The sequence below is a fragment of the Athene noctua genome, chromosome 5 (assembly GCF_965140245.1).
Source record: "Athene noctua chromosome 5, bAthNoc1.hap1.1, whole genome shotgun sequence".
Classification (NCBI taxonomy): domain Eukaryota; kingdom Metazoa; phylum Chordata; class Aves; order Strigiformes; family Strigidae; genus Athene; species Athene noctua.
Genome location: NC_134041.1, coordinates 33445929 through 33517766, shown reverse-complemented (window position 1 = coordinate 33517766; position 71838 = coordinate 33445929). Strand labels below are relative to the sequence as shown.

General features: G+C 45.0%; 2 protein-coding genes and 1 pseudogene across 3 annotated transcripts in view; 2 read left to right on the top strand and 1 right to left on the bottom strand.

Annotated features, from left to right (window-relative positions):
- Positions 1-12312: 12312 nt before the first annotated feature.
- On the bottom strand, positions 12313-55908 carry LOC141961067 (ral guanine nucleotide dissociation stimulator-like 1). The gene is made up of 16 exons (XM_074907603.1): positions 55882-55908; positions 54776-54886; positions 47634-47839; positions 41102-41179; positions 38163-38347; positions 35593-35717; positions 34692-34907; positions 30281-30384; positions 29025-29109; positions 26627-26716; positions 24692-24778; positions 23516-23548; positions 21910-22031; positions 20926-21015; positions 20395-20409; positions 12313-12517 (listed from the first exon to the last, which is right to left on the bottom strand). The coding sequence occupies exons 1-16, from the start codon at positions 55906-55908 to the stop codon at positions 12313-12315; spliced, it is 1779 nt and encodes a 592-aa protein (XP_074763704.1).
- Positions 55909-65345: 9437 nt separating this feature from the next.
- Positions 65346-66809, top strand: LOC141961064 (putative C->U-editing enzyme APOBEC-4; annotated as a pseudogene).
- A 1659-nt stretch (positions 66810-68468) lies between these two features.
- Positions 68469-71838, top strand: part of LOC141960854 (actin-related protein 2/3 complex subunit 5) — a 4986-nt gene continuing 1616 nt past the window's right edge. The window contains exons 1-3 of one of the 2 annotated variants that reach the window (XM_074907037.1): positions 68469-68627; positions 69390-69462; positions 71528-71704. In XM_074907037.1, coding sequence (XP_074763138.1) covers positions 68485-68627; positions 69390-69462; positions 71528-71704 — 393 coding nt within the window. In that variant the 5' untranslated portion in view covers positions 68469-68484. Of the gene's footprint in view, positions 68630-69379; positions 69463-71527; positions 71705-71838 lie in introns of both variants that reach the window. The other variant, XM_074907036.1, reaches the window with a different exon arrangement.

The window sequence follows — 71838 nt, the reverse complement described above, 5'->3', positions numbered from 1 at the left end:
CATTCTTGATGTTTGGTTTGCATTCTTTCTTTTATTAACAAAGGTGGAACTATTACTCCTCCATGAAGAGTTATTCACCATCCCGCTAAATTTTTCTTAGCATTCAAAAATTGACCTAATTTTCATCTTCTACTGAATATTTTGGCCTTTCCCTTGGAAGAGTTACTGTTTGGAGGGAATTAATGCCATTTGGAATGCTTGTTCCTTTGTTATTTTTCTTGCTGTTTGGACAGCCAAAATGTTTCCAATAAAATTTTTTTGTATTTTTAATTTGGTGTGATTTACAGTGCATGATTGCTACCTGATTTGGTTTTTGAACTGCTTGCAATAATTGTATAATTTAATTTTGATGCTTAATATTTGATCCCTGAGAGGACAATAATCCCCTTTCTTTCTACAAAGCTCCATGGACATGTACCACCCTAAGAGCATACTTTGAGTCTATCTAATTATTTACTTTCTTCGTTTCACTTAGTTCTAAGGTTCGAATCAAAGTAATGAGTTCTGATTTCTAAGCTGATGTGGTATTCGTCAGTGCCTTTGCTTCTATAACTGTGGTGTCTGTTGTTACCGCGTATCCAACATATCAGACTCCTCCATAAAGCTGCTACCATCTGTATACAATTCCCAGTCTGGTTGCTCCAATGGTGCATCCTTCAAATCTTCTCGACTGGAATAAACATACTCGATAGTAGCCAAGCAGTCCTGCTCCAGTGGCTCTTCTTCCTGTGTGGAACTTAAAAACACTGCAGGATTTACCAGGTTAGTTGTTTTTAGAATCACATCATCTTGTTCAGTCAGTACTACCTGGTACTTCATCATTCAGCTCAGAGATAGCCAATGTCCCCCCTTCTGTTCTAAAACAGTTATCACCATCTGTGGGACATAGACTGTTACTGTGCTTCCCAAAGTTAATTTCCGAGCTTCCTGTATGAGTATCACTGTTGCAGCCACAGCTCGAAGGCACTTTGGCCACCCTTTACTCACTGTGTCCAGCTGTTTAGAGAAGTATCCGACAGGTCGTTTCCAGCTTCCCATCTTCTGAGTCAGGACACCCAGTGCCAGGCGTTGTCTTTCGTGAACAAACATCTGAAAGTCTTTGGTGATGTCCAAAAGTCTTAAGGCAGGTGCAGACATTAAAGTGTTTTAATTCTGTGACAGCCCATTGTTGCTGTGGGCCCCATGTCAAAGGAGAGTTCTTTGGGCCTCATATAGCAGTTTAGCTGTCAGACCATAACTTATGATCCAGAGGCAGCACCACCCTGTCATTCCTAAGAATACTCAGAGTTCATGAATATTTTTCAGCTTACATGGCTTCTCAGTGTTCTGTTCCTAATTGCCGCTGCCCTTTTGAAATCTTAAACTCCAAATGTATCACAGTCTGACATGCTATTTGGGCGCTTTTTTTTTTTTTTTTTTTTTTTTTCCTGGCTACCTTATACCCATTCAGTGCCAGAAATTTAAAAAGATCTATTGTTACCTATATGTAGGTAAATCTTTCTTCTGTAGCAATCAGTGTGTCATCCACATATTGTAAAAGAAAATGTCCAGGTTTTGGTTTGTCCTGTTTCCGTGTTTCAAGCTTCTTTGCCAGCTGATTTCCAAAAATTATCGGGCTATTTTTAAATCCTTGGGGTAGTCTTGTCCATGCCAGCTGCATCTTTCGTCCTGTTTGTGGATTTTTCTATTCAAAGCAAACGATTTTCTGTTTTCCTTCTCCAAGGTATACAAAAAAAAGCATCTTTTAAATCAAGCACTGTAAACCACTGATAAGTCTCCTTTAAAGCTGTTAACAGCGTGTAAGGATTTGCTGCTACAGGATATATACCCTTAACTATTTGATTCACTGCTCTGAAGTCTTGCACTAATTTATATTCACCCAATGGTTTTCTGACTGGTAGAATGAGAGTTTTATATTTAGATTCACACTCCTCCAAGATTTTATACTTCAAAAATTTATCAATCAGTTTCTTTCTTATATCTGGTACCAATTGTCCTATAAAAATCAAAGCCAATTATATCTGAGCTGCCTCAGTTTCTACTTTCAAATCAGTATTTATTTTTCTGGCAGCTTCTTCTAGTCTTTCTAGAAATGCTGAAGGAGATTCATTCTTATCTTGTCCCACCTCATACAATTTAGACCAGTTCAGAAACCTAGGCATGGCATGTTTAACTCCATATAAAATCCATTTCTGATACCAACTCAGTCTTTCTCTGTGTTCTACATTATTTGGATCCTCACTGCAGATCCCCAGATGAAGTATTCTGCTCTAATATTCTACCTGTTGTCCTACTCAATACAGTCACTTCTGCCTGTGCTTTACCAGCCTTCAATACCATCTGTTTTTCTGTATCATCTAACACATTAGCTAAAATCACCTGTAAATCACTCCAATCCAGATTCTGTGTTCTGTTCATATTATCTATTACTCTGCCTGTTTTCTCAGGATCCTCTTTATACACTTCTACTGCCTGCTTCTAAGCCATCAAATCCGTCACTGAAAAAGGCACTTTCACATACGCTGACCCATCATTGCCAACTCTCTGCCGCAGGGAAACTATTGTTTGTACCTGCTGCCGAGTTCTTTCAAGATACAGGGGTATGAATTACAACCTTAGACGACCCTTCATCCACATCTTCTATTCCACTACTTTCAGGTTCCTCTACCTGTTCTCTATATTCTCGCCCCTGATGCCATTCTCTCTGTGGAGGGCATATATCTAATTCCAGCCCTTCATCCTTTTCAGTAGAAACAATTCTTTCCTTCAAACAGTCTTTCCAAGTTCATATGTTGAACAACACTTTTTCACCTTTTTATCATCAGAAATTATAGCCATTACTAAATTATCCTTACTAATCAACTTACATTCTTTCTGCCAATCCTTCCTTTTAAATAAAAAAATAAATCAACAGATGGCACCTCACTCCATTTTCCTTCCCTTCTGCAAAACAGCATTAACTGAAAAATGGTATTATAATTTAATGTCCCATTCATGGGCCTTTTTTTCCTGATCATCCACAGTATACAGAGGCCACCAATGATTACAATATTCAATCATCTGACTCTTTCGCAAATCATCCTGCAAATCTCCCCAATGTGCTAACAAACATCCTAACAGAGAGGTTTTTGGAACTTTGTCATTTGCAGCAAGATTACCCATACTTTTGCTTTTAAACAAATGAGTCAGCTTAGATGCCATGGTTCAGTTATTTTGTTAACACAATATACAATTAATCACTCGCTCAAGTCTATCGCTTCGTCCTTCTCCGGCTGCACCCCTCGTGGGATAACAGAACTGCGGATCCGAACTCCACACTCACTTCATGCTCAATTACACGTCTCACACTTAACAAACACACTCACACCTTTCTACCATTACTACGACAAATAAAGGTATATAACACAATGCAACACAGTTCCTAATTACTACACAAAATTCAATTGACGAAACAACCAATCCCACAATAGAGTACATAAAAACTTCTAACTTTTTCGTTAGAGGCACTACCTTTGAGAACTCTATAGCATATAGGTTCTCTTGTTTCCAAATCCAAATGTCCAACCCTGCAATAGCTTTCGCTTATGTCTTACGGGCAGACGCCTAGGCTTCCAACAAACGAGGATCCTCTAGCCCAACCCTGCGCAGCTTTCGCCGCGTCTGACAGGCAGGCTTATATAGTGGGACTCTAACCCACTTTTCCAAAACGAATGCAAAACCAATACAAAACCAATGCAAATGCAAAACCAATACAAAACCAATGCAAAGGAGAAGTGTCTTACCAAAATCCAGGGGACGTCGCGAAGAGCCTTACGGATCGGGGATCGATGGGTATCCCCGAGTAATCCTCGGTGCCGGCTGGAACCGATCAGGTCCCCGACTCCTCCGGTCTCTCTCAGCGAGGTCCCATCTGGGTCGCCAGAAACTGTCACCGAAATCCGGGATAAAAATAACTTATCAACACCAATTTGATGTAGATAAGCAGACACTTCTTTATTGACGGCCGGACGTGTAGGGGAGTGCTCTCACCAACAACACGTACCAGGCACCAGGGTCATACATCTTATATAGAACTTACTCATACATATTCATTAAGTCTTTATACATAAGCATACAATTTCTAAGAAATCATTAACATATTCTCCTCCCATTTCCGATTCTGCGCAGTAAAGGTTAGAAATGTCCAGAAATGGGTCTGGGGTGTAATGTGAGTAGGTGGCCCATGAGTCGGTGGTCGCGATCTCCCCCTGCCGGAATTACCTTCTGCTTAAGGACACAGTTTTCTTGGCAGGTACCTGCAAGCTGTTACGGTTACTTCCCTCGGTTCTCATTAATCCTGGACCTTGACAACTACTTGCATTCTTCTAGTCCTATACATGTATTATAAATCAGATTACAAATCACCTCATGTTTTGTTACCTAGGTTCTAACCGTTCTTACTAAACAATTATGACCAATCCTTTCGGCCTTGGTACGGGGCTGTACAGGGGATTTTAGAGTAGCAATCGGTTGCTAGATTCAAAATACAAAAAATGTAAAATGATTTTTACTAAAATATCCCTTAATTCTATACTTACATTAAAATTAAACATAATTTAATTTCAGTTGATAATAAAATCAGTAACACAGTGAGATCATTCTTGCCACCCGCGGCAGAGAGAGAAGGAAACGCTCAAGTCAATCAGATAACAGGAGCCACTTTACTGTCGGGGTGGTCCAGGAGTGGGCACACAAGGCATCGAGTGGGTGTTTCATACACCGTGTTACCCTCAAGCTGATGGCATGGTTGAGCGAATTAATGGCTTGATCGAGAGGCCTGCCGGTGTTTCACGACCTACCTGGGATGTAAGGTTCGCATAAGCAGTTTTTATTGTTAATAACTGCCAGGGACATTACGTGAACCCAAGAAGGCGAGCGTTTTGTCCTATGGGATTATCAGGTGACGATGCTCCTATATTTGACAATCATAAGGGCCGGTTCCCCCTGAAAATACATGCAGGCCAGCCTGCGGTGGGGAAGTTGCCCTCTTGTGGCATTGTGCTTGTGACCTTGTTAAAATCTAGGGGGTTTCCATGCCTGGGAGGCCTTAGATAAAGGTGGAAAAACTCACCAAAGCAGTGCCTGATGGATAATCCCTGATTTCCAACTTGATGCCCGGGTTCTGACCCCAGGCCTAGTTCTGTTTCTTTTGTTAAGATCTTGGAGGAACAGATGACTTCGACATCCTGACTGGCAATGGTGACCCATATGGACAACCAAGACTCGGCTGACAAAGTGGTGGTGAATGAATCTTGTGAAATTGGCATCCTTCAGAAGAATGTGATTGAACTTGGTGCTGTTGTGTTAATGTCACTTTAGGTCAACAAATGAAGAAAGTGGCAAGAGACTTGAGGCAGTTGTTGCCATATTAAGCATTAACTGGATCTGTTTGAATCTTCCTCGTTAGAACGGTTAATCAGCTTCCTTCAGTGTTGATTGTAATACATTGTATGGGTGGGGGGTTGTTTTTTTTAAGATTTGAGTGTATAATCATCTAGGGATGACAATCCACAACGAGCATGGAGACTCACCAGGACCGCACTGCCTTTTAACCTTGGAGGCGAGAGGTGACTGCGCCGCCACTTCAAGGAAACCTGCCGAATTATGGCTGCAGTCACGGGGTGGATTGTGGCAGGTGCACCAGCCCAGTGGTGCTTCTTGGCTGCTGAGGGGTTGCTGCTCCTGGCTGCCCTTGTTCTCCGGGCTCCGTGGCAATCGGGGCCTGTGGCCAATGGGAGCCGCTATTGACACAGGTCAGATTCGGCCTGGGTATCGATGGAGTCCCCGGGGGGAGCCATTTGGAGCTCGTCCCCTGGAGCAGCAGCTGCGGCCGAGGACTCTCCCCCTGGGTCGGGATGCTGCCCAAGGAAACTCCTCGAGGGGCCTTGGCTCGGGACGCTGCCCTGAGCAGGTCCTCGAGGTTGAGAGCCCTCACTTGTCAGGTGAGTGATAAAGCGTTTGGGGTTGCCGTTAAACCCTAGGAAGTCATTCTGTGCTCCTCTCACAGACATTCGAACCTGTAATTTATGGAGAGCTAGTTAATTGTGTTAATAATAATTTTTTTATTTTTTAGTGGATTATGTGAGAGCCTTCGTAACAACAACCCAACTGACATACCTATGAAGGTGTAAGTAGAGCCGCCCCGGCCCCTCTAATCTCTGAGGACCGGCTAGAACGCAAGGGGATTTATCTTGTACCAAATTTATTCTCACCCGAAATGCAACACCACTCTTTCTGTGAAAAATTTTTTCCTCCTGTCCACTCTGAACCTCCCCTGTTGCAGTTTAAAGCCATTCCCTCTTGTTCTGTCACGCATCACCCGTGAGAAGAGACCAGCACCAACCTCCCTACAATGTCCTTTCCGGGAGCTGTAGAGAGTGATGAGGTCTCCCCTCAGCCTTCTCCTCCTCAAACTAAACAGCCCCAGCTCCTTCAATCGCTCCTCATAGGATCTGTTCCCCAGGCCCTTCCCCAGCTTCGTTGCCGTCCTCTGCACCCGCTCCAGCCCCTCGAGATCTCTCTCGTATTGACGTGCCCAAAACTGGACACAACACTCCAGGTGTGGCCTCACCAGTGCAGAGGACAGGGGGACTATCACCTCCCTGCTTCTGCTGGTCACACTATTGCTGACACAAGCCAGGATGCCGTTGGCTTTCTTGGCCACCTGGGCACACTGCTGGCTCCTGTTCAGCCGCCTGTCAATGAGAACCCCCAGATCCTTCTCCTCCAGACAGCTCCAGCCACACCTCCCCAAGCCTGTAGCTGTGCAGGGGGTTGTGGTGGCCCGAGTGCAGGACCTGGCACTTGGCCTTGTTGAAGCTCATCTCGTTGACGTTGGCCCACTGATCCAATCTATGCAAGTCTCTCTGCAGTGCCTCCCTATCCTCATGCAGGGTTAGGCTGCTCCTAATGCACACGTGCTCTCCCACCCAGAAAACACCTTCCCCAGGCTGCAGGCGCAGCTTGGCTGCAGCTGGGCTGTCCTTGGTGAGCACAGGGCTGCTGAAGTCTGTTGGAGAACGGCTTGCAGAGGGCAAGGCCACGGGTCTCTGCAGGAGCTGATTGCAGCCATCTGAGGTAAACAAAGGAAAAAACCCAGGGTACAGTTATGCTTACAAAGGACTGTTATGTTAACCAAGAGAGAAACTGAGGTACACAATGGCCTTGAGTGTGATGGGAAAGAGGGCAGGCCAGAAGAAGGAAGATGCCACAAGGGGCTGGGATATGATAATGTAGCCTTTTACATGTCTCCAATAGATTTGTGAGTAGTATGCGTGATTATTGTAGAGTGCTTATGTAAGGTGTGATTTCTTTCAATAAAGTTGAAGCTTGCTCTATCATTCACGTTGAATCGGCTGCTTGCTTCCTCCGCCCGCCGCAAGTGGCGCACCGAACAGGGTTACCCGAACTCTGCTTTTCCACCGAACGGAACCCAGGAAGCGGCGGGACGGATTTCGGAGCAGGAAGGCGATAAAGTCGCTGCCGGCGGCAGTAGATGTGTGCCATCTCCTAAAGCGTCGGGATTTGTAAGTCTGACATTGGAGCAGCTGGTCCAGCTTCAGGAGGTTTTGCAATCCGGGGAGGGCTACCCCGGAATAGGCCGCAATAGGGATTTACCCAGGAAAGGCCAGGCCGCAATAGGGATATTACCCAGGAAAGGCCACAGGAATAAAAGGCTGAATAGGGATTACCCAGGAAAAGCCTTCACTGGTTGTTGGCTACTTGATCGGACTTTAAGGAAGGTCGTCAAGCTGCACCAGGAATTTAAGGAATTTTTGCCCGGGCAGGAACAAGGAACGAGAGGTAGCCCTTAAACTTTTTGCTTTTTAGAAAAGCAGGGAGTAGGTCCGTTAAAAGACTTAGCCGCGCTGATCGGTCTGGGCAAGGCTAAGGGACACTTTAAAGAGCCAAATTTATTGTTTAAAGAAGCAGAATGGCGTGATAATCTTTTAGACCCTGATGCTGTAAATCCTGAAAAAGAATCTGGACTGTCTGGTCTGTGTCCTCCTTTAATTGGGGATGATCCATAGATAAAACTGAGGTGAAAAAAACATAAAAGTGAGGCGAAAAAACTTTGGCGCAAGGGAATACGGACATGGCAAGAAAAATTCTTACTCCTGTAAGCTATGAGCCGAGTCATCAGCCACGTTGGGAAAAACGGCATTTTTCTATTATTAAAGATTTAGAGAAAAGCATTAATAAGAACGGGCTGCAAAATCTCAGACTACGACAGCTGTACTGGAGGCGATGGCTCAGGGATCTCGACTGGCCCCATAAAAACTGGCTAACACTTTTAAGAAAAAACGGCATTCACGCCGGCACAGTACTCTGAAAAATCAAAATCTGAAAAACCGAGCGTGTACATCTCTGTGCTCGGCGTTCGGAGCTGGCGGCGGCGGCCCGGGGCCTCCCCGACCCCCCCGCGGAGCGGCCGCCTGCGGCTGAGCCCGGCACTGCGCGCTCGGCACCCCCCCGCCAAAAGCGGCAGGGTTGTGCAGCACAGGCTTTAGATGTTCTTAATGGAGTCCTCGTATTTGTCATATTTGTCATTTTATGTTGTGAGTGATGAGTGTCAGGAGCTCCTGCGTGCAGTTGTGCGACTGTGTGTGTGTGTGTGTGTGTGTGTGCGCGAGACGCGGCCGCTGCAGCCGCGGAGTTCTGCGGCCAAGGGAGCGGCCGCCGAGGAGCTACAGGGTCCTAGTGCCCGCCCGCTGGGGCATCGGTGCTGCGGTTTGTTTGGGCTCCGTGTTCTCAGTGTTACAGGTAAAATACCTCCTCTAACGGGAGGCAGTAATTCTGTGTTGACTGTTATCTTGAATTTAGGTGCATACTCTGCGGAGAGAGTGCACCTCTGAAAATATTGTTAAAAAGTCATCCGCAACCTTACAGGGGTTGTTTGTTTTACCAGGGGTCGTAGATGCTGATTATGAAGAGAAAAATCAAAATTATGGTCTGTACCCCTATGTTCAGTAACAAAAAAGTAAAAAATTGCTCAGCTTGTTAAAGAAGCTGCAATTACTCGGGATTTGGATCAGCAGGTACCCCTTAAATTTTTTTTGACTAAAACAGTAACACAAGGTTCACTTCTGGTAAAATGTACTCTCGTTAAAGCTGAAAAATCTGTCGAGCTGACAGGCGTTTTAGATACTGGTGCAGATGTTAACCATAATATCTGTGAGCAGATTGGCTGTTAGCTCCGGTAACTCAAATGCTTTTCAGGGTTGGTGGTCATGCTGTAACAATTTAAAGCAAGGATCTCATTCATGTAAGAGGCCCAGAAAATTGGGTAGCAAATATCCATCCATTTATATTGGAAAACCCCTATTGCATTTTGGGGTCATAACTGTATGACTCAACGAGGAACTCAAATTGGATCAAGTTTGTCTTAATCACCACTGTAGCACAACCCACCCTGAAACCCACCCTGACACTAACCTTGTAAACCGAATCACCTGTGTGTATTGTCCTGCAACAACTTAAAACTGTTATTAAGACTTTAAAAGATTTACAGTCACTGTTAGGAACCATAAATTAGATACAGCCGTCGTGGGCCTAACTCATGATGATCTGCATAGCTTATTTGATATTTTGTGAAAAGATCCTTCACTGACATCACCCAAAGTACTTACAGAGAAAGCAAAACAAGATCTTCACCGTATAGCTAACAAGCATCGCAAGTGTACTGCATTCCCCCACAGGACAAACCATCGTAGAAAGAGCACGCCAGATCTTGAAAGTGCTGTTGCAAAAACAAAAGGGGGGAGAGATCTTGGCTCCCGGTCAACCATTTGCTCTGCTGTAAAACGCATGCATTTTTTCCACCAGAATGCCAGAGCAATACAAAACCAGGTTTCTTTATCAAGGCATCAGGCTAAAGACATCACTGCAACTTGCCCTGAATACCAGAAAGACTCCGTCTCTTCAACAGGGAAGTGGTGTTGACTCTTGGGGACTCACCTCCTCAGAATTATAGCAATCTGTTGTCACTCACTTAGGTGCATTTCAGATACTAAAATATGTACAGGTGTCTGTTAATACCTTTCCTGGAGCACTGTTTGCATCCTGTCATACAGTGGGGAGTCAAGCGTCTGACCTGCATTCCCCATTCACCGGCTGGTCAGGCCACTGTGAAGCATACATCTAGCAAGCTAAAGCGTCTATTGCAACAACAATAACAACAAAGGGGCAAGACGCAAGATACCAATCTACACCTCACAAAAGGCTAAATAAGGCATTATATGTCATGAACATTTTAAACATTTCCCCTGTGTTACAGGTGTCACCAATATTGTGTCATTTCTCATCACAGATACCAGATCAACAAGAAGTCCAAAGCAAAGCTCAAGTGTTAACAAAAACCTAGTAAGGGGTAACTGGGAAGGACCATTTTCTTTAATAACCTGGGGAAGAAGTTATGCTTGCGTCTCCACAGGTCTTAGTCTCCAATGGTCACCAGCAAGGTGTGTGCAACCACAGCTGAGGCGTGAGAGGCAGCCAGCACTCGGGATCCAGCTGTGGGTGCTGTGAGTGCCCCTGTGCGGACAGTTTGCGGTCTCTTCGACTGATCGTTCAAGCAGAATGTCTGAGTAATGTTTGCTACTGCAACAGGACAAACTACACTACAGTTGCCAATTCTTTTAAGAGAAAATGCTAACAGTAATTGTAACTCCTTAATGAAATATATAAGCTTACTAGTCGCTTGTGCAAAATGTAGTTTAGAGAAAATGTAGTTATTAATAAGGATAAGATACCGCAAGAATATGTGTATTCCACTTTCTGTGTTTAGTAACATTGAGAATTAAGAGCTCAAGTGTTTAACCTTATTTAGAAACTCCCTTGGTTTTCCCCCTGGAGTACTGGCCAGGCTCCAGGTGGAACCCAACAGGAGGATGAAATCAGATGTTTCCGCTCAAAGAAAGTTGCCAGTTATTTTGGCTTGTTGCTTTGAAGGCTGGACCTGCTTGCAGCGACTTTGGATGCCTCACCTACGGATGGACGCATCACGTAGGGTTTCCAGTTTGTGAGGAAGGGCATTCTAAATTCTCGCTGTATCCAGGGTTCCCTAGCAATTGCGGATCTGAATGTTAGTACTTCTATTAATTAAGTGTGCTATTCCATATTTTCCTCACTGTTTATTTTCTAGTATTTAGTCATATCCCTTGAACATAGGTAATATGGGATGCTTTGTACTTAATAGGGTACCTTTAACAGTTTATTGCGGTGATTAGGAATAGTATTATTGATTGTAGTAATTATTAAAATAGCATATAGTTGTATAATGAGAAATATTAGTAAATTTATGCTTGTGCAGCCTGCACAAAAAGAAAAAGGGGGAATTGTTGGAGAACGGCTTGCAGAGAGCAAGGCCACGGGTCTCTGCAGGAGCTGATTGCAGCCATCTGAGGTAAACAAAGGAAAAAACCCAGGGTACAGTTATGCTTACAAAGGACTGTTACGTTAACCAAGAGAGAAACTGAGGTACACAATGGCCTTGAGTGTGATGGGAAAGAGGGCAGGCCAGAAGAAGGAAGGTGTTGTGACATGCCTGAAGTGCTGCAGGGGGCTGGGATATGATAATGTTTTACATGTCTCCAATAGATTTGTGAGTAGTATGCGTGATTATTGTAGAGTGCTTATATAAGGTGTGATTTCTTTCAATAAAGTTGAAGCTTGCTCTATCATTCACGTTGAATCGGCTGCTTGCTTCCTCCGCCCGCCGCAGAAGTCAAACTCCCTTTAACAGCCGCAGCTGACTGAGAATGATGGACACAACAGCAGGCTGCTAACAGCAGAATAATTCATCAGACCTGAGGTATTGGAGGAGGAAATGTCTAGCTGTTGAGCTTACTCCTCTTCAGCTGATCCCATCTCCCATTTCAGTGGGTTTTGGTTGGGGGGCGCTCACAAATCCTCTTGTCCGTGTCACTGCTAACGTCATGCTGCCACGTGCTCCTCACCCCACTTCCCACAGGTAGAAATGCTGCCCGCTAGCCTGCCCCATCCCTCTCAAAAAGCACAACGAGGGACTGAAAGAAAAATTAACCTCGTGCAATTCCACTAACAGGCACCACAAGAAAATCTGGTTTCAGGGAAGGAGAGCTTCAGTCTGCCTTGTATCTCAGCAACACAGAGGGAACTGTGCAAAAATCCTGACTGGGTTGCTTTCATTTTTACACATTTATATCTAGAGTCTCTCCATTCCTCTAAAAGCAATGCTCTCGACACGACAAGCAGGCTTGGGCCCTGCTGGCAGTGTCGACAGTCTCTCTCAGGCTACTTCTTCTGGCAACAAGGCACAGACTGCACCTTTTTCTGAGACGCATCAGCGGTTCCTACGGGAGCGATGCAGGCGTCTTCAGGCTCAGGGTGATTAAACTCGCATGATGGAACACTGGCCGAGTCTGTGCTGTCACCCGAGCCCCCACTCGGAGCAGATTTGGGTTGCTCTCTGAGGGGTGTGTTATGGGCCAGTGGATCACTGGTTCCTGGGGGGTGAAAGAGGATTGAGCACTGCTTTCCGACTTGTGCCCTTTGCACGAGGCAAGGGAAGTGAATCAGTACATGTACGTGACTTGTACATGAGCAGTACAAATGAATTAATGGCCAAACTCTAGGGCAACCTGTGCAGAAAGACTGACGTTAAATCTTTCTGATAGTCAGTATCAATTCGGAGTTAAACTCTATTAGTGCTGGACCTGTTACGGGCGGCAAAGTAAAAATACCTCCCATGCAGATTCCAGCTGCAACTAAGTTAGTTGCAACAATTAAGAGATTTAGGTGTAGGAGTTGAAAGCCAAGCACCCCAGAAATCCATCTCATTTCTCCCAGACAACCTGTCTTAGTTGAACTGCCAACAGTGGGAGCGGTATCGTTGGTATTGGATACACCAATAAACAAGTATACCTGGAAAGCCAAAGATGCTCATGGAAAGGAGCACAAAATTAATACAAGGTGGATTGCCCCATCTTTCTAATTATAACCCACTCCCGGTTCACAAAACGAACCAAGAAGCTTTTCCTTCCTTTTTCCTGCAGGTCAGCGCTCCTGGAGACAGATGCCCTGAGTCATGAGGAGGGATCCTTATGTAAATCTAAATTTTTGTGCAGTGCCGATGTTCGTTGCCTTACTAACGTTTTTAGGATGCGTTGTCTATCATTGCAAAAATTGCTTTGGGTGACCATTCTCCTCTCCCTTGGTTCCGAGGGAAGGTCCCTTTGCTAATGGGGCCTGCACTTTAAAAGGTCATTACTGGACCCATGAAGGCGAGGTGGAAGTACCAAGGCCTAAACCACGCCTGCACGCTAGGCTGGGGGTGTGGAATTTCATTTTCCTGCTGCGTAGGCAGACAACCCGCGCCCCCCCCGCCCCGGCGAGTCAGAGTGCCATCTTCAGCCACAACAGCCACCGGAATATATACCCTGTTGACACTTAATTGTGTGGCAGGTGCTCTGTTAGCTCTTGCTGTATTTTTCCCGTGTGGTATGTATGTGGTCATCCTGTAAGCGTCCGTGTAAACCGTCTTGCAGTTGTACCTGTTCGTGTGAACAACCACCTTCTCCCCCCAGTTCCCAAAGGCTGGAAGCACATCCCTCGGCCCGGCCCGGGACACATTTTGTTTGAATATGTCTGCTTAAAAACTGTTAATTGATAGTGTTGTTATTACTGTTGCCTTTATCATGTGCTTGGTTAGGACTGTGCTTTATTTGTTATTTGCAGTGTTGTTGGTCGTTTACCTTTCTTTGACTCTGGGATAGAACTCCACCTGCACACACGCTTTGCCACAATAATTCTTAATACCCCCTCGTGTTAGAGGAGGTTATAGAATCAGGATGCAGGAATGGAGCTGCGTACTCGGCCGGGTTCAGAGGGCAGCTTTGCCACTGGTTTGTATGAAGCCCTCCGGCAGGACTGACAGGCTCAGGCACTCCCTGCAGCCCGGGACCTGCACCGCTGCGTGTTTGCGTGGCAGCTCCGTCTGGGTCGCCACGTTCTTTCTGGTGGTGGTTTTGACGCGAGTGGAGGCCATGGTTCAGTCTACTCGGGGAGGACGATAAGATGAAACTGGCTCGGATAAGTTCCAGACCCAGGAGATGGACTGCGCCCTGTCCGCTGGCCCTGCCTGCGCAAACTGAGGCGCCAGGCTCGGGTTGGCGTGCGTGACTGATGCACCGGGATCGCTTTTGCTTTGCCCTGGAGCTCTCAGCAAGCTCGCTGCACTCCTGCAATGTGTGACTGGACTACGTATGGCTCGTGGTGAGCTGCTGCCCCTCCGTGGGTAACGTGGGTGAGAGACTGCTTTACTTGGACAGCCCTTCCAGCCACTGTGCGGAAGAAACACAGAAGCCGTCCTCATAGAAACTTTTAGGAATTCAAAAGAAAATGCACGATTGCAGAGTAAAAAAAGGTATAGGAAGGTTGTAGCTGAAGGGTTACGGCTAAAATATGGCATTTCAAGTTCTCTGGGTGGCAGGGGAGATGGGTTGTGGGAGCTGGAAGAAGTTGAGAACAGTTAAAACAGTAAAAGTGATGAAGTTGGAAAGAGTGACAGTGAGGGAAGTGGTGTGAGGTAGGAAAAAACCCCACAACTGACATGCAGTAATAAAGTCTTAAGAAAACAGATTCACTCCAGGCAAATATTAGTGGAAAAAAAGTTTATATACTTATTGTATAAAGATTACAGGTAAGCAATTAAAAAAATCTTTTTCATATACAACATTTTTGTAATTTTAAAATCAAGAACATTCACCTTTCAGCTTAGTACAGACATACCCCCTCTGAGTGAGCAGTGCTGTGCTTTGCAAATGGTACTGCACAGACATCAGTGCACGCTTACACTGAAACGCAAAGAAAACTGAACTTCTTCTGTGGTAATCTTATCCTAACTCTGGGCAAAGTTTAAGGCTCAGTTACAAACTCGCTTCCTTCACCCTCCTAACAGGGAAACAGTGGGAGTCCTTAAACTATTCAGACTAGGACCTACATGGTGCTACTTGTCAACAGAGGTGATAAAACTTCACACAGAACATAGTAAAGCAAACACTGCGTCATGAGTTTATCGCTAATTGCGCACAGTTTTGAAAATCTCTGCTACAGAACCGGTGGGGAAAAAAAAGACCCAGGCATGTGTATCATTAAGTATTTGAGTTTGTTTTAACTCAGACTAATGTATCTCAAAGACAGCCTATTCAGTAAGAGCTGCTTACAATCCAATGTCTCATTTATGGCTTTTAAAAATAAAACTCCTAACTATCCTTTCAAGGAAGGCTGTATTCTGGTAAGAGACTCAAGAAATATGTTCTTTAAAGTTTCACAGAGAACAGATGATAACATTCCAGCTGAATTCTTTATTGCAGCTGAAAGGATGTACCATTCAGGAAACTCATTTAACAGACATACATCAAGAGCAAGGGAGCTGCCTGTAGATGACCCATAATAATGCTACGAGTGTATCAAAATCTCTGGGTGGTTGGGGTAATGTTTAAGACCCGGTTATCTCCTCTCAATACCCACTTTTAAAATAAAAGGTCATGTAGTTGCCCCTCATGAAGGAAAACGTGAGTTAAAAGTTTTGCTCTTGAAGAGTGATTGCACGTTACAAAGAGGTACATCGGTCCTTCCAGAGTACAGGCAAAAGGCATCGATTTCTGTACAACGGGTTAGCAAAGTGAAAGAAAAAACGCCCTGTAGCGGCATTAAGACCAGACCTAAATCCAGACAAGGAGTGGTTCTTTGCCTTGTTCATGGACAAACCATGACATTCATCCCAAAGCAAGTGCAGTCCATTCTTTCAAAGGTCTTTGGAAAAAAAACCCCAAATAGGTAATTTTCTGGCATGGAACAAGCGCAAAAAGAAGTTTGCCAGCTGTGTGAAAGCAACAGACCCACTTGCAGTTTCTACTGTCTCCAGGGATGAGTGTTTTGGGGATGCACCCGCCCTGCTTTTTCATGAATGTAAATCCCTCCTGAAGGCAGCAACTGCTTGTGGCACTTGGCTCACCCACACCTCCCGCAAACCAGTGTTCCCGTCAGTCAGCTGGAGGCGGCTGGGACCTCCTCCTCGGTTCAGGCAGAACTGCATTGAAACTTTTCTTCTCCCGTTTTATAAAAATAAATTCAGACCTTCTTCTGTGTAATACTGGCACAAAGGAAAATGTTTTCTCGCAAAGAGAGTTGGCTTGTGCGGTGTTCTTAAGACAAACGTTGCAGTCCTGTTTTCCCCTCTAGGTGAGGCTGTCACCTTCCTCGGCTCACGTGCAAAACAACCCCCCCAAAAATTCCAGTCTGTACTGTTGTGGAGAAGTTGTTGGAAGATAACAGTCACATGGTCCTTGATACTGAAATGAACAATTCTCTGCTGTTTGCCTCTGTAGAAAGAACTGCTGTTCAGCATTCCTCTCTGACTTGCCACTGCATAGAGAGCTATTGTTCAGCAAATTCTTTTAACTAGAGATAAGGCGTGACGTTGAAACCTCAAGTAGTAGGTCCACGGCTCACGCCTCTCGCGTGTGCTTCTTACGTTGTACCAATGAAATATGAATAATATCGTGTGGACAGTAGCACAGAACCAATCACAGTTTGTTTGCCTTCGCATAGTCACTCTCTAACAGTATGTAAGATGCTCTGTACTTAATAAAATTGGATCGAGCTTGCAAACCACGTTGGTATTATTCTTGATATCCGGGCTCTATCCATCGGCAGATGGCGCCCGAACAGGGACCTCGTTATTCTTAACACATCGACCGAGACGTGGCGATGAACGGAGAACTTCGGATAGAAACGGCGCAGAGAAACACAGAAGCCGGCACATAGACGCACTTCTGGAGTTAGGAGACGGTTCTGCAGGCTGTCCTCTGCGAAGGTAAGCTGCTATGGCACAAGAAGTGGAAGCAGCGATATGGCTCCTCACAAGTATACTCTCTAAGAGAGGTAGTGATGTGAGCCAGTCCAAGCTAAAAGACTTGGTGCAATGGGCGCAGGAGCCACAGCTTTGCCTCAGCGCCTCTATGTTATTTAATCCCTCTCAATGGAGGGCTGTAGGAGATTTACTGTGGAATTTTACTATAGAGGGTGGAAAAGCAGGAAAAAAAGCAAAGGAACTTGGATCGGTGTGGCGGGAAGTGATTAATGCTTTACAAGAGATGGAAGCTGAGCGGAAGGTGGCCGCTGCAGCAATAGAGGCGGTACAACCAGATAAAGCAGAAGTAAATAAAGCAACCACCCCACGTCGTCCGGTAGCGAAATTTTTTGGTCTCGATGTCACTAAGCTGCCTGTTCGTGGTACGTCGGGTTCCGTCGCTGCATCCGCAGCAGAAGTTGCGGCTCGTGCAGGAGGGGGTGGTACAAGCAGCAAAGTTTCAGTTTCAACTGAGAGTAAAGCGGAAGTGAAAGAGATTGCCCCTCAGATGAGGGAAATTACAAAAGAAGAGGCGGAGCAAAGCGGATCTAGTTGCCGCCCACGATTATATTCGTCCCTTCCAGTTTCACACTCCTCCTCCTCTTCTTGGTCATCATCCAACAACTCTGGCAGTAACACGCCTCCAACAGTTCCTGCTGCAGGCGATTTAGAAAATGACCAACTGTTACATCAACTAATGAAAAAGCTGGAGGAGCTACATCCCTGTATTGACACAAAAAAGGACTCTAAAATCTACCACTTGGTGGCACTCCAACTCAGGCCCTGCACTTCCTTCTGCACCACCACCACCACTGCCACCACCACCAACCACAACAAATACAGCTCCGACTATACAACGACCTCCATCCTATCCAACCTCCGACACTGATCCTGTGCAGCGACGATGGACTGGAGTAGTCCGAGATGCTATTTTAGAAGGAGACTGGCAGACAGTTGGATCTTTAGCCTGCCCCGTGGTCACTGAAGGGGGAGTCGGGAAGTGGGAACCACGTGATTGGAAAATTTTACAGCAAGCAAAACAAACAGTAACCACTTATGGATTAAAATCAGGAGCAGCAAAGAACATTATAAAATATATAATTACAGCGGATTTGATGGTACCTGCTGATTCTCAGAACATTGCTTCACTTTTATTGACTCCTTCTCAACATTTAATTTGGGAAAGAACATGGAATCAACTTGTAATTACTGAACTAAATAAGCATCAACGTGATCAGAACGATCCATTTTATGCTGGGACTGTAGGTATCTGTACTGTATCTGTAGAGTCAGGGCGCATATGCCAGCACGGCCGTACAGGTGACTTTCCCTCCAATTTTTCACCAAATGTCACAACAGCTAGCCCACCGGGTTCTTCTGCAGATACCTGAAGGGAAAAAAAACAGCTCCATTTGCGGCTGTTCGACAAGGACTTACAGAACCATATACAGTGCCTGTATTGATCGACTATCTCAAGCTATGAAAGATCAAGCGGACTTACCTGATGAAATGAAAGACTATGTTTCGGTTGTTAGCTTTTGAAAATGCCAATACCAGAACAAGGACTATACTAGCAGGTTTACTAAATGGAGCTCCTGTTGATGAAATGCTACTACGTGCTTCCAGGGCAGAACAGAATGCCCAAGCAGCTATGATTGCCTCTGCTGTAAAAGGTGTTTTACTAGCAGAAAAAGAAAAACCAGTAGTTGCTGCTGTCACTAAGATAAGTAACAAAATGCCAGAAAAGAAAAAATTCATTCAGAACATGAGACCATGTTATCATTGTGGAGAGAGTGGACACTTTAGGAGGAATTGCCAAAAAATAGAGTGGAAAGGCTAGCCACAGCTTGTTTGAACTTAATAGATCAGCTCCAGCAGCAGGCCTTTGATGTCGAGTTGCCTAAAACAGTCTAGTATAGAAAAGAAAGCATAAAAGCCAGTAAGTGAAAGCAGAACAGAGCTGGCCTGAGCAAGGCGGTCACTTGGCTCAAAGTTCTTATGCACTGTTTCATTGTTTTGCTTTCCTGTCTTGAGTGGCCTGTTGTTTCCATTTCCTCTATGCTGTTCATACGGTTTGTCAAGAGAGTCTGTTACACCCTAACACAATACCTTCTTGACCTGGCATACCCACCAGCTGCAAGGCCAAAAGCTGAGCTAATGCCCAAGTACCACAAACAAGACTCTTCGGTCTGCTGAATTTTCAGCCTCACTTGCTAGGAAATGACAGCTTGTAAACCTGATGTGTTTACAACCCAAGGGATGAGGAGGGGCGAGTTAGAGGCATGGCAGCTGGCTGCACCTTACGCGGTCCTGCACACTGCTGTCACACCCGGGTCCCACTGACACAAGACCTGCTCAGTCGCCATGAGTGCAAGAAAGGTAACACGTGGCCAAACACCAGGCAAAGGTCTGCCAAAGGCCAATTCCTCCCCGCTGCAAATTCTTTCCCTCAGTAAAGGTGCCACGGATACCAGTTTCTCTCTAAGAGTCTGAATGGAGATGTACACAACGAGAAGATCAGGAGAAAGTGTAAATTATAGGCTCTCCCTCTCCAAGACTCATTTCTAAATGCAGGTCAAGTAAATTTAAAGGAGTGTCAAAGGAAACAAACTTGTACAAGACATAAAGTAAAGAAGCCAGGTGAATTAGATGCTCTGTCGGCATGCAGTTAACGATTTAAAACAATTTAAAGAGGTGTCACCCCCTGTTGCCGGGGTGAATTATGCCAGTCTTTTCTACAGTATTAATTTGCAAAATACATTCAGAGTGCAGATGAAACAATTCTTTAGACAAAGGCTGCACAGTGCAAACAAACTCCATGCAGTAAATGACAATACTGCAGCACTGAAACGCCGTCAGAAACAAGAGAATAAAGCCTGTGCTCCGCAGCGACAGTTCTTACGCGCAGCTTAGGCACGTGCCGAGGGAGACACCCATGACAGGCCACCGAGAGCTCAAGCACTGTCATCTTCAAAGCTCACGTTCTCACAGCCAGATGGACTACGCAAAATGGAACTCAGACGGACTAATTGAAACACCTTCCAAACAGCTGCCTGGACTTTTTTTTCTTGCTTATCAGAACTCAAAACTCTAGATTGAAAACATCCATTCATTCTTCTTTCAGACCCTAGCCTGCAGTAGTGCTGATGTGAAGTGAAATGGCTACTGCCTGTTCTGAGGAAACTGGCCACAAGAACCGAGCAGGAAAGGACAGTTAGGAGCTGATAGTGCTCTTAAATTCATCATCTCCCCACCTCATCTTGATCATGCCACTGGTATGCGGGAGTCCTTTCGTATCTCCTCTCGCATCAGGTTCAAATTTCTCACCTTTAAGTTAGTTTTACTTCCGCCCTTGATCTCTGCTTTCATTTCCTGCAGCTTGCCATGAATTCCTGCTAGTCTGTTCTTTCCTGTGTCTGCTTAGCTGCATGCCCCTGTTCTCCACCGCCTCCTGCTTGAACCTTTGCAGTATTAAACTCAATTGAACCATGTCCCCATGATTATTTTCCTTCTCTAACCTGAAGGCAGCTGGGCAGATTGTTTCTATTATCAAATGCCCTTTTGCTAACCTTAATTTTCAAATTAAAATCCTGCAAGGAATTTTTGCAAGTGTGAGCAAATTAGACTAATAATAGGCCAGACTTTATCCTCATCTACTCTGTTTTGCCTCTGCATTCAGGGAAGTCATTACACAATAGATATTGAATTTATAATCCAGCCCTAAAATGATTCCTTTTTCTGACACCTTAGGAAGGCTTTTTTGTCTCTAATCTCTTTCATCATTAATAATCCTCATGACTACTTATAACAACAGCAGCAGCAAGGACAGCTTCAGACAGAAGTCTGCATTTCTAGCTGATGGTGTCTCCTTAATGTACTGCAGTGGTCTGCATCCCCAGCCAGGTTTTTCAGCGGGTAAAACAAGCACTGCTTGTTTGATTTATTCAGGTTCATATTAACACACCAGATACCCTTTGCCCCATCGTACTCACAGGCTCAACCTCTTCACCACGCTTTTCCGAGGTTTCGGCGATGGGGTGCCAGTGTCAGCAGCTGCTTCAATCTCACGTGCAAGGTTGTAACTGCAGAACAGAGGGCACCCGGTTAATTTTGACAGACAAGACGATTAGTTAGGTATCTCAAAGCAGTAATACTCAAGATATTTGAGAAGCCTTCAGTTATTCCCACTTCACCAAAGGTTGCAACCCCACAAAGAGGAACACAGCGCGCTCTACACTTTACCCTGATGAAGGGGATATTTCACTTCTTTACAACAATTTTAAAAATTAGTGCTTTTTTGGATAACAGTCATCATTTTATTTAAAAAAAATAGTCAAGAAAATACTTAACATGTGAATCTTGGATAAGCTGACTTTTTTTCACTATGACTCAGTACAATGCAGTATGTATCTATGCTTACACTCTTAGTGCAGCAGAGTGGTATTCAGATACCTAGTGGAAATATTAGAGTGCAGAAAATAAATTGCCTTGCGTTGGTCTAGCAGCATGTACCGTAGCACAGAACTCAGCAGGGCTGCAAAACCCACCCCAAACACCCGGGAGACGTTTATCTGATGAGCGCTCAGCCAGCTCTGCGTTGCCTTGGCTACCTGCTGCCTGCATCCACCAGCCCAACGCTCAGTGCCTGCATCTCGACCTCCCCTAGGATCGGCCTCTGAGCGTGCCTCTGGGCATACAGACAGCCCAGACACAACAGACTATCAGATTTCAAAGTCAGAAGCCTCATTTCCAATCTCAAAAAAAAAAAAAAAAAAAAATCCAGTCTCCAAAAACCCCTGCTAAATGTTTAACAGGGTTTCTACAGCTGGTTAGCAGAAGACAGAGGTACTTCCACCCTCCTGGAGCAGCAGTACATGTAAGTCCCTGTAAGAGGACAGCTCAAGGCTGACACAACCTCCCTGCAGGGGGGTGTGGGCTAAGAAAAGCCTGCTTCGCCGGCTGGACTGAGAACCTACCTCTCCTCCTCAGTTAAATGCTCCTGTCTGCTCCACCACTGGAGGAATTTTGGGTCTGGTGTCAAGCAGTAGCTGTTACATGCAGACTGCAAGTGCATAATTTCGGCAATTACTTCAAATTCCTAAAAAAAAATAAAGAATCAAATGGGAATTCTAATTAAAAAACAACACAAACCCAAATTCACTCATTCATATACTAAACACAGGCAACAACAGATCCAGGACAAACTTCGTTTGACCTGAAGTTCAGTTTCAGTCGAGTGACTATTTCCAGAACCAGTTTTTCAAACAACGAAGTCTTGTCTTTTTTTTTTCCCCCCAGCATCCAAAATGTTTACTGAATTGTGACATTTTCAGAGAAGCACAAATCAGAAGACAAACACAAGGAATCGCACTTCACCACAGCGCTTTTCCCAAGTACTAACTGAAGTGCAATGCCAGTGCAAACCCACCGAACGGCAGCACTGCTGGTTGTTCCTCTAGGAACGAGGGTAGCAAAGGGTCATAAAGTCTTCAGATTACCCCACCTGCTGACCCCTGCTCGGGCCAGACCAGCTGTGAGAGACAAACCATGCCCTGTGCTTAGGTGGTTCTCAGACAGCAAGCGAGGGTAAATAATTAGGGGTGCCTGCGACGAAAGCAGAGAGTCTGATTGTCCCCGGCTTTTCACGTTGTGCACTCACACTTGCACCAGAGGAACATGAAATGCTACCCGTAACACGTGTGACTAGAACGTGCAGCTCTTCTCTAACTCCACCTGCACACACGCTTTGCCACAATAATTCTTAATACCCCCTCGTGTTAGAGGAGGTTATAGAATCGGGATGCAGGAATGCAGCTGAGTACTCGGCCTGGTTCAGAGGGCGGCTTTGCCACTGGTTTGTATGAAGCTGGACCGATGACCAACCAGAAGCTCCCGTATCCCGTTATTAGTACCCTGAGCCATGCAGCTGTACATGCAAGGCAAGTCCAAGAAGTGGTTTGTAGAGCTGGGAGCAGTTAAGGGGAGGAAATGGCTCCATCACAGCCAACTCCCAAGACTGCTTTCAGACCCCAGAATGGAGATTTGGCATGACTTCATTCAGACAGAACCTTTAACTCCTACATAACATTACTCATCTCTGACCAACGAGGATCAGGCTGAACAGAAAGACTGACAGCTTTTATTTCTCTGTCTCATCTGCAGCCTTTCACCTACAAATAGTTTACCGCAGCAGAAGGAAGATATTTACAAACTGTATCTTCTGGAAAGCAAAGGTCTCATGCCACCAGCTCTGTTTCAACACACAGGTCATACACATCTGTCACATTCCCATGAACACCAAAGGGAGGGAATGGGCATGCCCCGCATGTAATTCCCACGGAAGTAAGTGGCCTGCAGCTCCTCTTCCCCTACTGCACACATCTAAAAAGTAGGTTCTCGTTCTGCAGTTTGTTCACAGTTTGGCAGAAGCTCGCAGCATTTCAGGGGTCTATTCTTTCCTTGTGAACTTGCATTAAAATTCACAGCTGTTGTATATGCCCGAGCAATGACAAACGGCCTCGCCAAGAGAACGCTCTAGAAGAGGGTATCAGTAAACTAAAAATCACAGAACATTCAACTTACCCTTCGTCTCTTCTCAAAATTGATCAGGCCGCCCTGTTGGAAGGAAAGAGCAGGGATCAGAATAGAAGAACACAAGCTTAGTTGAACTTAATCACAAACAGCATGAAGTAGCAAGGCTAATGTAAAGCGCAGACGTGCCCCGAGCAAGGACCTTCTCCAAATACCTGTTTCCAGATCTGGTATAAACCACAGCACTCATACATCTGAGTCTCCAAGGGACAGCTGTCCTCACGGCCTATAGGGCAATCTGCCCCAGAAAAAAAGCCCAATGCAAGAATGCTCATAAAAGCTGTGTTGAGATCCGCTCTGAAGAATGCTAGTGGGATTTTGCACGGCAGAAACAAACTTGGCTCTTGCCTGTGCTGTGACTCTAGCAGTGTTCCCAGGGAGTTTCAGAAACACCAAGTAAACACAAAGCACGGACAGGAGGGAAACTGCCCCAAAGAAAATGGATGTACAGCAACCTTACGCAGGCCTGCTTCTGTGCAGTTCCGCCAAACAAACCACCACTAAAAACCCCAGCAACCACTGCCAGCCCAGGGAGAACTGTATTTGCCCATTCTTATCATAAATACCAACACCAGCACAACAAAGGCTGCAGTGTCTCTACTTATGGTTTCAAACACCTTTGAAAACTGGCCCCATCCTCAGTCTCTGTTAAACAACCAGACCCTCTTGCAGTCCTTTTTCCCTTCCTGTGCTAAATTGGTTCCCCCTGCTTGTTCAGCTAAAGAGAAACGAAAAAAAAACAAGTCTTCAATCACTTTAGGGCCCAGACACACCCGAGTCAATACCAAAGCTCTTCAGTGATCAGTCTGCAGTGCTGAATTTGTGATTGTGTGCATTTTACCAATTATTCACATAAATCTGCATGCCTAAAACGTTGTTTTCAGAAAAATGAAACAGAATAATGGAAAGCCTACTTTCTTCACATTTTCTAACCTAAGAAAACAAGACAAAATACAACGCTAAGCTTGTCCCTTCAGATAACAGCACTCCAATTCACACAAGATTCTTGTTGCTGATAAAACCGCATCTGGCTTCCTTTTTTTTGAAAACAGATTCCTCCATTTTTAAGAGCTGCAGAAGAACCCGGTAGAAGATACAGGAACAGACACGCTCAGTGCTGGGAAGGCAGGGAGGATATTTAGGATTCAAGAAATTGCCTTAATTTACCTCGATATAGTCCTGAAGTGCTGTGTCAAGCATGATGAGATCAGTGAGGAAGGTACCAAGAAAAGGTACCGTGCCTTGCATTACTGCCTGCAAATGATCAGAGCAACGTTGGATTAAATGATTGAGAAACGGTAATAATCAGAATGCTAGAATAGGCCTGTATAGGAGAATGAAATAAAAGCAGTCTGCTTAACCAAACAGTGGTCTTATCTTTTCTTTCATGGCATCCTCCTCAGTATCTAATCTACAATTCAAATCAAACTCGAATGACAGTGGGATGCTCTCACAGATATTGCCAAGTGGTTTTCTATTACCACACTGCCACCACACCCTGGTTTCTAACAGTGGGTCACCAGGAAACCCCGCCTGTGGAAGCAGCATCGAGCAGCAGGGACAGGGTCCCTCGGCTACCTGCTACAAGAGAAGGAGCCGGGGCATGCTCCCGGCTAGCCTGTTGAAGCAGTTTCTCTCTCTGCCTCATTCCAGTGGATTTTTACTTAATGGTGTATGCCACCTGACAGTCCAGTCAAATCAAGTCACAGTTGTCCTCCTCTAAGAAGTGACCATCTTCCTCAGCCATTCCTTTCATTTTGAGAGTAATTATTCACATTTTAAACTTCCTAGGCTGCTAGCAGTTGTAGAATTCAGGCTGCTTCTACACTTGTGAAGGAAACGCTTGTTTCTACCATCCAAAGGATCCATACTTTCTCCAGTCAAACAAATAGACAAAAAAGTCACATTCAGCACTTTTGCCTCCCTATCCCAGATTTCTCTCCGCCTGCCCTTTTAAATCTTTGCCAGCTTTGAGACAAAAGGCATTTTCACCAGCAGACTGGAAACTGGACACGTTTTACAAAGCAATCTCTGTAAAAGTCTGTGCAATTTTCAAGCTGGCATGTCAGAAGCTTCATGAGCTTGCTTCAAAGTAAATGCAATTGCTGCTCTGCCAGAGCTAATTTTCTTTTATCACAAGAATTCCAGTACTTACATTAGGTATCTTACTACATGAAAAAGTTTCCCTGTATTTCTCTCTAAAGGGTAACGAGAGTAGTTAACAGAATTAATTTCTTGTAGGACAGAAACAAGGCAGTTGAAAACGAAGAACACATGTCTGTATTCACCCATCTTTTATTACTCTTCTATGTGACAGATTTAGTAAACTTCTGGAAGACCTGAAACTGAGGCCAAACCCTTGTCTCAGGGTCCACCCCCAACAGCTGGTTGGGATGTGAAGCAAATGCAAGCGGGAGCAGCAAACCTGCCCACCCAGTTATCCCCTTGCAGGGGACAGGGGAAGATTGGTGCCAGGGAACATGACGTGGCCCCCGCGTACAACCACCGAATCCTGAAATCTCGGAGCGTTCCCAGCATCAGATCTCTGAACACACTGGCTATGCTGAAGCTTTGCACATCCGTTTCCTCCGGCCTTTCAGTACACAGGCGGGTGTTACTGGAGTAGGAGGACAGCTGGGCTGCGCTAAAAACCACAGCGGTTACAGCGTGGCAGCTCAGCGTAGGCCATACGGCTTGAGCGGGGTGCAGCACGGATCCCGCTTTGGAACCATCTTTATATACAGATGTATGGGGCGGGGGGAGGGGGGGGATATCATCTATATATATCTGCACTTTATATACACGCACACAGAGTATTACCTGCTTACTGCGACCCACAGCATAAGTGAAATACAGCTTTGCACAGGAACAAACACTCTGACTGCCTATTCAGTCTCAACCTTTCGCTTCCCTCGCTTTGCATCAGCTAATCTATAGCACTGATGTGATTGTTTTTCTTGACAGCGGCACTCTCAAGGTCTTTACCTACTGCACGCTCTCTTTGTTAAATACCTTTCTAGTTTTTGCTTCTTATATCATTCACCACTCAGGGTTAATCACGTTATCAGGTCAAAAAGGGGAGGAAAAGGACCCCAAACGCACCATATCTTTTTGAAGTTGCAGCCGCCTCCGTGTGCTTTCCGCATTTTCTTTCACACTGCTGTCCAGGTTGGCAAATTTGGATGTTCCTTCCTGTGAGTTACAAGAGAATTAAAGGCAATTAACAAAGGATCTAAGCGATAAGCTGGCAACTATGTTTGTGTAAAATAATTGCAAATACATTCAATGGGGCAAGCAAAAATATTTGCTGTATAGGTACATGCACGTGTACATACATGTGCTAATTTTCCGGGACTTGTACACTGACTGGGAATTGTGGACAAAATCCCACAAAATTACTAGAAGGGAGTTTTTCAGCAAAGTGGCTCTACTCTGGTCAAAGCTAAGAGCTGTTGAAAATCTCCTGGGAGTTTAAATCAGAGAAGCTTAGATGCACCTTCAGGTGGCCAGATGCTTCTCTGAACTCTATCCTGACACTCTCGACCTCAGGATTTCTGTTTAATTTCCTAATCAGGACTGCTACAAGTAAACATCTCTATCTTATGTAATGCTTGCTTGTTTTTCTCATGCCGCAACAGAGATGCAGCAACTACCCTCTGTAGCTTATTGACTAATCCAAAACCACGCAGGAAAACAAGGTAATAGGTTTTCATCTCCACAAGTCAAGCTCTCCTGTGAATGGAGGAGCTATTTCACAATAGATCTGTAGCCTTTATTTCCCTGGATCCCTACGGGATGCTGGGAGTTACTGTTACTGTCTCCAGTGGTTGGACAGGTGGGGCACGAATGATTATCAGTCTTTTTAAGAGGCACAAAACAACAGCCTGCACTTGGAAAGATCCTTTCATCACAACGTTTACTTCTCTCAGTCACAGTGAAGGAACAGATCAAACTCAAACTGTATTTCCTTCCTCGGCTGGAAAACAAGAGCAAATGAAAAACGAGTGTTGTCTCAGTGTCTTCAAGATACTGAAAGATAAACTGGAGATCCTCTAACAGCAGCCGGCGGGCAGGCACAGAACCTGAAACTGCAGCTTGCAGCAGAGCCATTGTTTGGGGAGGAGAGAACACAGCGCTCCCTCTCCGTGCCAAACAACCTGTTGTCATGTGCCATTTTGTCTGCTTTACACTTACATTTGTAGGATGGATAGGCAAGGGCAAAGACAGCTTCCCTACAGACACTATTTACAGTGAAAGAAAACAAAGACTTTAGGGATTCAGTGGACATTCATCCTCCAATCGTTACAAAACAGTCCAAAAGGAGGAGTAGGAGAGAGGTTCTAGCTATTCTGTGGAATTTTTCTCCTCTCACTGCTTTCAAAATGTTTTGCAGATCTCCTTACGGCAGCTGGAGAGGGTGATTTGCTAGGAGCCAGAAGGTCTGGGCTCAGATTGAGTTGCTGTTGTGTCTTTTTAGTACTTAGGTTAATAAGCTGTTGTGAATACACATTTTCCCTCTATGCCTATTATTATCTCACCTGCTTTAAAATTTAGCTACAGGTGTTGATAAATGGATGATAAACAAAGGAGATTGACAGGTTTGAATGTGTTCACCCATCACTCCTGAGCAAAACACTGTGTCAAATACCAAGGCAAGGGGGTAAGGTACAAATGCCAGACTGACTGGATAGAACTGCCAAAAAATCAACTGGTCAGGAGGCAGTCTATAGAAACATTTTCATGCAGACAGAAAAAACTGCCACAAACATTCCATAGTTTCTACAGAATATAACCTTTCCCTGCTATTCTTCCTCACCCCTCTCAAGACCCAGAGCTTGTTGGCGTTCGCCCAGGAGAGTGCTCAAGTCAAACTGCTTCAGACAGAGCCTGCTTTGTTGTCCATCTGGCCACACACAGAGCAGGAAGCCTGTTCCTTCGAAATTCCCAGCCCTGTTTTCCAGTTCCAAGAAAGGTATGGGATGGTCAGATAAACATCTTGGTTTAATTCCTCAGCTGAAGCCGAGTGGCATTGTTCCAGTGAAGTCAAGAGCACTACAGCCGTGCAGCCCAGTTGAGAATCTCATTTGGAGCTGCTCTGCACTCACCAGTGCAAACCAGAGCCTTTCCAGGTCTGCTCAGAGGGTGCACCAGCTAGCAGTTCAGACAATCACCCTGCCCAAGAGACGTCGAACTCCAGCAGTGGGGGCTCCAAGGCTCCTGACCTGCTGTCCTGTGAACAAGCCCTCACAGAAACTGTGCTGCTGCACCCTGCTCTGTGTGGGTATCCAAGCTCAGCAGGCTAACAGGAGCGTAGGTGCTTTCAGGAACAACAAAATCACCTCTCATCCCAGCAGAAAAGCACAGGTTTTACAGACCTCTCTTCCCTGAAGCACTGCCTACCGTAGTTCAGGGAGAGACGAGCTTTGACAGCTCCTTAGAAGAAGGGCTAACCTCAGCTTTGATTGAGATCACAAGCCTTGCAACTCAAGCTAATTCTCACCTTCAGCAGCAGCTGCCTGCTTGTCAAATAATTGTCGTGGTCTGAGAAGGTATCAGAGAGCTCTTCGAACATCAGCATCATGTCCCTGTATAGGAAAAGATTAAATCTTTTAGGTTATCAGAAAGCACTCTAATACAGATCAGATTACTGGTTTTTTCCTCATGAATCGTTAACAGTTGGGCATGTAAAAGATACCACCACCAAAACGCATCCAGTGAGATGCTGCACATCAACTAGGAACTTTCCTGGGATCTCCTGGTGCTCCCCGGTAACGCCAGCCTTATTTGACAGCAGCACAAGGAATGCCACAGGTACGCCGATCCTGGGCAGGGCTTTCAGTCACACTGAGGGGTATCAGATTGTTGTAAGGAAGCGGGTAAATGGATACAAAGCAACAGAAAAATAGCTGTGAGAGGTATCCTACGTTTTTGCCCTGTGCCACGCACTCAGGAAAGCCAGAAGCTTGTAACTGTGTGAGCCCCTTTCTATTACCCCACACTATAAACACAAGATGGCAACATCCTGATCAGCAACAGGAACACAGGGCGGCAGAAGGAAAGATCCACCTCTCCTAGTGGAAATGCAGAAGTATGCTGTGTGGCAGAGCAACGTTTCTCTTTGTTTATCAAAGACAAAGGAAAAAAACATAAATCTGTTTGTCACCAACTGAATGAGCAGAACACCATCTTTCCTACACAGCTTTCTGGTGTCTGTCTGGCATGCAGTAAATATGCCAGTTGCACAAAAAGGTATTCCCCTGTAAGAAATACCATCTTCAATACAGGCTTGGATTTTGTAGTTTGGGGATATGTTTTAAGGAAATGTCAGGACCAAGAGAGGATTAGTGAAGGTTTGTGGCAACGTTGACCTCCTCCAACTTCACAGTAGAGGAGACAACTGGCAAGCATCATGGTGGCCTTTTGCTGACCTTCCAAGAACCGTGTGCTTGTGCTGAGTCAGTAGGTAGTCCCATAGTTCTTCAAAATAGGTTGTGGAAGATCCAATACGCTATAAAGGACAGAAGAGACCCAGTACCCCTGAGGGCAGGTGGTCCCGTCAATATGAAAGAAGAGCTCACAGCAGACAGACCCAAAAAAAGGGGTCTGAGCCTCACAGGAATGAGAGTATCTTCTAAGAGGACACTTGTCCATGAAGGAGCAGAATAGGAAGACCGAGAAGAACAAGATGGAAAGAAAGAGCACGGAGCTTTTTGTCTTTGTTTGGGGCTAGCCACAGGGGCAGAGGGGGATGCTTACTTTGAAACACACACCCAGGTCTTCTTCAGCCGATAGATGGAGTTGGATTGCAGTGCTGAAATGATGGCCCTCAAGGAGGAAAAATTCTTCAGGATCCTACATTCCTGTGAAAGGAGTGGTTAGAGATACAGGAGCATGTAATGTCAGCATTACGAATATGTTAGTGCTCTTCTGTTTGACTGGTGTCATGCTCGCTACACATTCTCACTGCTAAGCAGGCAGCTGTACAAATATGGAGCATCAAAAATATCACTCCCCCCCGCCACCCCCCCCAGCCAACAAACACTTTATGGGCTTTGGCATTTATATCTTGTTTTCCTCACTTTCATGTATTTGTGGTGATGTTGCAGTGGTACAGCTTCCAGTTGTCCCAGTAAAAATAAAAGTGGAACTGAGTCCATGAAGCCAGGCTAGAAAGCACAAATATTACACTTCTTAAAAAACTCTTTACAGTTACCAATCCCTTTTACCCTTTAGAGGAAAAAACAGGCTTTGCCTCTTTATATGTGGTATTAAAAATGTAAACCCTCAATCATCTAAGCGTCAATTAAAAATAAAGACATGCAAAGGAATAACCTGTTATTCAAGTACGTGCACACTGTTCAAGAGAAAAAAACTTCCCAGCTTTTCCAGAGTCAGTACCAAATCCTAACAGAGGGACTGGTTCATAGGCATTTCTTACAGTTTCTCTGGGGGAAAAGGTTGGATGGAAAAGGATACTGAAAAACCTAGTTCTCAAAAAGACAGCACAGATTCCTGGTAAAGCAGATGCAAGCAAGGAGGAGAGGGAAAGTCTGGCCTGAGACTCTTCAAGGAACTCCTGTAAATCTGTTGGCGGCTCATGAACTAGAACGCCCGGGCACCACAGACTTAAACTCTTGCAAATACAAGCTCTCACTAACAGGTGTCCGTACATGCAAATTAACAGACAAAACACGTGCCCATTTGACTGTTGCATGTAGATGAGAATATATCCAAATCCAAACTACAATTCCACTTTGCAAATTTTGATGGGACTCATTATTACACTAATAATGCTGAATATGTAAAGGATCCTTACAGTGAAAATAGACATACTTTATTTCCTTTGTAGGACTGAATCAATGTAAAGCAACCTTAACATAAACAAAAGTCAGACCTTGGTATATCAGCAACTCTGTTCACAAGTTGCATTAAAATTGACTGAACAACTAAGGCAAGTACATTTACTCCCTTTTATTTACCTAAAAAAAAAAAAAAAAAAAAAAATCTTTGGGCAACTTAGGAGGCTACATTTAACAAAGTGTGGTTTAAGAAGACTGACTAGGCACACCGCAGCACTTGAAGCAGGTTAGCAGTTAGGCTAGATGAAGACCAAGTTCACAATCACGTGGTAGGACATGCAAGACCTGAAAGCTCTTCTTGCAAACTTTGCAGCCAAAGGAACCACGTAACGGCTCTTCTTCTGAGACCGACACATTTAAGAACAAGACCCTGCTTTCTTTAACTTCAACTTGAAATTCAGACCGGGGAGAACAGGGATTGAGAGGCACAAATTCTCAGCACTGAGATTTCTCAAACACAGGAGTTTGCACTGGAAGATCCAATTTGGAACCATCTTGACTTAACTGCACGTTGCATAATCTAAAGCATATTGTTGCAGGACGAGGTTGCGGGACAAGACACACACCAATATGGTTAACAGTCAAGCTCCAAAGTTTATGAGAAAAACAAGTCCTTATATATTCTTGTACATTCTAAAAATAACGGTAAACCCGTGTGCTGCTCTAGCGCATGCCCATTTCAAAAACTAGTTCCTGTCAGCACTTTCAATAAGGACTACTAACCGCGGGCAGCCGGTAGATAAGTTTCTGCTTTGCTATTTTAAAGGAATCCCTTCTTATCTGTTTCTTCCATAACAAGCACAAATTCTTTTGCTTTTAGCCATCATCAGTCTAGACGCCATTAGTCTTCCAACACAAGTGCATCATTAATTCAGACGTCGTTAATCTCCTAACCCAAATACTGATGATACATCTACATTGTCAGTGACGCAGAAGGTTCACGACCAGGCATACGCACCCACAGCACATTAGGAATTCAATCCTGGATTTGGTGTTCTCAATGATTTAACTGATTGCAGACTAAACTTTAGCAAGCTTTCATTTACATATAGGAAGAATTTTTAAGACTGCTCTGAATAACATTGTTTCATGCTGTGCCCTTCACAGGGGGGAAACCAGAAAGAATACTGTGCAGAAGCAACTTTGAGTTTAAAAGATTAAGCATAACAGGGTAGTAACGATTTCAACGTTCCTTTTCAGTTTTAAAGAAAAAATTGTGTGAGTAAAATTGGCTGCTCCTGCTCAGGAACCCCAGATCTAGGTGGAGCAGAGAGGGCTGGCAGTTCGGAAAAGTATTCGGTTTATCCTGTAAACCAAGAAACTGGATCCAAAAGTCACGAACAAATAACAAACGTGGAACTCCACGCTGCTTAGTTACAGAGTCAGCAGTCTGGGAATAACTGCACTTTAATGAGGGGATTATTTTCTAATTCAGACATCTAACTATTCAAAACATTCATTTGCACGCAAAAAGCAAGCAGCTTTCTTCAGAAGTGGGCAGCTAAGCAGATATGCAACTAGCTGTTCGACATGTGCAATTATTTTGTAGAGCGTGCTCATGCATTTTTCACGTGCTTAGCTAAGACTGGAGCATTGAATTATGTGTATGAACTAAGTACAGGGAGAAGCACTGAATCAACAGAGGTGGAGATCAAAGTTCTCCATCCACAGAACAAGTATGCCGAGAGCGGTCCCTGTCCTGGCTTCCCGGGCCTCCCTGCTCCCTGGGACCAGCAGGAAGCTGCTTCGTACTTGCTCGCCCAGGCTGCAGCCCAGGCTGCCCCACGAAGGCCCCTTCAGCTGGTACCCTCTGCAACTTAAAGATCTGCCCACAGACAATAGGAATCAAACTTCCTAATCCATTCACAGGGGCTACAAAGCAGCCATCAGACGAGAACAATGAGTCAATGGAAGTGCCAAAAGAGGTGAAAGACTTCTTCCCCACACCAGCCTCCTGAACCAGCAGCTGCCAAAGCTCAGGTGCCAGGACTAACAACGCTGCCGCTGGGAGCATACAAGTGCAGGGTCAAGGTTGGAAAGCCTCTGCTTGGCTTGAGCTTTTTATGACTGCTTATTTTGTATAGCTCAGAAAGAATCCACGTGATTCTTAAAACACAAGTCAACGCACATCCATATGAAAGTGCTTTAAATGTTCTCTTCAAGAGAGATCCCGTTTGCTGCCAGCTGCCCAGTGCTCTGAGGGGAGTTAAAAAGCTTACAGTAAAATGTTAAAGATAAGATCTAAGAAATTAGCAAACTGGAGTTATGTAAAGAAGTCATGAAAAACCCTTTCGCACAAAGATTAAGAAACACACAATCTGCTACAAGACAAAGGAATCGAAGCCAAGAGTATAAACGGGTTAGAGAAACGCGTGAGACAATGATAAACCAGAAAGGTAAGATGAGGAGGAGTCTGGTACCATATTGTAACTCTACTTATTTTTTCTGGTCACTGCTTGCACCCCTCACCCCCTCCAAACTCAGCTGGTTTGCATACATGATGGGAACCATGAATAACTCAGTAGGCAAATGACCTTCCAGCCTCAAGGACTTTTCAAAACAAAAGAGTACAAACAATAATTTCATTTTTTCCATGTTGAAGAGGCTACTGCTTCCTAGAAGTGTTAGCTTTCTCTGCACTTACTTCAAACCCTGTATTTGCTTTCCTTTCACATGTACACACACATATGTAAATGTATAAAACACAAACAGTTGTGCTGCCTTCCACCACATCTGATTTCAAGTCCCATGGCGTTCATCGACGCAGGAGAGGGAGCATGATGCTCACTGGCTGAACACGAATGGCCAAAGGCAGGCAAGTGCAAAGCTTATTCTGACTGTGCCTGCTGCTTGCACCACTGCCAGTCCGACTCCTTTCTTGTTAGACTTTCTTCTGCAAACAAGTCTAACCTTTGGATGATATCAACCATCACTTCTCTTCCTTCCCTGATACGAGCAGCATTTAGTTCCAGGGAAGTGAACTGGTTGAATTTATACCCATCTTCCCATAAACGTTGCATCATCAAGTATGTGGCACTCCCCATCTGCAAGACACAGTACCTGCCTCACCCATTAATTAGCACTCCCCAACCAAAGAGACAAGCACCAACCCCACTTCCATGGTGGGGAAGCAACTGAGGAAGGGCAACACTTCATCTACTGTTACAAAGAAAGGCAGTCAAAAATAGAAAGCATTAGAGCTAAGATGGCCTGGGACCAACGCATCCAACACCTTCCTCCCCTTCCAACTCCCCCACTCCAAGGCACCCACACGAGAAACATTAAACAGTCTAGAATAAATGCCTTACATGTGCAATATGAATCCATTTCTCAATGATCTTGGCTCTTTGCTGTGATTTGAGCTCCTTGTCCTTCAGGATAGTGCTGACCACACATTTGGTAACGACATTGAACTGTGAGATGGTAGCCCTGATGGTCAGCGCCAGGTGCTTATATTCTTTCTTATTCCGTCGAGACCAGATGCATCCCAAACAGTGGTAGGGCACAACCTTCTTGAAGAGTTCCTAGAGTGAAGCAGAGGTGTCTACGTCAGCAGGGTTCTCCTAAATCTCTACTATCCACAAGAAGAAATGCATGTTTACATGGATCTAAATCTAATATGGCATTAAAAGGTAAATATTTGTTTTCCGTTAGTTTGAAATACACGCTTTGGCAGTATGTACACTTTATTTTTTTTATACATAAAGTGTATATACTTTAATATATATATCTATTGTATATTTGGCAGAAATAGACACTTTATAGGCTTGATGCCCTAAAAGAACTGACAGCTAAACACTCCTGGGAAAACCAAGGGGAAATTCTTTTATATCATGATATTTTGAAGGAGATTGATACAGACAAATCAAATCAGAGCACTGCATTTAAGAGTACCGATACATCTTTAGTATACGTCATAAAAATGTGCTATTTCTCAGGTGTACAAATACTGAGCTTTGCAGAAAAGGCTACACAGTATACATTCACGCTTATTTTAATTTAAAAAAAAAATAATCTTTGGAATGACTGAAGGAAAAAAAGCCCAATGAATGAAGCCAGTTTGGATAACCAAGCAGAGCTGTGTTCTGTGTCCCAACAACAGACCTTTTCTGGAACACTATACTTACATTGACATATCTTTACAAAAAATTTTTAGAAGCCCCACACTATTTACCCCAGCATTTCAAGTAGTACATATACTCTACATACTGCATCCATGTATGTCAACTGTTCTGCCACAAGGTCTGCCTGGAAAAAAGAGATTTCTTCAGGCCTGCTGATGTCCATTTCCTCTTCATCACGTAGGTTACAGAGGGAAGCAACACGGAACCCATCTGTCCAGGATGGAAAACACGACTTGGTAAATTTATACAGCAAACAGTGAATCAAAGAAGATGTTTGTTTATTTTAAACCACCACTCTATATATTATAGCAGAACACACAAAGGGTCCTGCCTGACCTAATAGCCCCGCTGTGCTGCATATTTTGGTGAGAAAGATGATGACCAGAAAATTAAATTGGCAAAGAAAAGGTGGAAGGAAAAGAGAACTGAGCTGTTCAGGGTCTCTTAGCAGAGAAGTGACTTAACCCATTCACTAAACATTCTTCTGAAAGAAGAATGCCCCAACAAAAATTTCTTATTAACATTGCAGAATTTTGTTAATCTACCTTTTAGTATTAATGCGTCTTATAATCTGAAAAACCAAAAATTAACCAAACTGAAAAGGAACAAGACTGCAGTCATATCCCCAAAATACTGCATTAGGAGTGCTCTTATATCCAGATTTCAGCTCCCATGTGGGGAACTAAAAGGAGAGATCAGATTTCTTGGCACCATTTGTGCTTACATAAACTACATTGAAGAGAGTTTATTCCAGCATCCCTCACCTTCCCTCTCTGGGATTTCTGCCCAGAAAAGGGAGAACAGTGAGCACCTACAGCATTCAGCTGAATGCTGCTTCTAAATCTGCCCTGGGCAGCAATGAAGAGGTGAGAGAGGAGAGTTGTCCTCATCAAGGGACCAGATCCAGTGCAGAAGGGAAAGGATTTCACAGATGTTCCCATGTCACCTTTTGGCTCCCACAGGTTGAGAACAAAGCCACATTAAAACACAAAGAAATATGCCCTTGTTTCCCATGGTAGAGGAGGAAGTCAAACAGAAAATCTCTGAAAAGAAATCCTCTTCCTAATCCCTTTTACTGTAAGGTGACAGTAACTCCATGAGAAGGGAGGGAAAAAAAATGGACTTGTTGAAGACTAACACTGAAAGTGCTGAGTTTACTACTAGTGAGATTTCATTAACAAAAACAACCAGTGCATTTCAGAGTGTGTTGTGCAATACTTCATAACCAGTTAAAGCAGAACAGATATTAAAGCGACAAAAGCAGACTGCGATATTTTATCATTGTTTTTCAAAATACTTCAGTTTTCCTTTCTTTGTTCATTAGCAAAACCTAATCATCAGTGTAAATTGCTACAGTTCTGATGTAACAAATTATTAACTAGAGGCTCTATCCAGACTTCCATCCGCACATTCCAACTGCACAATTTATTGACAGAGCTAAACGCAATAAAGGGAGACCTCTGTTCCAGCATTATTTTTCCGTGACTGTTTTGTAACACTGCGCATAATTAAATGGATTTCTACCAAACTGTTACAAGAGTTACACCTTCTTCTCCCTCTTTTTGGCTGTGTAACTCCTCATTTTCCCTTCCGCCTTGAAATTCAGTGAAAATCCTCATCGCAAAGTTGCAACCCTACTCAAAATCTCCCAGTGCCTTTAAAATCAGGTCCTCGAGTGCAACGCAAGAATTTTCCTTTTCTTTTTTCATGCCTTTTTTTTCTCTTTTCTCCTTCACCTTCATAAATGTGTAACCAGTCTTTTCCCTGCTGTCCAAGAAGCTGGAATTCTCTCGTACTCAAGTATCTCATCATCTTCAAATCGCTGATCCGTTTAGGTCCCCCTCAAAGCCCAGCTGCCCTCTTGACTTCACTGACAGCAACCACGTGCCCCTTTTGAATTTGCAGTCTCTGACTCACCTTGATTTGCATTGCTCAAGCAGCAAGAATTGAGGCCAGAAATGGCTTTTTTCTACGTATCTGATACTGCAGTCTAATCTACCGGCATGGCTGATGGCAGCACTGAACGGAGGTCTGATTACGCAAATCAAACTGTAGGATTAGGACCCAAATTTGTAAATTCATAGCACAATATGAATGCTTTGGGACAATAATTATCAGCAAGCCTTGATGCCAGACCACACATTAAGAGTTCTGAAAGAAATCTCAGAAATAAACAAAGATGGAGCTCTGATAAAGTAAGCGACAAGTCTAAAACTCTTCTAACCCCACAGCTCTGTATTTTTCTTTCTGCTGGTTTGGGCTTTTCTCGGTGCATGTGTGTTGAAATGAAAAAAACAGCTAGAGACCTGCTGTGTGTTTTAATTCCATGACACGGGAAGGGCGCTGACAATTAACGACTTAGTTGCTGCAGTAATCTCAAAGTTTTGGCTAAATATTAGACAAGTGCTGGATTTCCCAATCCCAATCCCCACAATAAACAGGCATAGGCACCTACACTATAGGACTATTTCATCCCGCACAGAGCCTGCAGCCTCACAGAGATTTTTTTTTAAAGAAAGAAACAAGAAAAAAGTCCCTGGTGAGCCTCACAATATAATCAATTAGCCTACGAGTTAGTGAAGTGTACTCCACACAAACCCCTGTGTCACCACACAGTCCGGGAGAACAGGAAGGCAGAAGGGAAAGGTAACTTACCGTCCTTTTCCACTTCTTGGTTCTGGAACTTCTCCAAGAGGTTCTGCGCCCTCCTCTCCAGGTCAGAGCCAGGGATATTCTTCTTCAAGTAATCCAACAGCTTCATCAAACATGGGTAGTCAGGCGGCTCTCTGAAATCCTCAGTACACTGATCAAGCCAGGCTCCTAAGATTGATGCTACTTCACTAAGAGCAAATACACAAGAACACACTGGTTGTAAACAGCATGTATTGATGCAACCGCAGGTATCTGTGTCTAATACAACAATAAAAACACAGGCATTCATACCCCACATGAAGGCAGTATGAAGACTTTTTTGAGCAAAGAATTTAATTTTTATACATGGAATCTTATTAAGATATCACTCAGATTTTGCCAGGGACCTCAGTGAAGTTGCTCCTGATTTGCCCTCCCCCAAGTGGATCTGATTATAGTCCCCAAATGAAAACGAATAAAGAATCAAATCCACTTAAGCTATATTGAGACTCTTCTATTAAATTCAGGACATCAAATATTGATAGAATAGAACAGATTATTTCAGTTGGAAGGGACCTACAACGATCATCTAAGTCCGACTGCCTGACCACTTCAGGGCTGACCAAAAGTTACGGCACGTTGTTAAGGGCATTGTCCAAATGCCTCTCAAACACTGACGGCCTTGGGGCATTGACCACCTCTCTGGGAAGCCTGTTCCAGGGTTTGACCACTCTCTCAGTAAAGAAATGCTTCCTAATGCCCAGCCTGAACCTCCCCTGGCACAGCCCTGAACCATTCCCATGCGTCCTGTCCCTGGATCCCAGGGAGAAGAGCTCAGCACCTCCCTCTCCACGTCCCCTCCTCAGGAAGCTGCAGAGAGCCATGAGGTCGCCCCTCAGCCTCCTTTTCTCCAAACCAGACAAGCCCAAGGTCCTCAGCCGCTCCTCACAGGACATGCCTCCAGCCCTGACACCACCTTGGTTGCCCTCCTCTGGACGCATTCAGGGTAGCAGCTTCCCCCGTGGAAGCGCTAAATCAAACGCTTCCTTTGCTGCCCTTCCTCCCATCAGTTGCTGCTGCCAAGTCTAGGGACCAAGCTGAAGCTGCATTGTCCTCCAACCCATACTACTCACGATCTGCTGTCTTAGGAGAAAGACTGAAGGAAACCTTGGCTTCTGTGAAAAAGCCGTCTAAGCCTGAACCTAACCCCCATGAACATACACAGTGAGATTGCCTCATCTGTGAAGATAACACCCTAACCGTGACATGTGCAGCACAGGCAGTGCCCCGTATCGAGCTTGAAGCGCCAAGACAGCTGAACCCAGAAGACAGACTGGCCTTGCTAATCTCAGGATGAAATGCGTTTAACAAAAAAATGTATCAGCAGAACCTTGAGTTTACCCTTAGCTCAAAGACAGGGAGGGTTTGTCAAATTATACCATGCAAAAAGGTTATGCTCGGTTATGCTGGAAGAGGAACGCTTAAGGAGTTAGAGGAGCACTGGATCTTGTTCAGGAAAGTTATCGCACGCCTTCTTAGACACATGTAGCTAAAAAGACACCAACTGCAGAGAACTGCCCATGGACAAGCCTAACACAGACTGAGAGGGATGAGGGGAAACCAGAGCTGATGCGGTTTCCACCCTGCCTGAAACAGAGGGAAGTGATCTGTTTATCTCCTTTTCCTGGTTTATGTAGGTTTTAACCCACACCCACCTATTGGGACTGGTACATAGATACTCCACAAATGGATGCTTATGGGAAATTCTTTAAATCCTGTCTTTGCAGGGACTTCCCATCATTTCAACTTGATTTTGTAACAAGACGTAAAATTTATGCTATGGTTTTCCAGAGATAACTCACAATGTTGTTGACAAATTTCAACTGAGTGTGAAAAAAACTAAACAAAGTCTGCCAAAATAATCTAATTACTTCAAGTTTTAAGAAAATTCAAGCCTGGATAAAAAAAGTAACTATCAACTTTTCTTTTTTTCTGCTGCATTTTCTGTGAGATCTGTGGTTCGTCACAGCAACGTGCCGGTAGCTCACCATGTCTATATTGGTGCACTACGACCACAGGCCACAGCACATATTACAGGCAGGGAAGACACAGGCAGCATATCAAAAAACGATGTCAAGAGAATTTTGTTCGCGTGAGCTGACAGAGGGATTAGGGAAAAGGACTTTTGTGTGCAGTCACATAACATGACCCACTATCCACAGCCACTGCCTCATAATCACCTACTGTGACAGAGTAGGACATAACGTGAAAGGGAAAAGAGTCCCTTGTTCCAGAGTAAAAGGCAAAAGAAACCTCTAACTTTCCTGAGAAAATGAAGTCCTGAAGATTTCCCCCTTGACAAGGAAGCCATCCCTGTATTTCAAACCTCTTCCAGCCAGTAGTCACATAAATGGTGCTAGGAGGATAAGCAAACCCCTTTTTCACCCCTTTAACTGCACTTCAAGACAGCTTTGCTCTTTTTCTTGCAAATTCGGATGACTTCAGAATTTAAATCTCACTCTAAAAGCAACACTGTAAATCACAGGGGCACCAGTGGCAAAGAAACACGCATACACACGCTGCCTGAAACAACCCCAGCTTCGGTCTGCAGACACTGCTGTTATGCACAATGAAATCAGTCACAAGCCATAACCATTTACCACCAGAGGTAAAGCAGGGGAAACAAACACTCCTCCTTTGTTTAATCAACTAACTCTTGGCCTAGATGTGTTCGTCTCATGTTGAATTCTGAGACAATTTCCCTGACAGAAAGATCTCTGCGTTATAGGGCTGGATATCTTACCAGACCGTTGATATGTGGCCTTTACACAAGCCTCTTGAAGCAAGCCAACAGTGCTCTGAAATTTCAAAGGAAGCAACATCTATGCTGCCCACAGCCTCCCCCAGTACCGAATCCTGACTGGGGCTTCCTGTGCAAAATAACAGTGAAGAAACACACTTACGTCCCCAGGACTGGTTTGGATTCAGAGGAATCCTGGCTTACATCCTCTTCACAGCCTGAGGGCTCTGGGTTTCCGCACCTGAAAAAATGAGACGGGTGTTTAGAGGAACTCCGACTGAATAAAAGCAAAATCCTAAATAGCATAATTCATATACAAGTCTCATCAACAACTAAAAAGCTCAAATACGGAATCTAACATTTGGGCAAAACTAAGGAGCTTGAAGATTATGTCACTTAGGAGGAAAAAAGTCCTCAAGAGACAGACAGTTTCTTCCAACCGAATTTGTTCACTCACAGGAAGCAGCCTGCACACAGGAGGAATCAACCAAAACATTTTCCTTGCTCACAGCTCCAAGACCCTTTCTGCCTGTTGGCACTCCATCCTTTCCCAGAGCAATATTCCAGGGCGCAATGAGGCTGCAACACAACCACTTTCTCCAACGCAGCTTCTCTTTCTCTAGTAGTTGCCATTTCTTCCTACTCCAAGAGTGATTTCCCACAAAGTTTGAGGTGACAAGTGCCCACCCGTGCCAAAACTACTGACACAGTTGTCACGAGTGGGAAGGGCCCACGGCACTCTGAAAATTACCACTGGGAAAGAGGAAACCATGGGCACGACTCCAAAAGTGCAAAGCAAAATCTCTCACCTACACAGGCAGCGCACGTGCCTCGAAGGCAGGATTATGCCCTTCATTTTCAACGGCAGTGCCCCCTGTTTCAGACATACAGCTCCGTAACGGAGTTCATGGCTCCTTACAGCCAGCTTTCATGAGTGAAAGCGGACAATTACGCACAGTCCAGAATAAGGCAAGCTGATTTTACGCATTCTGTGCCCAACTAAGGGTAACAGGCACCTGAAATTAATCTGAACAGTCAGAGGAGAGTAAGTGCATCTTTAAGTGCTTGTGCTACAACATCCTCGTAACATCAGATAGAGAACACGTAGCGGGCTGCCAGTTTGTGTCCAGCAGGTTCATGTCAGAACTCTTAACAAAGTCATCCAAAATGTTTCAAAGGACAAAAGGAAGAGGTGGAAGTATCAGTCTAAGGCTTCACACGCAAGAATCCCAGGTCTGTACAGATAGCGTTTGCAATTCAAAGAAAAATTCCATTCAATTCAACTCACTATTTATTTATTCCAACTTTCTCTGTTAAAAATGTGTCTTTTATAAAAGTCAGTAAAATAAATCATACACAAAATATTACTGGCTAAAAGGGACAATCTATATGCACACAGCTATTGGCTCCTCTGATAAATCTGTGCCTCTTTGGCAATTTACAGGCTTAGGAAGCAAGACACTCTCACGACACACTGTCACTTGGCAAGTCAGCTCCTCTTTAAAGTTACTAGCACCCCCACAAACTTGCTGTCCTTTCGTATTTTATTCTTCAAAGATACGAAGAATTACCCATTCAGAAGAATGAATTCCTCAACAGTTTTACATTCTTGGATACATGCACTGTCGATTTGTATTGCTCCCCGTGCTCTATGTCAGAATTAGTACAGACTGAGAGGTAAAGCTCACAGTAGTAAATCTAACTGTACGGCCTGCTCCCCAGGGTGGCTGCTCTTTCCTCGTCTGACTTCTTACCTGGCTGCAAAGTTACTGCACTTGAGCAACCACAGCTATTATCACAATCACAGCAGGACTGGCACTTAGGCATTTCAACATCGCTATTAATTGAGCCACATAACGTCCCTACAAAGCAAGTAGGATCATACCCCTTTCCTGACACAAAAGAAAAGCACAGATGGCTTATCCGTGCCTTGTTCCTTACCTACCTAAGCCGGAGAGCCAAAATTAAAAGCTAGGAGTTCTTACGCTACTCCTCTGTTCTGATTACTATAGGCCAGAACAACTGATTCTGTACATCACGGAGTCATAAGTGCTGCTGCGGGCACGAGGGGTGGTGACTTACAGGTATTGCTGTCAGGGAAAGCGGGGGAAGATGTTCAGGAAAGAAGAAACCGTCTTCTAGAGAAGCCGATCTCATGAGCTCCACTGCCATCAGAAAAACAGCTGAGATGACCAAGTGACAACAGCCCTGGTTTGCAGCAGGTCCTATCCACTTCACCAAACGCTTAGGGCCGCGCTCTGTAGTGAGCTGTGAGAGCTTAGCCCTCCAATGGCCGTATTTTTCACATCTACAGAAACCTTCCCTGATACCTGTTCCAATAACCCCACTTCACAAAACCCTCGTGCAATAACGGTATCCCACACTCCCACTGATATTCCATGAAGGGCCATGCTCTCAGTAAAAACCTCTGACCACAAGCATCCAGTCAGACACACTGATCTGTCAGCTCAAAGAACATCTGTACTCTGTGCTCCCGACAACCAGGCACTTGGCTTTTAAAGTTCAAATCCTCAAAAAGACAGATATAGTGGCTCAGGTCTATCCTGTTAATAGCTGCAAAATGGACAAGCATACCAGGAGGACCTCTCCTTCCTCAAGTTACGAGATCACGAGAGGAGTTCAAATATGAACACAGATTTCACATGTAGACAATGAGCTCCCACAAGGCTCTCAAACGAGGCTGTGCCACAAGCGCACTCAAGCCCTGGCACGGGACTTGCAGGTCTATTCTGAGATACATAAACACACTGAGTGTTCTCCATCTCATAATCAAGCTCCTTTGGGTCCATGACACGGCAGTTGGGGGACTAATCCCAACCTGATTTACCCTGGTGAAACTATTCTCCTCATCCCCAGTACAAATGCTTCATCTGTTTTGCAGGAAGGGTACTGCTGTAGCTCATATTCTGTGCCTGGACTGACTGGGAAAGGGGAAAGTCAAATGGTTTGCCCAAAGCTGGAAGAGACCCTGGAGCTCATTTTCGATGGCAGTGTGGGAACCTGCTGGCTGCCTACTACTGCCTCTACCCATTACAGAACACTGCCTTCTTGGTGCTTGTGATGAATTTTTAACTACCAGCTGTTCTTTGATGAGTTCTCATGGCAAAACGGGAGGAAAAGACTGACAGCTCTCTGTAACAGCAGCCAGGAAAAAAATCAGAGAATTGAGCTCCCATGTTGAGTCTCATGGGGCAAGAGGAACAGCCCAAATCAGTAGAGCTTCTAGCTTGCTGTCCTTGCTAAGTGCTAAAAAAAAAAAAATAAACTAACAACCGATAACGTGTGTTTCTAACTAAAGCCTCGGAGAGTCCTGTGTCATTTACAGACATTAATTAAGCTCTACATCTCTTCTTGTCAGAGACAGCTACTGAAATGCTCACAGCCAAGGAGCTTTTACCAATTTATCTCTGGTGGTTAAGCAAAACAGTTGCTGCATGAGTGACGGAAGGCAAAGCGACCTCACTGTCCAACCAATCCATTCAGACAACGGAGGACAGGAAGGTGTTCAGTATGTTAACGACACATTTCTGGACTGGGGATGTTTGAACCCTTTTAAGCCAGACTCAAAACCCCCCTAATCCCAACACACAAGCCATCAGAAAAGCATGGAGGTAAGCAGTGGGAAGACCACGCTCGGTATTGTAGAACAGAACTGAATCGACAGTCTGCCTGAATCTCAGGAATTAAAACAGTGCAGCGTATTTCTCAGTCTTGATTGGACTGTGTGACATGTGGACATGACAGAAGAGTTCCACATTTTTCTTCCACCTCAAAACAAAAGGAAGCTAAAGGCTTCTTCTTCAGTTACGCCTTGAGAAGTCAGTGCACTGATAAAAAAAACTAAGGTCTTCTTAACTGGTGGAAGCTGAGACATTCATAGAAAAACAATCCTCAGTAATGCTGACAAGAATAGAGCATCTTCATACTGTAATCAAATATAACGTTGCAGCTACTCTTCACTGCCACAATGCATGCAAACCACAGATCACACCGCTGTCAAAGAACAAATGCTGAAGACCTAAGGCACATTTTACACTCGACGTCTACAGATAAAATCCACGTTCATATGGTGCTAGGAGGATAAGCAAACCCCTTTTTCACCCCTTTAACTGCACTTCAAGACAGCTTTGCTCTTTTTCTTGCAAATTCGGATGACTTCAGAATTTAAATCTCACTCTAAAAGCAACACTGTAAATCACAGGGGCACCAGTGGCAAAGAAACACGCATACACACGCTGCCTGAAACAACCCCAGCTTCGGTCTGCAGACACTGCTGTTATGCACAATGAAATCAGTCACAAGCCATAACCATTTACCACCAGAGGTAAAGCAGGGGAAACAAACACTCCTCCTTTGTTTAATCAACTAACTCTTGGCCTAGATGTGTTCGTCTCATGTTGAATTCTGAGACAATTTCCCTGACAGAAAGATCTCTGCGTTATAGGGCTGGATATCTTACCAGACCGTTGATATGTGGCCTTTACACAAGCCTCTTGAAGCAAGCCAACAGTGCTCTGAAATTTCAAAGGAAGCAACATCTATGCTGCCCACAGCCTCCCCCAGTACCGAATCCTGACTGGGGCTTCCTGTGCAAAATAACAGTGAAGAAACACACTTACGTCCCCAGGACTGGTTTGGATTCAGAGGAATCCTGGCTTACATCCTCTTCACAGCCTGAGGGCTCTGGGTTTTCGCACCTGAAAAAATGAGACGGGTGTTTAGAGGAACTCCGACTGAATAAAAGCAAAATCCTAAATAGCATAATTCATATACAAGTCTCATCAACAACTAAAAAGCTCAAATACGGAATCTAACATTTGGGCAAAACTAAGGAGCTTGAAGATTATGTCACTTAGGAGGAAAAAAGTCCTCAAGAGACAGACAGTTTCTTCCAACCGAATTTGTTCACTTACAGGAAGCAGCCTGCACACAGGAGGAATCAACCAAAACATTTTCCTTGCTCACAGCTCCAAGACCCTTTCTGCCTGTTGGCACTCCATCCTTTCCCAGAGCAATATTCCAGGGCGCAATGAGGCTGCAACACAACCACTTTCTCCAACGCAGCTTCTCTTTCTCTAGTAGTTGCCATTTCTTCCTACTCCAAGAGTGATTTCCCACAAAGTTTTCGAGGTGACAAGTGCCCACTCGTGCCAAAACTACTGACACAGTTGTCACGAGTGGGAAGGGCCCACGGCACTCTGAAAATTACCACTGGGAAAGAGGAAACCATGGGCACGACTCCAAAAGTGCAAAGCAAAATCTCTCACCTACACAGGCAGCGCACGTGCCTCGAAGGCAGGATTATGCCCTTCATTTTCAACGGCAGTGCCCCCTGTTTCAGACATACAGCTCCGTAACGGAGTTCATGGCTCCTTACAGCCAGCTTTCATGACTGAAAGCGGACAATTACGCACAGTCCAGAATAAGGCAAGCTGATTTTACGCATTCTGTGCCCAACTAAGGGTAACAGGCACCTGAAATTAATCTGAACAGTCAGAGGAGAGTAAGTGCATCTTTAAGTGCTTGTGCTACAACATCCTCGTAACATCAGATAGAGAACACGTAGCGGGCTGCCAGTTTGTGTCCAGCAGGTTCATGTCAGAACTCTTAACAAAGTCACCCAAAATGTTTCAAAGGACAAAAGGAAGAGGTGGAAGTATCAGTCTAAGGCTTCACACGCAAGAATCCCAGGTCTGTACAGATAGCATTTGCAATTCAAAGAAAAATTCCATTCAATTCAACTCACTATTTATTTATTCCAACTTTCTCTGTTAAAAATGTGTCTTTTATAAAAGTCAGTAAAATAAATCATACACAAAATATTACTGGCTAAAAGGGACAATCTATATGCACACAGCTATTGGCTCCTCTGATAAATCTGTGCCTCTTTGGCAATTTACAGGCTTAGGAAGCAAGACACTCTCACGACACACTGTCACTTGGCAAGTCAGCTCCTCTTTAAAGTAAATATAATCTACACAAACTTGATTGGGAAAATGCAATAAATATTCTCCTCCCAAAAGAAGATCACCTCCGATCTAATCATGTCCCATTTAGAATTCAGTGTGAGAAAACTAATCTTGTGGGTTCTAAGCATTTGTACAGATACAGCAGATGTGATTTAACAGTCTTACCCTAAGCTATTCTTAGAACATCATCCAGTTCTTCTGCTGTCTGCAAATACTTATGACTGCATGTTCACGTCAAGTACTAGAAGGGGACAGTGAATTCTTTCTTATGTTTGTACAATCCCTGTCTCAAATCAGCAGCCCCCAAACAGGAGAGTGTAGGTCCAAAAATATCAGTATCCAGAAAAACATACTAATCTATTCTAGGTATGACTTTGCAGCCCATGCATTCTTTTTTTTTTTTTGAGGGGTGGGTAGAGGGAAGCTGTACTAATTTTCTTGCGTTGGTCCTAGTTTGGATCCTTAGCAGTCAGACACGGCACACTTTTGCTGCCTGATGACTACGCTTTAATGACAGCTGGGATGTGGGCAGCACGCATTTACACATTTTATCTTTACGCTGAAATTCTGAATTTTGCAGGACTCTTGACATCTGTCCATCGGGTTATTAAGTCCATGTCCTCTAAAAGTAATGGAAGAAATTGCTGAGCACATCCCCCTATCATGTAAATGATGGCTCAGTTCCCATTGTATACTGGCTCTTACCTCTCAAGAATTTCCAGTACTTCCTTAGTAGAAGCAAAGGCACGGTATGTAGACAGAAATATACTGGTGTAGGTGAAATCACTGTCTCCAAAAGCTGTCAGAAGATTCTTCACAAGTCTGTCCAGAGTCCCAGCTTTTATTGTCCGGATTTTGCATGTTTCGTACTGGCTGACAGTACGTTCTGGAGGGAACTCGTCCCCTCCAGCCTACAAAGTTGAAACAAAACAATCACAAAAATCAGACAGAAGCCAGATCCCTGACACAGCTTTCACAATGAAACAAAGATTAAATTCCATCCTCCACATCAATACTCCATCTTTAGTTACTACGTGATTTTGTCACTTTTGGCTAAATGAACACCAAATGCCGTATCAAATAGCAGAGGTTTTCAGTAAGTTTATCTTGAAGATAACTTCTACGCTCCACACAATCTTTTACAGTCCAACTGCTATTAAGTTAGCTTATGATCCCAACATATATTATCATCTAAAAGAAAATCCATCACACCACAAATAATATTATTACTGGGAGGAACAATAGTGGTAACTCAGTGCCCCATTAACTTCTGAATAAACATGAAAACTGACCACAACTTTGGCATCAGCACTTGTGATTCCCTTTCTGAAAATACCAACTTTGGGTTGCCACACAGAACCCAAGGTCATGAACACATCTGGATGTGAAACATTTCATGATACTTTTGCAAGGAGGGTGCCAACATCATCTTGCAAACTTACCATTAGAACATTTCCATTTTCTCTTACAGTTTTCATTTGGCACAAGATTTGTCAACAAATTTAGGGTTTGGTGTTGGGGGGAGGGGCTTAGACAGCATTTGGTTTTCATGCTTACAGACTGGTTTAAGTCTGAAATAACTAGAAACATTCCCTTCAATTCTGCCATTATTTAGAGGATGGTTCAGAAAATTATTTTTGTGACTACTTTAAATACTGATTTGTTAAGTATGTGGGATAAAAACTTTAAAATGAGATTATAAATAAAATACATCAACAAGAGCAATCAAACAGAAGATTTCCCTCTACCTCTTGAGTTGACTGTCTCTGGGAAGGAATGTTCAGATCACTAACCTAAGAAAGGCCGAGCTACAGAGGCAGCATGGGGAGGTGTACAGTTCTCTTTCTGTTGCTGCTGTTTAATGGGGACCAAACTGACTGATGGACTGCATCCTCAGCTTGAGGAAAACATGCTGTGACACACCTGCTCTTTTACCTCAGTCACAGTTACATGACGTGCATAATCACATATCACCAGCACTAATGGAACTCCAGTAACAAAAAAGTAATTTTCCTTGAGAGAAAGAAATGGCTTGAGCCCATTCGAGTGTCCGCAGCCATGAGTGAAATGAAAAATCCTGTCAAAAATCCCCAGACATCACTATGATTTATGTAAATAAACTATTGGAAGATCATCTGAACGAATGAAATACCTTTTTGAAGTAGTTACTTTTATTCACTTCCACTGAGTTTACAAAGTCAAATCCTAGCTAGGATTAATGGCATTATGCAAAGGAGAAATCAAGCCGTCATGAAATATTTCAAGGGGGGGGAGGGAATCTTAAATCTTTTTAGGTTAGATTAGATATATCAGTAGAAGAATGCTACAGGAAACAAACTTGCACTGGACATGAACACACAACACTCTAGTACTTAGTCTTTGCATCATCAACTCTCCTGCAACCTCAGGATAAAAACTAAGGAGTTCAACCATTTTCATCGCAGCATTATTCCGCTGCAGATTTCCTCCTTACATACTCACCCACAGCATGCCTTCAGCTGGGACTGCTGTGATGGTTCTCTTCGGAATCACAGCCTCCCCTCCTAGTAAGAGCTTCTGCTGTATCATGAGATCACGCAGTAACAGCATATCATTAGGTCACATTTCACAGCCTTACAGTAACGGTTTATAATTTAACAGCTCTTCTGAGTTTGGAATATCGAGTCGGTTATTTGTACAGACTGAGAGGCTCCCCTAAGTAACGAGACAATCCACATTCTGAGTTTCTCCATGGTTCCTTGACGTGTCTCAAATTCATCCTGACCAACCACCACCAGGACTGAATATGAAGTTCATGGACAGCTTGACCAGACGTTTTGCTCCAGAAACTGCCTGCTAAGGTATGAGTTAGAAACAACAAGGCTAACAATATTCCAACATTAACACAACACCTTGGGACTAGACTGAGGACATGAAGACAGCATGTTAATGACTTACAGTCACTACCAACTCTGGCTTGGTATATTGACAAAAGCACAAAGAAAAAAGTTAACCTATTCATAAAATAATTAGGAACGGATCACCCATCCACTTCATATTTACATCACGACCTTCCATTGCTTTTGAATTATTTATAATAGACACCCTTTTTTGTTTTAAACAAGACAGAGGTCTTTAATATTAGTCTAAAGCCCTGCTACTCTGGCACGAGGACATCTCATTTCCCAGCTTAACAAGGTCCAACAAATCTTACTGTTACATTAAAATACAACCTCCTGTATTAAAAAACAAAAACAAAACCCCAAAACCAAACAAATAGACCAGACAGGAAAAGAAAAATCAGGAATAACAGCAGTATCCCACAGTGTTCTGGACTTTCTAACAAGAAGTGGGCCCAGGCACAGATTTTTGGCAGAAAAGTGCCTCTGTGTCTGTAGGAAGGCCTGGAAGAGCCAGGATCATCTTGCACCATCAAGACACAAAGACCTGTCAACAGCCTGTAAAGAGTATAGACGCAGTAGGTAAGCAGAGGCCCTAGGAGACTTGCAGCCACATCTCAACTGCAAAATGGCACCATTTCACCTTGAGTTTAAGCCACTGAAAGAACCCATTCCCAGAGGCCCTTTTCTGTCCACCTGCTGCAGCCAAGTGGGCTGGGAAAGTGGTCCAGCCAAAACAGAGCCCTTTATTTCACCTCCTAGGCTCAGGTTTAACCCGCACAAGTTCACCCCACGGCTGCAGAAACACACAGGCTGATGCAAGGAACACAAGCTTGGGTGCAAGCTGTAAGAATTTCTGGAAGCACTGTGGGTTTACATCTGCTCAAACAGACTGGTAACTTGGGCTTGTGTCATGAACCCATTCATACCTTTTATAAACAGACAAGGCAACACACAGTACTACTGCACCAAACCCCACTGTTACCCCAAACGCAACCCCACAGGGAATGAGTGAAATTACACCAGAATAACTTGAAAAACTTTGTTCCGTGGATCTCATGGCTGATATAAAGGTGTATAATTTGTTATACACCTGACTTAAAGGTATATATAGAATTATATATGGCATCACCATTACAGAAACACTCTAAGAATACTGTTTGTTATTGGTGCTATACATCGCCCGCCTCCATTCAAATTTTCCCTAAGCAAAACTTGCTCAGGAGAAAAAAAAACACTACATTTTCTTGCTGACTTTTCATCGTACAATTAAAATAGACTTTTGACAATAACCACTTATACAATGCAACCACTTTCAAACAGGGAAGAACGCCTGCACCACCGTATTTAACTATTAATTTTCTATCCAGCAGATTGTCCAAACCATGATGTACTGATTTACGGCCATATTCTACTCAGCGTGTGTAAAGGCGTCTCATCCACTAATGTGAATGTGTACCAAACAAGGGCTGAATCTGCTCCCAAGTATGATACACGCACAAATTTCTCTGCTAATTGCAACACTGCAACTTCCCCAAGATATCATACTGGGAGAAAGTTAAAAAAAAAAAAAAAAAAAAAACAAACCCCACACCAAAAACCAAAGCAAACCAAAAAAACAACACCAAACCCTGAAAATCTAAACCTGAGTTTGTCAGCAAAACATTAAACTGCTAGAAATCATTTTAAGAGACTTGTAGGGATTGTTCGTGTTTATATTATTTCACATATTAAAGCTGCAGCAGCAGCTCTTCTTCAACAGGTACTTAAAAATATTTTATCATCCCTAATTTTTTTCAGTGATTTCAAGATTCAAGATGGGCAGATTTTCAAACAGTTTAAGCCCACAGCTTTTTTAAATCAGAGCAGTTATCTTCATGAGATCACTGTCTCCTACCCACCTAAATCACACCTTCCCCACGCCAAATACAGGCACCGCTGCTGTTCTCCAGCCATACAACAGCATTTCTGACTTGATCGATGAATTAAAACTTCTTGCTGCTTGACTATCATTTCTTACACCAGTTCCTTGGTAGTTTGGGGATGGACACTACCAGATGCCCAGCATGGGCACATTAAGCTCTTGGAAACAAAGCTTGAAGACATGAAAAAGCCCCACGCGCCATCATTACCATCAACCTCTAGGTTGACCTTTGTCATCCTTATAGAAAACAGGTAAAAATTCATTTGGTTTTTTGGGTTATATATAGATTAATTTTAATTCCTATCTCGTTCTCTCTAGGAAGCAGACTTATTCTTTTGTTGTTCTCATACGGCTGACAAAACGTGATCTGTTTGTGTTCACTTCCTTTGTGAGGCTTGACTTCACCAACTCTTAGTTTAACTCTTAGATACAGCTTTCTCTGCTGACAAGAGCTTTTCTCTATTTCTCAAAGTCTAACTCCTAAAAAAAAAAAATAGCATCTTTCTTAGATCATTATTCATGCGCCCTGGTCTGAAAGGTTTTTTCCCTTATTCAAACTAGAAGTCAAGGTAGTGTTTGCAGTTTGGTCTCTCCAACTTCCAAGCTCATACATTCAACTATCTGAACTTCCTACCTTACTTGACTTCACCAAACACATTCCACAGTTTCCAAGTGTGCCACTGTAAAGCTAAGCATCTCACAGACCTACTCTACTTACCTTTCTACAGAACTTAAGGCAAATCGCACTGACACAGCATCACCTCATACTGGATGAAAGAACTGGCCGGCACTAGTATCTACTGCCTTGGTACAATTCTGGCCAGTTGCTGAGAACATTCCTCTAACCAGGTAGCCTTAAACTACCCCCTCACTTGCCTCTTTGCTATTTACATGGTCAATCATTTTCTTCCTGCCTTACTGTCTTACCCCATTCCTTCTTTTCTCTTTCCACTAACGTAAGGCCCATTCTGCTAGCCCCTAGCTGTGGTTCATCTTCAGTGTATGCATCCACTGGCATACAGCACAAACACAACCACCAGGCCAAGCATCTTCAAGAGAAAGGCCTTTTTTCCATCCCTCCTATCTTCAACTGTGTCTGCTCCACAGTCGAGCAGTTTCAGTATTTCAATTCAATCTCGTTCCACACCTGCAGTCCCAGCTCCTCAAATTCTCCAGCCCTTGTTCCTCCTTGCAAAGGAACCCTTGAACAATTCTCATTTCTATCATTTGACAAATGCAGAAGTTTCTTTCCCGTGGTCATCCTCTAATCCTTTCATTTGTCCAGTGGATCCCATCCACATCATACACATTCTCTTGTCCCATTTGCCCTCCACAGTCCCATCCCTCAGCTAATCAAAATCTCTTTCAGTCTCTCGCCTCTTAAACATTCCCCCCATCTCTCCACTTCCTTCTCTACCTGCTGCTTTTTCCTTTCTCTGTCAACTAACTGTTTACTTTTCAGTTTACTATTTACATAAAACCACTGACTGGAGTTCACCTCTTCCGATGCCATTCATACTCTGTCAGCATACTGCTCCTGGCAACAGAAATTCAGGTGTTTAGCAGCTCGTCTACTTTTACAGCCACTGCTCTACTGTTCTTATCTGCTTCTGGCTAAGCTACGATTCAGCTTGTCCTTGGTTCATTTCATGGGTACCTGGCTGTCAGTTCAAGACCAACAAACACCACAGAACTCTAAATTTTTCACCTGTCTTTTCTGCTTTGCTGTCTTTGCTTCATGGACAATAGCACCATCCGGTTCAACACACAGGTGCCAGCCTCCCTACAGGCTGCCTTTACATCCTCGGGAGTAAGCTGAACCTCATACAACCTTCTCTTTCTAGCCACGTCATTCAAATTCCTTGCTACTCCTCTTAAAACTTTTATTCCAGTTACCAATATGCCTTTTTCTCTAGCCTGATCTATTTACAGGAGCTCGTAAATACTTTCTAATATTTTCTCCTGGGAAAAACAGGAGGCAGAGGCGGGAAATCTGCCACTCGAAGGAAGCAGATTTGAAATTATCTGTTCTGACTGGAACTCTATGTACTTCTTGGAAACATAGGAAGGGGAGCTTCTAAGCACTATCTCTATGCAGGACAGAATTTGCTTATCTTTCTTGACTGTGGATTCAGCACCGCTGCATTGCTGTATGTCATGGAACTTCACAAGAACACGATTTGATATAAATCTCAGGGCAGTTTTAAAAGTCTTTAAAATATCAGTCTGGATACTACATCAAACCAAGTTCTTACATCATTGCCTCTGATCCTGAAGAAAATATAGAAACATAACAAAATAATACAAAAGCTAGAGCCAGCTCCTGAAGATCTGGCTCAAACTGCCACAGCTGCACTGATTCCAATGAAGTGAGGACATTTTCTATCAGCTGGGGACTTGGCCTGACAGAGGTGAAGCACTGGGCAGCATGCCAAATTGAGTGCGTGTGCATTTCAGCTCAATCTACTTACCACTAAAGCCTTCATGCTTTAAAATGTACCTTTGACAAACAGTACAGAGCTGTAATTCCTGCAGACATGCAGACAAGTAATTTCTAACCTAGCTGAGAAAGCACTACAAAAATAAGACCCAAACCTATATTCACTTAACTTCTCAGGAAGTTTCCGCTAACTTCCGACAGATCTTCATTAGTCAAAATACTATGACTACTAATTTGGGAGACCTGAGAAAGGTTCCTAGCAGCAGAAACAAGCCATAGCCCAGTCTGAAACAACTGCTAAATGTTCAGCTTCTCAGGCCATAAGCTAAGATCCTTACTCCTGCACTAAGTATCATCCGACCCCGACCCCTCGCCACAACTGGTCAAAGCTTGTCTGCATGACAAGAAAAGAGTCAACACAAGGAGAGAGTTATTTCAGATGACCCAGGCAGTCAACTTCACTGTTTTGGGTTTTTTCAACAGTGAGAGCAGTCAGTGCTAAAAGTTACTATCATTAACGATTCGTGTGGAATTCAGCTCCCTGGAGCAGGCTCCAAAGCCCATGAGCAGCCTTCCAAAACGCCACCGCGCCAGCTTTACTTACGCCTATCCAGTTTGCTCCTTCCTTGGCAGCGTGCTGAACCTGCACTCGTTTCAGGGTGACATGGAAAATGGCTCCCTCTTCCACCTCTTCACCCACATCCTGAATTGCACTCTGCCAGGGAAAGGAGAAAGGGGGAAAAAAAAAAAACAAAACAAAACAAAAAAAAAAAGAGAGAAAGAAAAAGAACATTTTCACTCCTCTGCTAACCGCACTCTACCCCAGGTGCTGTACTGCTTCACGCAGACCTGAGGGCAGAAGATGGGCTGCACAAAGTAAATACAACAATCAAAGCAATACGGGATACTTTCAGATTGAGGATATATTCTGGAGATATTCTTGGCAAACTGTCCTCTCCTGTGGTATCAAGATACCTTGACTTCCCATTCAACTGTTTTTCCTAGACTAGCACATACTTTAAATAGTTGTATAAAGTCTTTTCTAAGGAAACAGTTTGGGTTTGATTAGCAGTCTTCTCTTCCCTCCCCTCCCCCCCTTTCCAAAGCAAGCAATCTCTTTGGCCTTTCATTTATGGAAGGAATTGCACTTTTTAAAACTGCAGAATTACTTAGGCAGGCAGCCTTTAAATGCTTGTTAGCTTCGAAGTTTAAAATACACCAACCTTTTATTTCTTTTGACAGGACGGATCCAAAGAGCCGGTGGTTTGCTTTTCAAAACCTATTATTCCAAGCTACGAAAAACTTTACGGAGTCGAGGCTTTAAAACTCACAAACACTAGAAAGCGGGTTAAAAAAAATAACAATGATAACAGAAAAAGAAGTAGCGCAACGTCCTCCAAACTCGAAGCGAACAGGTGCTGCAATGACTCCTCGTTTCCCAGCTGATTACCCGGACAAAAGCGCAGGCAGAGCCCCCGCGTCCCCGCTTCTCCCGGGGGTGGGGGACTCCCCCCCTCCGGAGCACCCTCCCGGCCCCAGGCGCGGGCTCACGGTTCCTGGGGAAGGCAGCATCGCTCCGAGCGGCGACGAGCAGGGAGGCGGCAGCGCGCTGCGGCTCCGGCGAGGCTGCGGGGAGCGGCGCGCCCGGGCCACCCCGCCGGCACCGGCACCCCGCGGGCAGGGCAAGGGGGGGACGGGACGCCCGGTTACCCTTTTCGCTTTCCACAGCAATTTCATTCTCGGCGCCTCGACGGGGCACGCCGCCGCCGCCGCTCCGCCCTGTCAGCGGCCGCCGCGGGCCGGGCCGGGCCGAGCCGTGCGGCCCCTCGGCTCCGCGGCGCGGGAGGCGGGAGGGCGGGCGGCCGCGCCAGGCCCCGCCTCGGCCCGGCCCCGGCCCCGCCGAGGGGCTTCCTGTTTACCGCCGGCCGACAAGTTGCGGCGGACTCAGTCGTGCCTGCCCGGCGCCGCGCCGGGAGCGGCCGCGGGGCTGCCGCTCGCCGGGGCTCCGCCGCCCGGAGCGGGGCGTTCACCCGCCCCCAGCTCCCTGGAAGAGGGACGAGGTGCGGCGCGTCCCGCTCGGCTTCCAGCGGGGACGGGGCCGGCGGGCAGCGCCTCCTTCCCGCCGCCGCCCGGGTGCAGCCGCACCGGCAGCGCCCGGTGCCCCCGGGCGGCCGGGGCAGGTGCCCAGCGCGCAGGGCCGGGCCGGGCCGCCTGGGGGGCTCCCTGCCCGCTCCTGACGGGGTTGGAACTGTTCTAGCACTTAGAAAGGCAAACGGACAGAAGGGGGATTGTAGGGCAAGCTCAAGCTGGACAAGCTTACTTCCCCAAGCTTGAAAGGAAGGAAGTCAGAGGCTGTAGGGAACCCCAGCCCTGCTGCGAGCGGCGGTACTCCAGGTTGTCGCGGCCCTGCTCTGCGCTCGCCCACCGGGCAATTCAGGTGGCTCAGACAGGGGCAGAGCAAGGGCCTTCCTCCTCCTCCTCCTCCTGCCCACCCCAGGCAGGCCGTGCCAGGGCAGGCAGCCCCCACCGTGCTGGCTGGGGGGCAGCCGCGGCCCCCCGCGGCTCTCCGCAACCCTGTGGCCGTCGGCAGAAAACCTCCTCCCCCTGCCAGGGAGAAGCGAGAGCGGGGACAGGGGATGTGCAGATGCGCAGCGGCAGGTAAGAAACCCGTGGTAAACAGCGGAGCCACGAGGAGCAAGGAGCGGAGACGTGGGCTCTGCAGGTCGAGATGCGGAGGGGCACGGGGCAGCGCTCCTGGCTTGCGGAGATAAGGGGATGGGAAACTGGAGGCCTGGGGAGAGTATTCCTACCCCTTCGACCTGTGCAGCTGGCCCTGGGAAACAAACCCCGACGCTCTTCACCTGTCTCGCCGCAAGAGAATGGCTCTTCCTAAGCCAAGGAGAAAAGCTTCTCATACTGAGTCTCTGTAATCAGTAGATTATCATCTTTCCCCCTTACCTCTTTACATAGACTAAACCCACAATATCCTTATTTTTTTTCTGTGGGAGCCCCTTGCTCACACACAAGCCCCTCTGAACCATGACCCTCCTCTTACGCAAGCACTAGCTGCAGACATCAGCATGCTAACACAAGGATCTCAAACCACCTTAAAAACACTGACTTAAGTTGCCTATTGAGCTGTCTTTAGTTACCTGGATTTTTGGACTTACAAAGGGAAGCAGAGAGGAGTTGAATGCACCAATTACTGTGCAAGTCAATGAAAGCAAGTAAGACCTGAACCAGAAAGCTCAGATCTCCTGAACCTCAGCACTAACAGCCAGTATATTCACGTATTTACACACAAGTGTTACTGGCAAGTCTCTCAGGAGCAGTGCTGGTTCGGAGAGACTGTTATCACTTGCAGCTGTTAACGTGAGGCAGCACAGGAAAGCAAGGAACATTATTTTAAGCTACGAAACCAAGATTGCATTGTGTTGTCACGGTTGAAGTGATCAGATGATTTGCCAGGCGGAGCATTGAGTTTATTTGTTTAACACCAAAGTGATCCAGAATATGCTGAGGCAGATACAAGCTTCAATAATCTGACCAGAAACCCCCAACCCAATATGTCTGTGTTTCGTAGAAACCTTCAGTATTTACTTGATTGAAATCTTAATCTAGTTATTTTGTTTACTTATCCCTTAAATTAGTTTACATGAGTAAGCTTCTAGAAGCTGTTTCCGTTAACTCGTTTAGCTGCAAGAGGAAAACTGCAAGATGGCCAGGGCAATACACAGTGCAACTTAGTCTGACAAATTAATTTCATCTTTCTTTAGCCCCTACCTAGGATGCTAGTTCAGAAAAGCACGTAAGCAGTAGCTTTACTTCAGCATGAGCCTAAACCATTCACATCAAAGCAACTAAATTCTTAAGATTCTTTGATGAACTGGAGCCTAGACCCTGGAATCAGAATGAGTTGCAGGCTCAAACCTCCCCGGGACTGAGTCTTGTCCCCACAAGAATTCCGTCAGACGTTGCATTGCGTAGAGCCCTGCAGTCACATTTGCAACAGATTTTCAGTGCAAAAGTGTTTATCCGAATCCTCTGCCAATTCTAATATTTGCAGTTTTCTAGTTCCTTGGAAGTCTGGATTCTGTTGCTAACGGTCTCACTTGGGAGAGGGATAGGTGTAGGCTGGGGTGGTTTGCTCATCAAAGCAGCTGCCAGGGGATGGGATAGTGTTTTCCAACATAGTGTGCCTCTTTCTTATGCCGCAGTATTTGCTTGCTTTCCAGCTAACCAAAGAGGTCAATTCAAATATACTCCCTCTTTCAACGGACCTTGTCCATATTTAGATCCTCAGATGTCATAGCTACAACAGTGTTGTTACACGGAATACAAGAAATTTCTCTCAGACTGGTAGAACCTGTCAAAGTGAATGGAACATGCTGTACTGACTACAAATTTAACAGAAGGACCCAACTCCTGTTATTAACTTTTACCAAAACATGCGTGTCTGTGTATGTGTACATAACATGTATGTGTTTATTTGATCTTTGAGAGAGAAAGGATTGGGCTCAGTCTAGGCTCCTAAAAATCTGATTTCTATCCAGATACTGATTATTTCATACTGAAAAGGAGGAAAAGCGTATGTAATGTTTAACTTCCCTTTAGTTGCATTCTAAGACCATTATGTAGTGTTCAACCCCTTATGTAGACCAAGAGACAGGATCAGAATGCACAGGAGAACATGAAGACAAAGCAGGCTCTGATTAGTCTAAAAGATGTTCTGTAAAGATTTCGAGGACTGAGAACAGCATGAAAAAGCATGAGAACAGTCTGCAACTCGGTTTAGTGGAACTTCTGGTTTGCTGGTTTAACAGACTTTAATCACAAACTCGATCTACACCAATGAGCCACACTCGTGGTTAACTTTGTGTTAAATATTTGGTTCTTTCCCAATCATGTTCACATGCGATAGCTACATTCCTGCCATAATCAAGGTCTGTGCCTGCCCTTTCTACTGAATCAGAATTGTTCCTCTAAATACATCTGAGCACGTATTCCCTCCCCCTTGCACCAAGAAGGAAATGCAAATCCACTTGTGAAATGCAACCTTACACTTCTCACAGTGAAATGTTATATAAGAAGATCCTTTGAGGTCTGGAAAGTTCTCAAACGGCAGATCATTGACCACTTAAGCCCAATGAGAACTTGCTGACTGTCCACAGAGAAATAAGTTAGTCACAGAGTGATGATTTTTCCTTGTTTTCAACTGTTGCTACAGCTGGCATGCAGACACTTTCATGAGCAGATAAAGCAAAAGACCTATAAACCAGCTGGAAATAAAGAACAGCTAGTCCTGCTGCCTCTTCTAGGGGCCTAGCGGAAGGAGAAGAGGAAACAGAAGCCAGCGGTACCCAAATAAGGGAAATATTTGGGAGAGCAAAGGAAAAGGACAAAGTAACCAGGCGATGTAAGAATCGTCCCAGACAGCTTCTCTATGAGAGAAGGGCATCGCGCAGCCTAAAAGGAAAGAAGCCAGGTACCAGAGCGCTGCATGCGAATTAGCCTTACTGGGAAGGGCTGCTCAGTGGGAGACAGGAAAGGAAAACACACAACTGCCTCCTTACTTTTTTTCCAAAAAAGGGAGAACGCTCCTTGCATTACAGAAACCATAAGTTAGGCCGTGGTTTCAAGATGTTCCTTTCAATGGCAGTACCAGCTCAAGCAGTTTCCACTGTCTGGTGCTTGATTGTGCCAGGGGCTAGACCTGTTTGCATGTTGGAAATGCTAGACATTTCCTAGTAACCCTGGCTTTGCATTAAGTGTTTTTACAATATTACATAGTTTTCTTTTTTTCTGTTTTGGGGTTTCTGTTTAAGAAGCAGTGGCTACCACCTCGAGGGCACTACCTGTACATGTGCAACTGTTAACTGGAAGAGAGGATTCCACGAGACAGGCTGTCTGTTCATCCTGTAGAAAATAGGAGAATCTATCGTATAGAATAAAGCCTGTCCAAAGAGACGCCCCCTGCAGTGGATGATGCATTAGAAGGGCATGCTTACAAAAGGAAATAAATACTGTTTCTATTCATACTATCTCATTAATTATTATTTGTCTGGTTTCTTTATAACCACATCTAGTTCCCGCTTTCTGTTTATGGCATATGCCCTCAATTTGATAGCTAACAGGTGCTGCAGACTACAGTTCTTGAGATTGAAACTATTAAAAAAATCACGCACAGGTGAGCCACAAAAGCTACAGAATTTAAGCAGACTATAGAAATGCAAACACGTATCGGTTTTATATTGTGATTTACTGGCTGCGGACTCTGGCCTGTAGCTTGGCTGCAGAGAGCTCTTTGCCACAGTTACTGTATGAGAACCACCTGGTAGTACTCCTTTACATTGTGCACGCCTGAGTTCCTGCTTTCCACTCAATTACACAGTTAGTTTGTCAGAGTGCTTTAGACCCGCTTAACATTCAGCGTGCTGCAATCTCGGTAAAGGACTCAAGGTCCTTTACAGCACAAAGCACCTCACAGGCACTTACCTCATGCAGTCTGTTCCATCAGCACAGGGGCAATACGTTTACGTGCTGCGTGCTGATGTGGAGGGTAACAGAGGGGAGGCAGGTCCTCCATGTTCCTCTTTTGGAAATAAATTAACTTGGAGATTTATATTCTTTAGATGAATGAGTGCCCTGTCAGTACATGTCAGCCAGTAAGAAAAATTGTTGGGATCAAAAATTAAATTTGAATTTCAAACCACTAACTAATCAAAGCACAAGCAATGTTACATTATACACGGTATGTCTGATCTTCCACTGTCTGCAACCTTTGCGATCCTTATTCCTGTGCAAAAAAGGAAAAAACGTGTTCCCCGCTCGCTCTGAACAGCGTTGAAAGATGTGACAATGCAGTAGCAGCTCAGTAAAGAACCAGATAACCAAGTTCATCATAACCTGTCTTGGCTGACACTAGAACTAAATAGGTGCCTTTGAGTAACTGGAAGTATTAACCAGCTTCATTGTAAAATGCCAGAGGAAATGCAACAGAGCTCCCATACAAAAAAAAAAAAAAAACAGATTACTGATTCATAAGGCTGCATAATTAGCAATGCTAATTCAAAAAATTATGTACTTAAGGAAGCAGATCCAGCCTTCCCTTGACCTCTCATTTCAGATGTGATTGCAGTTAGATAGGCATGCACTGTTTCACAAACTGTGCAGTCCAAGAGGAGATGGCATGCTTTTGTATAATCTCAGATCTAGGGGGCATATCTCCTTCAGGAACAGCAAGTCCTTGGCCTGCCGTTTGTTAAGACTTCAAAGCAATGCTGCTTGCAAAACCATGGTCACATCACTGGTAAACTGCACCGCCTGCAACGTCATGCGGAGAAACAACAGCGTGTTTTACTCCCTGTCCCCTGAGCCTTTTCACTCAAGAGGAGGGTAAGTAGTGCCAGCGTACCTCAGGGTCTGCTCTTATACCTGCCCCCTACTCAGTCTGCAGAAACCTCTCTTGGTTCTTTGGAAACAACCTGGAGGAGCAGAGACGGCGGGTCCTAGGAACTGGAGTCTCAGTCGCACATATCGCAAAACACCCAGAAACTTTTCTTAGGCCTTAAGCGCTTTACCAGCTCCTCTGTTCTTTTTCCAGCCACACGTGTCCCTGCTGCTTCAAAGCAGTATCTTTCTCTAGTTTCGTGCTCTATAGCTACTCAGGTGTTTGCAGCAAATCCTCTTGGCTGCCCCCTTCACAAGCTTTGAAGGAAGAAACAAAACCCTGAAGTGCATGCTGAGTACGTGGTTTTCTAAGGCTTGTAACTCAGTCAAATCAAAGCCATATTAACAAAGGGAAAGTTGCCTATGCTGTTGAGATCGTTCCGTTTGTAAACAGTGGGACCGTGCTTCTTCACCTTACTGCTGCTTCACAGAGGAATAAGCAAGTGTTCATGTAAAGGAGAAGACAGGGAGATGGAGTTCACCAATTTCTTCCTTTTTCAAAGAAAGGACTGATTTTCCCGCCTGTTACACACACACACACACACACACACACTTCCATTTGGTATCATCACTGTTGTAACCACAGAGTTTTCTGCCACAGCAGAAAATTCCTATGGACATTGTGATATAAATAGGTCATTTTGATTGCATCAGCTGAATTAAGGAAAAAAAACCTTTCCTGATTTGTGAATCAAGTGGCTCTCATATACAAGTGTCACTCAAAAGATTGCCTTCTTTTTTGCACAAACAGATATTGGGTTGATTTAGCACAGTTCTCGTTTTCCCTAATTGCTCTCTCATCTCCATAAACAGGCTGATTGTCCATAAGAAGCTTCTTGCTTCCAATACATTCACAAATTTGTTATTTATGTTATTGGCTAGTTGGTAGTCAATCCTCCCCCTCATTCCCAAATTACTTGCCATAGTTCATGTTCTTTTCTAGCAAGCTTCAGTTTCCAGAACAAGAAGTGTAACTGTTTGATTAGTTGATGAGCTCTCAGAACTTCCCATTTACAAACATAACTTTCTTTTTCCCTTCTGCTCTGTTTCAGTTTGCTTTGGTTACAGGTATGCACATAGGCCTTTTATGGCCCTGTTGCTGTCTGCTTCGACAGTATAAATCTCTGTTGACTATGAGGATTTTCATCTCCTTAATTTTCACTCTAGAGTCTTTTTCATTTTTCCTCTTGAAAAAGAAGTATTTCCTTCCCTAGAAGACTGTATCACTCTGGTATCCTTTAATCCAAGCACTCCCCAGAGGACTCTGGGTTTAATAATTATATTGGAGTGCCTGTTACTTAAGATACTGGGAGTACTTCCCACTCTATCCAGGGCCTTCCCTTCCTCTGAACAGACTTTTGCCAGGCAGCTCTGTATTTGTATCTAACTAGTTCAAAGCCCAAGGACTTTGTCCCTCCCACCCACTGAGTTATAATCAGAGGGCAGGTCGCATTCATTTCATGCATACATAGTTTCCAGAAAGAGTAAATGTAGAGTTTCAGTTTAAATGCTGTTCCTACAACAAATCCTAGTAATCGTGTGTTTTCAATGGCATTATACATGTTAGAGGTCACAACTAACATGTCCAAAAGTAACTCCATGGCTTAGACTTAAAGCATGAGGAAAATCTGCACAAAGTAGTCTTGTGAACTGTGAACCCCAAAACAAAGTGTGGCATTTCCGAACGTTGTGCACAGACTCAACACTCTTAACCTCTAAGAGATGGTTAAAGTAACAGGGATAAATTAATCATAAATCCTTGTATTACTATCATAGTTGATCCTATTTGCTTTTTTATTCTAAATGACCCATATTAAACTTGAAAACTGTGTCCTCCTTTCTTGCAGGACGTATTTCAAAATACTCAGAAATTCCTAGACCCCATTTCAAGAAGCCAGTCATATAAGAGAGCTCTTTTGGATGCTGAAGACTCTTGAACACCAGGGACAGATTTCTCAATCAGATCTAAGACCAATTCTTTCAAGCGTTCAGGTAAGATGGGCACTCGCTGCAGTTCTCTGCTCTCAGATCTCAATGCTGTTAGTCTAAGCCAACAAAGGATTCCCACTAGCGTAACAGAAAACAGAACATAGGCTTCAATTTCAGCTGAGAGTGAAGATATGAGAAAGAGCCTCATTTTCCAGTTGGCTTGGGACCCTAACTTTTCCCCAGTGCTCAAGTAACAACAGTAAGACATAGTTGTCATCTTTTTTCTTCTCTTCATTCAGTTAAAAGGCAAATAGCTGAAGTGAAGCAAGAATTCGGCTTATCTATGGGTTACTTCTTTTGTTTAATGCTACATTCGTTCTATGTGATTTCACCAAATCCTACAAGGATTTTATTGCCCTCTTAGAGCCCTGCTACAGAGCCAAGTAGGCACCATTAAATCAGATGCCTACTCCATAGCTTTCTTTTGAGCTCTGTTTAGATTTGCAGGGAGGAGCAATGAACAGGAGAATTGCAAACAAATATGTAACCATTAACTTTAGAAATATATATATATATATATATATACACTAGTCCCTCTGTAACCATGTAATGAGTTTTCATTATACATACCACTTGAACAATTAAAATTTCAGGGCTTTACTAAGTACCACAGCCTTGAACACAGAAATCTCTAAATTAGAAAGGGTATCTTTCAAGTGCCGCACAATAAAATCCAGGTTTGGGGAGGCTGGGGTTTGGGGGTTTTGAGTTGTTTTTCTGTTTGTTTGTTTTTACACCATCTCTAAAATATCCCATAGTCAGCTATAACTGCCTGTACACCAGTGACTTGCCTCCTGCACACTCTCTGCATCTTCTGCAGGCTGCACCTGTGTCTCAGTTTCGGCAAGGTGTTGCTCAGGTGAGCTTCTATTTCTTCTTCTCCAAAATCTCCGAAACAGGTTCCTGAAGAACAAATGTCATACTTGTTTGGAATCAACAGAAAGGCAGTTTTGAAACGCAGATAGCAATACATTTACTATTAATGTCCATTGTGTTTCTCTCTCTCTTGTGAATCACGACAATTGACTAAAATCCTTCCACAGCTAAGGAAGATGCTCAGGCATGTTGAGTAGATGCAGTGCATCTAACCCATGGCATGGTTACATGCACCCAAGCCCCCTTCCTAGCTCACTTAAATTTCTGCTTTCTCTGACACTAGAGTAAGTACCGCTATCGCAGTGGCCTAAACCAGTAACCTAGACAGCACATCTACTTCTCCCTCTTTACACTGCATACACTTTGAGCTCCACCAAACCATTTGGAAATGTGCACCTCATAGTCCTATGTATTGGTTCTCTGATGACCATTCTTGTAAATAACCCCAAAAGTCACAAGGGCTTTAGAGACTGCTTGGGGTGTCCAGGCTCAAAGCCCACAGTTAAACATCCCCCGGCGTCTCTAAGTATTCCAAAGAACACCATATTCTGGCCTCCTCTTTCGTCTTGTTGACACACAGCCAGCACTCGTCAGTCCGTTTGATCTGAATCACCAGGCAGCTAGTTGGGGAGGCAATAGTAACTTTCTTCTTCATCATAGGATTTTGAAAAGAAAGCTTGCCACATCACTGGAGTGGAAACTCTGGACCAGTCCTAAAAGGCCAGTGAAGGAAATCAGACGAGTATTTACTGAGCTGGAGCTGCTGAGATGGTAATTATACCTTTTGGGTTTTGGTGGTGTTTTCCTGTTTGCTTTGCCAGATTTCATAAGGCTCATCTGCTAATCAATTCCTGAAAATCATGGCTGGTTTTATTATACAGTTTGTCCTGTCTAGGGTAAGGGAGCAGAGCCGGAGAAATATTTTCAACTTACGTTTTTAGCAAAAAAGGCTAGTTTGTGAAAAGGAAAAATGTTCCTAGGCTGCAAGGGCGCTTTGTTCTGTGTGTCACTAAGTTGCTATACGCTGCTACAAGTTTCAGTACGTTTTTGAGGAGACTGTCCCCTACTATTTTTGCGGTTCAAGTGCCAAATAAATCGAAGGGTTGACTTAAGCTAATACTTCCCCTTTTCACTCAGGACTGTCAGCTATGTAGCTCATAAACGGGGAGATTTTTCAACAGAACTTGAATCCAGGAGAGAAAACAATTTTCCAAGAATATCTGACAAACCAGGGGACTGTGGTAAAGCCCTGTTGCTGGCAGAGACAGAACCACACCTGCGCCAAGTGTCCCTACCACATGCGGGCTGGTGAAGAAGCGAGAGTCCCTTACGCAGAATTTGACAGGGTCTTTGGCTTCCCTTACAGATCAACAGCAACTCTCCGAAACAAACACCTCCTCTTCTGTGAACTGAGGAGTTCCTCAGGCAGCGTAGTCCAAAAAGGCCATGCTACAGACTGTACTGAGCGAGGCTACCATCCCGAATCTGTGCTGTTTGGGGTGGGTGGTTATCTGGATGCAGTTACAGATGCCCATGCAAACATCGGATGCATCGTCCTCTATGCAAATTACTCTCCTTGTAACGAGGTTTACCACTGCTGCGTAAGTAAAATCTACACCCTTTTGTGGAAGTATCCAGAAATCACGCTCTGCATCTATTTCTCTCAGTTTTATCTCACCGAGGACGGTTTCCCCACGGCTGCGTGGAACGGCGAAGCTTTGCGGAGCCTCTCCCAGCCTGTGGCCTGGGGTGACTCTGCAGAGACTGCCTGGGGGGGCCTGGTGTTACCTCCTCTGCAATTTTGTGTATGGCATCCCAGGGTCAGCCCTTCATCACTCAACTCCACCATCAAGAACCCTAGCAGATCAACAAAATCTGCATCCAGTTAACAACTTAACAGGAATTACACCCTACTTTAGGAAAGCCTTTCCACAGGCGAGGCAGGGAAACCCTGCTGTGCAGCAGAAATTAAAGGCCTTTTCTTCTCCTAGTCCGGCCTCCCAGCAGCCTTTCCAAGCGATGAAAGGCAGACTGCTACCTCCGATGTCTCACAGCCCCTTGGTGCTTTTCCCAGGCATGTTTCTGCCCTTTTAGAGGGAACATCTATACCCCAGACCTAAAAATATCGTAAGGCATTTAAAAATGCCAAAGGAATAATTCAGTGACACTCATAATCCTGATTTTTTTCCAAGCAGCAGGCACCTACTCTAAAGATGATACTAACTGAACTGCTTTCTGGCTATCAAACTGAGATCACAGATGGAAAAAAGAAAAAAAAAAAATCAATAAAGTCACCTCCTACAAAAGTTAACCCACAGAATAACTGGTGGTCTCGAATAGCTGATTCTGAAGATAGTATACTTTTATTTTATCCCTGTTCCTTTCAAACATAATTCTATCGCACTAAAACCAAAACCTTGGTATCTTCTGATTACCTCCTGGGAGTAATTTGTTTGTTGCCCTTAAGCCAATTGCTACCAGAAACATGTGAACAGTCCACAAGCTACCGCCACAGCCAGACTTGTAGCTTCCCAGCTGAGGCAACTTTGGGGGAACACATGACATATCCTAAATTCCTCCTCTGTCAAGAAGGTGGTTCTGTAGGTAAGGCTGATCTATCGATAAAGTTTTCCCACCGGCTGTTTCCTTAATAGTAGAGGGGTTTATATACACTTATTTATGTGTGTGCATGTACTTTACGCCCCCCCCCCCCCCTTGGGTTCCTCCCTTCCGTTAAGAGGAAGCTCACAAAGCTGTGTCATTTTGTAATTGATAGCAAGTATCTGATAGGATAATAGAGATAACAGATCTACACAGTCCAAGTGTAACTTGAAAAAGAAAAACAAAGTTTCTGTCATTTAGAGCAGTGTTTTCACTGTGTGATTGAGTACATTTGTGATGACACTAAAGGTCTTGAAGAAGGGAGCAGCTGAAGTCAAGATCATGCTGTTGCCTGGGGAAACCGGGGTTCCTTCCTAGGTAACAGCCATTGCCAAACACACACACTGTCTAATTTTGTGAGGCAGTGCTGCTGCTCCTTTTTGACTCTTTTTGTGGCATCTCTTACTTAGTTACGCATATCCGAGTAGAAAAAAAGAGGTTGCTTCCCCGTGTGACCTTAACCACCCTTGACTTCAGCAGAGGTGATCCCCCTTGGAAACGCAGAGGTTCTTCTGAGCCTCAGACGACGTTAGAGAGGCAGCACTGCGCTAAAACCCACCCGATCCCTTACTTTTACAACGCCTAGGCGCTTTTTTAGGACAGCTTTCTTGCATGAGACGGAATCCCTCTGCACTTTCCGATTAAGTACTAGCTAGCACGGCCACAAGCAGGCGCCTGTGCTGTAGCATCGGGGCGATTACTTTTCTTTCGCTAGATTTTGTAGAGCCGCTGCTCTTTTTGAACTCTTGTGGTAAGTAGGCGGCGTTTGAGCTTGGACTTCCAAGCTCAGCACCAAAGCCTGTTCCCCAGTGCCGGAGCACGCCGCGTGGGCACTACCTGGCGCCACCCGCGCTCCGTGTCGCCCCCACAGGCCCGTTGGAGGGGGCGGCGGGCTCTCGCTTCGGCCAGAGCCGTCTGAGAACGCTCCCTAGGCTGAACCCGCACGGCATCGCGCCCTGTCGCTGTGTCCGCAGGACCAGCTCGCTGTCGGGGCTCGGCAGGAGCGCGCTTGCCCGGAGCCCGAAGTCGATGGCCACTCCGCGTCCCGCGGCGCCCGTCCGCGAATGACGCGGTAACCACAGCAACCGGACGCCCTGGCACGCAGCCGACCAATGGCAGCTCGCTTCCCGCGTGGCTCCACCCCCTCGCGCCCAACGGCCGGCGCCTGCGCAGAGCTCGCGCCCCGGCGGAGGGCGCGTGCATAGCGCTCGCGCCCAACGGCCGGCGCCTGCGCAGAGCTCGCGCCCCGGCGGAGGGCGCGTGCATAGCGCTCGCGCCCCGGCGGCGCCTGCGCGGGGCGGGGCGGGGCGCGGCGCGGCGCGGCGCGGCGCGGCGGCCATGGCGAAGCACGCGGTGTCCTCGGCGCGGTTCCGCCGGGTGGATGTGGACGAGTACGACGAGAACAAGTTCGTGGATGAGGAGGAAGGAGGCGACGGGCAAGCGGGGCCCGATGAGGGCGAGGTGGACTCGTGGCTGCGGCAATATCCTTCCGCCGCCGGGCGGGAAGTAGTCCCGGCAGGAGCGGGCGCGGCGGGGAGGGCTGCGGGGAGCGGCGGCCGCCGGCGCTGCCTTTTGCGGGAACATCCGTGCCCGGCGCTCCCGCCGAGGGGCGACCCGGCCCTGAGCCGACCGGAGGGCGGGCAGGGGCTGCGGGGCGGCCGGGAGGAAGGGGCCCAAGGCTGGCAGGAGGAGGGAGGCCCCGCTTCTTCCTCTTCCTCCTCCTCCTCTCGGCAGAGGCGGCGGTGTCCCGGGGCCGCGGTGTCTGGGCGGTGTCTTACGGTGAGGTGCGGGGGGCGGGAGGGATGGCGGAAAGGAGAGCGCCCTCTTCCCGCTCCCACCGCCGCCTTCCTGGCTGTCTGGCGACTGGAGGAGCTCTTCCCCCCGGCCGCTGTACGGTTGGGGCCGCGGCGGCTGTCGGAGGTGGGCGAGGCCCGTTCTCGAGGGCTACAAATTGCAGAAGCGATGGAGAATAATTTCTTTTACTCGGAGCCTCATTCCACGAAGGCCCTAAGAAGTATTCTCCAGTACTGGAACTGTACAGCTTCTTTCTAGTGCTCCTTCCTCAAATGGCCTAATAATCGCTCCCTTACACTGTAAGCTGTGCTGTCTGTTGAGGGAACCACTGCATCCACTGAACCTTAAGTATTTTCGGTCATACACAAGCCAGCCACAGCTCTCGCAGTCCTGGAGCTGGTTCTGTTGATTGCCAAATACTTGGTGTGTGGTTCTTAACCGTCTGGCACAGGGAACATGATGGCCGCGCTGCAGGCGGCTCTGAAGAACCCACCAATCAACACAAAGAACCAGGCAGTGAAGGTGAAATAGTAACAAACTTACTCATCGGTTACTCCTTAAAAATCCTTTCCTGTTTCTGTAACTCTTACCCCACCGACCCTGCCAGGTGTACTTTGAGGAAGCCAAGGAGACTGGTTTTAGAGTATTCGTCAGTGGCAAAACATCCGTCACCCCCAGTGTTTTAATCTTGTACAGAATACCGCAGCTGGGGTGTCCTCTGCGTAGCTTTCACTTGGTGCTAGATCGGGTTTTGCGTGTTCTCCGACCTGCGTAGGTCGTATGTTGAGTGCCCTGGCTAACTCCACGTGTCACTGGGTGCCTGTGTCTGATCCAGACCTGGCAGCATGCAGATGTAGTCGGTGTTGAACGATCAGGGAACCGCAGCTGCCAGTAGTCACTGCTGACTAAGGAAACTGCTAGCACAGCCAGGCTGTGAATCTACAAAAAAGGAAGAACTGATGGTTATCGCATCCAATCAAAATTAAGCCGTTAAAGCCTCAGAAATCACAAGCCCTCCCCCTGTGACAGAATGTAGGAGCCTGCTGCATGTGTGTGTTTCTGAATCTCCCCAGAATAAACCTTGAATGGCTCATGACTGCAGCGGCGAGGGGAGCAGGCAGGTGAGATGTAGAACTTCCCAGGTGGTGGAGGTCTGCTCTCCCTGCTGAAGGAGAGTCCCATGGGCATGTTTCTGTGCTGCTCAGCAGGCAGATTTTTTCACCTAGCCCCAGCCCCTTCCTGAGGGTTTTCCCACGGTTTTGAGATCCAGCTGTTTGTTAGAGATAGTGCTGTATAAAAGGCTGAACAGCTTTGTCCTCACCTTAATGGCTTGTTTCCATTAGATCCATATTGATGTATTTAAGAATACGCTTGGAAGGCAGCGGAATTGGAAGAGGTGACTGAATTTTAATGTTTCGCTTTGGTTTTAGTTCATCTCATGGAAATTTTATGGTTTTACTTATAGTTCTTCACATGAGGTCTCGCTCAGCCAAGCAGTTATGGGGTATTAAATTAAACAAGAAAACTAACACCTGTGATTTCTGAAGAAGGAAGCTGCTTGAAGTATTTGTACAGTGGAATTACTCAAAAGTCCAACAAACCCAAGACCATTTTCTTTCTTCCTTCCTCACTTAGTGGTGGATGAACAGGAAGAGCTGCTTTTTGCTGATTACATGGCTAATCTGCCGCTGTAATCGTGCCACACGCATTCCTGGGCCTGAAATGACACCCAGATCAACTTGCAGATGGTTATTAATGCAAAATATTAATGCTGCCAGTTTGCATTCTTGGTGCCTGGGACAGAAGTTGACTGTATTGAAAATATATGTCTTCCAGCAGTCACCTCTTCCAGGCTGGCTAATGGCATTTCCACAGAATATAGTGGTTGTATTTCATTAAGCAGTACAAAAGCATGGAAAGGGCTCTGGTGACAAGTACTTTATTCTTACAATTCTTCTGGAATTGCCAGCCCTTGAGTTTTGTAGTTTAAGCTCTGCCAGGACCGGAGAGCACTTTGACGTTGCCCCTCCCCCACCCGCAGCCGGTCGGGCTGGAAGTTAGGCACAAACTCGGGCTAAAATAAGAAGAAATTTAATACCACAGAGTGATAAACAATCTGAACAACAACAGTAGCAATGATAACAACAATAAACAGCAATAATAGTGAACAAGACAAACGATACACAGAGAAATACCGCTAAATGGTCACGGAACAGGTTCCCGCCACCAAGCCCACCAAAGAGCAAGTAAGAAGGTTCCCTGACCGTTGAACTAGGACAAGTTTCTATAGGTAAGTTTATTATTTAGCCATAACCTCATTTAATAGCTGGAGAATTGCAAACACAAGCAGGCAGAAAACCCAGAGCAGGACAAGTACGTTAAACTTTTTAATGCCATTTGTCACTGGGAGGATGTATCTGTTACACATTTTATCACAAGCTTTGTGTGCAAACTACCCTACTGAAACAGATTTTTGGAATGTTTAAAAAAATCTTTTGTTTTGTTTTGTTTGTTGGAGAGATGGGTAATACTTGAAGGCACTTTATACAAGAGTGAATGTATCTCTGCGTTCTTGGTTTGTTGACAGGATCGTGCAGAAAGTATTGTCCTGAAGGTCCTCATCTCTTTCAAAGCCAATGATATTGAGAAGGCGGTGCAGTCGCTGGACAAGAACGGTGTCGACCTGCTAATGAAGTACATCTACAAAGGCTTTGAGAGCCCCTCCGACAACAGCAGCGCTGTGCTGCTGCAGTGGCACGAGAAGGTGCGTTTGCCGGGCGTGCTCTTGCCTGGGATAGCCGTGGGGGCAGGTTCTGGGGTGCCAGGCACGCTCACCGACCCTGGTAGGACCCACCTTTCTGCCTGGTGAAACTGAAATGCCGTATTTCCCGCTGTGGC

Excerpts from the sequence above, each read along its gene's own strand:
- LOC141961067 (XM_074907603.1), bottom strand. The coding sequence starts at position 55,908 with ATGAAATTGCTGTGGAAAGCGAAAAGG. Across the intron at positions 47,840-54,775 it reads AAGGAGCAAACTGGATAGGC|GCTGGAGGGGACGAGTTCCC; the intron begins GTAAGTAAAGCT and ends TCAACTTTGTAG. Across the intron at positions 30,385-34,691 it reads AATGGATTCATATTGCACAT|GAATGTAGGATCCTGAAGAA; the intron begins GTAAGGCATTTA and ends CTCCTTTCACAG.